Below are 72,089 nucleotides of genomic sequence, written 5' to 3'. Positions count from 1 at the left end.
GAGTTCTAAATCCTTGTGTCCTCCTTCTGTTTCAGGGAGTTCCTGTTGGAGGTTTTTTCCCCCTTGGGGTTTTTCCTCTGGGACTCCTTCTGGAGGGCACGGACTGTAGTGGCGTACTATTGTCAACAGCACCGTGGCTACCGGAAGGGGTCGCCCCTACCTCGGTTAGAGCAGGACTTGCAGGAACTGGGGCCGCTCACCATCCCTCTCCAGTACAGACGGTAAGCCCAGGGTGAATCGTGACACTGGCTCGATTCTACGATGGATGGATGGATCAGATGTGCTCTCTGACCATGGAAAATGGCCCACAGGTCCCCTAACGCCTGCCCTGACCAAGACGTTAAATAGTGGCACTAAGCAAGCTTAGCGCCCTTATTTAAGGCCCTCCTCCTCCCATGCATGATTTTTGCACGTGAGGATAAATAAGGCGCAAAGGCCTTGAAGTAATTTTTTGCCCGGGAACGCCTACCTTACATCTCATTGACGCAAGGTAGTTTTCCGCAGGCAAAAAATGACGTTAACTCCAATATTGTAATGCTAGACGGGTCTAGCGTCAAAATATAAATATGGAGTTAAGTTTGCGCCGGATTTGTATTAAAAAAAAATACGCAAATCCGGCGCAAACAGAGTATAAATATGCCCCTAAATTGGGAACCACTGTTGAGTGCTAACATGCAATCTGTTAATAAGGTAGCCCATAGCATTGATGACTTCTTGACGTGGCTTGTCTGGCCCCATGTTAAATCTATAGTGGACATCTATAATGCCAAGGATGTCCCCACAGTGTAATTTGGCTCCGAGATCTGGTGCTATAAGTCTTGCCACCCCATCCAAGTAGATAAAAATACATTTTTAAGAAGAGTCCTGAGGCTACCCCAGAGTGTTCCTGCAGAGATCGTCCACGAAGAGCTGGGTGCAGGGTTTATTTCTGATTACATTCAAATCCGCCCCTATTACTGTGGTTCTGTGGCTAAAAAGTTAATTGAATTTTAATAGATTCTGAAAGACTGTTTGGGACTGGACTGTTGCCATCACATATCCTGGTTGCAATATATCAAAGGCCTTTTGGGTGATCCTGGCAGTCCCAAACTGTTTTTGACCAGAATTATTTCTAAAGCTGATGTCTTGTGGGTTAAGGATGCATTTCGTGCTTTTGCACATGAGAAAAGGCTTGATCGTTCTCTGTTTAAAAACATGTGTAGACATTATGCAATGGTTAAAACCCTGAGTAAAACAAAGCTGTATTTCATACTGGTCATGCTTGTTTTGTACAGACGCCTTTTAACATATTTTTGTTTAAACCTTCTCCCACAGCTTTTATTTGGTTGGCACAACCTGCCAGAAACAGCATTTTGGCCATGTGAAATGGCTGCTGCACTAGACACTTTACATATTGTCCTTATCTGCTCTAAATTTGCGAATTTGTGTTGCAAGTATATACTTCCCCTCTTGTTGCCACTGAGTTTTAATCAAGGGATGCCTGCTCTACTGTACCTTACATTTTTAGATAATCATACTGTTTGTTTTTATGTACCTTGGTACTTAGTAGGGGGTATTCCATTCTTCCAGATGAAATTTGCTGCTTTGTTTTTAGATGTTTTTAATAAAAGTGTTTATTTTATGTGTTTTTATGATTTACTATGCTAAATCGAATAAAGTCAATTTAACTTGACTTGACCTCACTTGAGGACAAATCAGTCTGTTAGTTCATCAAACCTAAGAAGGTTGCCTTCCTCCAAGAGGTCCAATGTTATGAAAATAGAATCCCGCCAGCATGAGAAGTTTCCCAAGCAGTTGGGCCAAGGGGGCACGGAGACTGGGGAGAGGTATGGCTGGAACAAAGCGGAAAGCTCTGTTAGTGAAGCACATAGCTCGGGCGTAAGACTACAAGGCCACTGAGAGAGCCAGGCGTAGGTGCTATGTTTTCAGGAACCAGTAACTAAAAGCTTGTTCAGAGCATTGGGGCAAAACGTTCACCCCACTGTGCATGTCTCCTCAAGTTAGAGCCCTGTCAGCCACCTACTTAATCATTGAAGTTGGGTGGAAAGGAAGTAGAGCTTAATCTGATCACTTCAACTGAAAGGCGTAGTTTGGCTAGAGCCACCCTACGCTAACCTGTATGCTATATGAGTTCCCCCAAGAAAACGTTTGTTGGGGGGAGTATAACAGGCAAATTGGGGAATTAGCATAGCAAGCACAGTAAAATCACCATCTTGGAAAGAGTGCTATGCACAACAGGAGCCAGTGGCAGGAACTTCCAGAAACCACTTGAGCAGTGAGGTCTCATATAGCTTTTTTCAGGTTGCCATCCATTAGAAATCACTGCCTGTCAATATGATGTCAATTCTATGTCAGGACCGGAGAATCGGATTATGCCGTCTTTGTTCACTCTTTATTTCAACAACAGCCATTTTAAAGGAACAAAACTACCTTTCCATAACCCTAGGGAAAGCGACATAATAACAACTGATCATATTACAGTCTCTAGAATATAGTCCATGCTACCTCTTTCTTTGCTGCTCCAGCAACCTTCAGTTAAGTCTCCTCACTTCTTATTACTGTACTTGTGACATGCTAGGCTCAGGGTTCTTTACTGAGGGTTGTCTGTCGCTCGTGGCAATTGTGGTTTGAACATTTTTGGTTTGAACGTTGTGCTGATAACCTTTTTCCCTTTCAGCTTGACCGTGGGAGAATCTTTCAGTTCTCCTCACGCGATTTACAGTATTCAGACACTGAGAGGTGTGATCTCTGTGGCCAGCCACTAGAGGGCGCGCTTGGCCCATCGAGACGCTCCTCGACCTCCGCGAAAGCTGGGCACTATGTCGACATTACTGCAGAATGCCTCAGCGCGTTGCAGAGGCTTTGTCTTCAGTGCCCCATTGTAGCCTGGAGCGCTGATGCCCCTTGGGGTCTGTAAGTGTTGTTTGCCCTCCCTGGGCATAATTTGACTCCTGAGTGCAGCACCCCTAGAGCCACCATAACGTCACTTTTCATGACGACCCGGTGTCACAATGCCCTGCGCCGTATTTACAAGGTGGTGTTCAGCCAATTTTTGGCCCATATTTATACTTTTTGCTGCAAACCTGCGTATGGTAGGAGGAGGGTCTTAAATAATGGTGTTAAGCCTGTTTAGCCCCATTATTTAACGCCTGAGTCAGGGCAGGCATTAGAGGACCTGTGGGCTCATTTCCATGGTCAGAGACCATGGAAAAAGTCCACAGGTGCCCTTCTCTGCCCCAAGGGACACCCGCAGCCTCCCCCACCCACACCAGGAGGACACCTAAAGATGGGGGGACCCATCCAAGGTAAGTCCAGGTAAGTTTAAAATTTTATTTTACAAGTGCCATTGGGGGACCTAACTTGGGCCCCCCTACATGACTCTGTGCCCAATGGCCATGCCCAGGGGGGCACACCTCTTGTCTTTACTAAGACAGGAGTCATGTCCATGGGGGTTGTGCGTCAAAAAATGAAGCTAGTCAGGTTAGCGTAATTTTTTCTGACTCTAACCTGACTAGCGCCATTCTTCGACGCACAACCTACTGTTTCCCCTATGCCTCCCCCACCCGGTTAACGTCATTTATTTTGACGGCAATCAGGCCTTACCACAGGCTAGTGTCATTCCTTAAATATGATGCATGGCTTGCGTCCAGAAATTGTGCTAGCCGGCGGTAAACACTTTGACGCAAACCTGCGCTAACAAAGGTTTGCATCAAAAAGTATAAATCAGGGCCTTTGCGTCTTAACTCCACCTTGTAAATACGGCCCCTTCACATGCATCACTTTGTATGGAAGGGGCATGCAGTGGCTTTTCCTGTGGGCATGCCACAGCAACACCCCACCCATTACATTTTGACGCTGCCTCAGAGTTACGAGATTTCGTAAATGTGAGGCAGAGCCAAAATCTTATGTCACCCCAGGGGTGGAGCTAGAGTGGCACAGCGAGGGGAAATGCTTTCATTTCTCCTCGTTTTTTGCTCTTTCTATGTGTGCTGCGTTATGCAGCACACATAGAAAGGGCAAATCGCCATTTAAGATTGTTTTTGTGCAGGAAGGCGTTCCTTCCTGCGCGAAGAAAATCTCCCCCTCAACGCAGCCATCCTTGCACTATGGCGCCATGGTGGCTGCGTTGGCGCATGTCAGCAAATTTAGTGCCGACGCAGGGGGCAACACAGGGGTGTGTCGTATTCTTCTAAATACGGCGCATCCCTGCATTTTGAAAATTACGGTACGTGACGCTGCCAAATTTGGGGCAGCACCATGCACCGTCATTTTCTATTAAATCTGGCCCAACGTTCCCTAGTTTTCCATTGCTTCCTGCCATGGAGGACACAGAGCCCACTTTCTATAAAGATGATGCCTCCAGTTTCATGCCTCTTGATGCAGAGTTCTGTGAAGCGGTAGATGCCTCTATACAACACTCAGGCCCATATTTATACTTTTTGACGCAAAGCTGCGGAAATGCAGTTTTGCATCAAAAAGTATAGTGTCAGTTTGTGTCATTCCAGAGCGCCAGCCGGGCACCAAATCTATGGAATGCCGCAAGACGGTGCAAAGAATGGGCTAGCATAAAAAAATTATGTGAGCCGGGTGAGGGTGGCGGTATGGGAGAAGGAGGTTTTGCCCCAAAAAATAGCAAAAGGCTGGTTTGAGGCAAAAAAAAGCCTCTAACCAACCTAGCGTCATTTTCTGACGGAAAACCATCCATACCACATAACTCCTGTCTTAGAAAAGACAGGAGTCATGTCCACCACCCCGATGGCCAGCACTGGGGACCAGTGTCCCCTGGGCATGGCCCTTGTACCCTGTGTCATGCAGTGGGCCCCAAGTTGGCCCACCGACGGCACTTTAAATTAGAGAAAAATAATACTTACCTATACTTACCCTACTTACCTGGGATGGTGTCCCCCATCCTCCGGTGTCCCTCTGGTGTGGGGGGGGGGTGTTCCTGGGGCTTGAGGAGGGCACCTGATGACCCATTCCATGGTGTTCAACCATGGAAATGCATCCACAGGTCCCCTAACGCCTGGTCTGATCCAGGCATTAAATAATGGGACAAAGCAAGCTTTACCCCATTATTTAGCCCCTCCTCCCACCCGTGCATCATTTTAGCATGGGGGATAAATATGGGGCTATAGGGTTAGCACCATTGTTTAGATGGGAACACCTACCTTGCATCTCATTGACAAAAGGTAGGTTCATGCATCTAAAAAATGGTGTAAACTCCAATTTTTGGACGTTAGACGGGTCTAACGTCAAAATATAAATATGGAGTTATATTTGCACCTAATTTGTGTTAAAAAAATGATGCAAATTAATCGCAAATGGAGTATAGGTATGCCCCTCAGCCTCCCTAGCACTAGTTCCGTTGGAGGAAAAGTTGGATCAACTGGCTCAGGCCGACAAATAGGGATCACTAGCATTGCCTGACCAAAGAGCAAAGACCCACTTTGACCAGGGCGTTGATAAGGATGCTTTTGAGTGACTTAAGAGGGCCTTTATTTAATCGCAGCATCGGTTGCAGGAACTGGAGCCCATAGACCTGTTCCCCACGTTCCTGTCCCCGCGAGATGGTGATGATTCACAAGATGATTTGGATGGCAAACCCAGCCCTTCTCGGCCTTGGTGCCCTTCACCTGGCGATGTAGCTCAGGCCCCACAACACAGTTTGGTGGCTGATATGCTAGACCCAGAGGACTTGGTACACCCACCTTCTTCCATGTTGTCTTCTAGTGAGAAGGTGGCAACTCATGTTGCGTGCCTGCCTTCTGGTGGAGTGTCCCCGTCAATGCCTGGAGGACAAGGTGACTCAAACGATGAAGATTGATGAGAGAATGAATACCTTCCTCATGAAATTCATCTGGGACCCTAAGAAGGGCATTGACCGATCCTGGCATTCATGACACGATAAACTCTTAGACGTCACAGGCTCCCTTACATAAATTTTGGACATGGCTGAGGAGGCCAAATTCTCAGGCTCTCTCACTCAACCCGAAGTTCTTTCCGGATGGGCCCATCCTCTTGAGGAATGGCAACTGCGCCCTGTCAGCTGAGAGGAGATGGTCACTTCTTATCAAGGTGGACCCAGGGTTGGGTTCCCTGGCAGACTCTGAGGCCGGGCCTGAGGCACAGGAGGGATGTTTGGCGACCCATTTATATAGGAGTTGGGAATGTTTGTGCAAACATTCACTTCTCTGGATAAAGTGCAGACTTTTATCGAGAAGATGTTTTCGTCCAAGATCTTTGGAAGTTCTGGGCATGGTAGGGGGCACTCGTCTAGCCGTTTTTCATCTGGGTCCTTCCAAAAAGGCCAAGGCTCTCATCAAACTCAGGCCCTGATTGATACTTTTTGGTGCAAAACTGCACTAACGCAGTTTTGCAACAAAATGTTTAGCACCGGCTTGCACCATTTCTGTGCAATAGCAAGGCACCATATTTATGGAATGGTGCAAGCCGGTGCAAAGTGTGGGCTAGTGTAAAAAAAAAAAAGACATTAGTCGGGTGGGGCTGGCACTATGAAAGAAGGGGATTTTGCACCAAAAAATGATGTTAGGCAGGTTAGAGTAAAAAAAAAAATGGGGCATATTTATACTCTGTTTGCACCGAATTAGCGTCATTATTTTTTAACTCCAATTCAGTGTAAAACTAACACCATATTTATACTTTGGCACTAGACCCATTTTTTGGACGTGGAAACCTACCTTGCCTTAATGAGGTGCAAGGTAGGCTTCCCATGCAAGAAAATGACTCTATGGCCTTAACGCCATATTTATACTCCCATGCAAAAATGATGCACGGGAGGGAGGAAGAGTCAAAAAATGGTGCAAAGCTTGCTTTGCCCCATGTTTTAATGCCAGGGCAGGCGTTAGGGGACCTGTGGGCCTATTTACATGGTGGAACACCATGGACTAAGCCCACAGGTGCCCTCCCCAGGCCACAGGGACACCCCCACCCACATCAAAGGGACAGCAGAGGATTTAGGACTCAGTCCCAGGTAAGTACAGGTAAGTATTTCATTTTATTTTTTAAAGTGGCACAGGGGGCCCTGAAATGGGCCCCATACATGGCACAGGGTGCAATGGCCATGACCAGGTCCATGACCCTGGTCCCCTGTGCTGGCCATTTGTCTGGTGGGCATGACTCCTGTCTTTTCTAAGACAGGAGTCATGTAGTATGGATGGATTTGCATCAGAAAATGGTCCTTTGCGGCCTGCTGTTGATGGAGGACAGAATCAAGTGTTCGGTCCTACTGAAAATGGACAATCTGTTGGCGGTTCGATACATAAATTGTTTGAGAGGCCCGGTCCAAATCACTAGCGGAACTGGTGAAACAGTTCTGGGACTACTGTCTGTAGCAGGAGATTTCATTGATACTAGAATATCTCCTGGGTGTTCCAACGAAGTAGCCGAGTGGCACTCCAGGTACCTGCAGGACCTCAGTGCTGTGCAACTACATATGGAAATGTTCAAGATGGTTCAAAAGATTTGTGGCTCTTTTTCAGTAGACATGTTCGTCTTACACCTCGACTATCATCTGAGCCGGTTCTTCTGTTGGAAACGGACCCGCAAACGACTGCAACAGATGCTTTCCTTCAGGACTGGAATGTGGAGGAAGGTTATGAATTCCCGCCATTCACAATGCTAATCAGATTGACAGCCCAAGTCTGCAGACAGAAGGCATCTATGGTGGTGATTGCACCCTTGAGAAGGTTTCAAGCTTGGTTTCCAGTGATGATGGAACTTTCTTGGGAATTTCCAATCCATCTACCCCGGAGACAAGACATTCTTCAAGATCCTCTAGGGAATCATCACTGCATGGTTCTCGATGGGCATCTACCTCTTATTGCATGGAGGATTACCAGAGTAGGCGGAAGATCAGAGGCCTTTCAGAGGTGGCACAGGGTCTCGTCGCCAAAGCTTGAGCAGCCGGAACGAGCAAGAAATACAAGTCTGCTTGGGGATGGTGGTTACGTTGGTATTTGCAAAGGGACAGTGATCCCCTGGAATCTGGAATTGTGCCTGTCTTGAATTTTGCGTCCTCTCTAGTTACAGAAGGAATGGCTTAAAGGTCGGAAAACACCTTTATGTCTACCATTTTGGCCAGATATCTGCCCATTGAGGGTCTTCCGGTAGGGGAGCACCCATTGGTGACAAAACTGATGAGGGGAGTGCCTTTGTCAGTTCCATCTGAACCCAGGTTCTCCTCATTGTGGGAAGTCAATCAGGTTCTTCATCTACTCCAGACTTTGGCACAAAACAAATACCTCTCCAGAAAACAATTTCATTTTGTTCAGTCTCTTGCCGCAAGGTGTCAGGGTGCCTGATGTTACAGCTCTGGACATTTCAGGCAGGGTTTTCACCCCTGAGGGAGTGACGTTCCATGTCTCCAGAAAGACAAAGGGGCAGATTTATGAAAAGTGGCGCTGCACCTAGTGCAGCACCACTTTTCCTGCGCCCCTTAGCGCCCCCTAATGCCTCCATGGTAACGCCGTATTTAAAATACGGTGCACCATGGTGGTTGTTAGGGAGACTAGCGATCTAATTTTTTACGGTAGTCCGGCGCTTTGCCGAATTAGCATAAAACAATTATGACGCTAAGCGTGCAAAGCTTCCAGAGGCCCATTGTATTCAATGGGTGCCTCTTTTTAACGCCTGCACTTAAAAAATGCTGATAAAAATGGTGCAAAGTACTGTTTTTTAGCTGTGACTGTTGAAATTTCCCTCCTAGTTTGTGGCACAAAACTGCATAAAGTCCCCCCCCCCCCTCTTTTCTGAATAAAAAGGCTACAAACATCTTGCAGAGTGTGTTTAGGAGACTGCTTAATCTGCTTCTGCGATTGAAATTGTGTTTAAAAACTGTCTGCATCCCCCTGTTTTTTGCCTTAAAAAAGCCACATTTCAGAGTGTGTAACCAGCAGTATTTCAGTGTTTTTTTACAATCTCTCCCTTACCTGGAAAGTAGACTCTGCTAGCTTGGAAGTGTGGATTCAGCCCGTCTGTATCCAAGGAGATTCTGAATAGAGCAGCAGCTGCCTCCTCCCTTCCCACAGGGGCTGGGCCTAGCTGATTGGCTCTCTGAGTCCCAGGAAACCTGAGCCATCTTCCCACACCTGCTCTGGTCCCTTAAGTTTGTGAAGGGAACCCCAAGACAGCCACCTCCATTTTGTGAGCCCAGCATTTTCCCTTTGCCCTAATACAGCCCAGTTATCAAGGATTCCTAAACGACCTAGGTAAGGAGCCCCAGACTTTTCTGGGGAATCTTATTTGTTTAAGATTGTTTTTTATTGCTACCCGTGCCTGCTTACTGTAGACTCTCTGTGTTTCAGGCAGCTTAGCCTTTTAAAGTACTGTTTTTTAGCCATGACTGTGTGAAATTTCCCTCCTAGTTTGTGACACAAGACTGCATAAAGCCCACCCCCCTCTTTTCTGAGTAAAAAGGCTACATACATCTTGCAGAGTGTGTTTAGGAGACTGCTTAATCTGTTTCTGTGATTGAAATTGTGTTTTGAAACTGTCTGCATCCCCTGTTTTTTGCCTTAAAAAGCCACATTTCACATTGCAGCTGCTGCTTCCCCCCTTCCCACAGGGACTGGGCATCAGTTAACTTGACCCTTATATACGTTTTTATTGGTTGTTGCATATGGTGTTGTGATAGGTTGTTGGGGGCTGGTCTTTCTATTGACTTAGGGATTAGGGCTGGGCTTGCGATTGGAAGTAGGGCTGAGATTCTGATTGGTTCCTTTTTTTTAGGGCTGGGTTTGTGATTGGAAGTAGGGCTGAGATTCTGATTGGTTCCTGGTTTTTAGGGCTGGGCTTGTGATTGGAAGTAGGGCTGAAATTCTGATTGGTTCTTGTTTTTTAGGGCTGCGCTTTTGATATGAAGTAGGGCTGAGATTCTGATTGGTTCCTGGTTTTTAGGGCTGGGCTTGTGATTGGAAGTAGGGCTGCGATTCTGATTTATTCTTGGCTTTTAGGGCTTGGCTTGTGATTGGTAGTCGAACTGAGATTCTGATTGGTTCCTGTTTCTAAGGTTGGGGTTGTGATTGGTTGTCAGGATTAGGGGTATGATTGGTGATTAGCGCTGGGTCTCCAATTGGTTGTTTGAGTTAGGGTTACAAATCTGATTAGTTAGGGTTAGGACAGGGTTTCTTTTAGCCAGTAGGGCTATTTAAGCCTAGGGCTCAGGGCGTCCCAGCCCGGGCGTCGGGGCGAAGGGCAGAGAGGACAAGGGCAGCTGCCTGTTTGGGCCTGGTTGGGACTGGTAGGGCCTAGGGACAGAAATGCTGCCCAATTTACCATTTATCAGAGAGGAACATACTCCCTACACATCCATCAACATGCAAACACATTATCTGCAGAGACATCCAACTCCTTCATCACAAACTGACCTCATACAGATTGCAATGTCCCATCATCCAACACAATACCCCATATACAACACCTATACACATATCCACCAAACTACAAGAGTAAAACGCCTTCATTCTCACAGCAAACACTACTCTGTCCACTCCCATTAACACAACCTGCCATCACCCACGCAACACAAACCCACACTGTACATTGCTTTCAGCCATCCAGATACACACTCCCTGTTCATACAAACCAACAACACTATCCTCTATTTGCTCCACACAGACCACCTTTCATCATGACTATTCCTAAACCCAGCCTTCCAACACACCATCTACAAACACCTTTCCCCCTCTTCACCAATTACACGCAACCATACAATCCTCACACTCCACTCCACCACACATATTACCTCTTCCAGTCATAACAACTAACACAAACTCCCCTGACACACATCTATCCCCTCTTACACACCTCATACACTCATCTCTAAAACACGTCAACACCCCCTGTAATAGTCTAATTCCACTCACCGGCACTAACTCACATACAAATCCCTCACCGAAAACCACTACATCAATATCTCCTCTCACTATTCCACAAAAACCATACAGACCACACACATCAGCACAACACACCACTCCCACCCTCATGACTACACAAAGAAACAGCTCCTGACCAATCTTTACCCCTACATTCTCACTCTTCACAAACACCTACCACAAGCACCCCAACGCAGCAACATTTATTCACCAACCTCTCATCCATTGCACAATTTGAAGCCTTACATTATGATCCACATGCTCCTCCACCACCCCTAACCCATACTCCATCCACACTAAACAGATGCAAACAAAATAAACAACATCCCACTCTTAACAACTTTGCATCCCCTTGTCTATTACATAACAAGGCTACCCTACAAAAAACAGTACACTCTTCATCTATCTCTAAGCCACTGCTAGCGCGCCTGGTCCTTAGAAAGGAAACTTACAAGGGGACGCATATAGGTCGATGAACCTTTTGAACCGCATGGAGTATCCTAATCATGCAGTGATTTCTGAACCAATAATCAACATCAATAGACTAATATCAAACACTTAAGAACTCAAAAAGAGCCCACATTAATCAGAAATAACCATCACTCATGAAAGAGTTAAAAAAAATTATTGCCTATTGATTACAATTCTAATCAAATATTAATTCAGCCTTTATTAATCAATCTTTATTAATTCATCAAAAGAAACATTACATTCTCCAAGCCTAGCATAAGCAACGATCCAATCATAAGTCAATGAATATCAGCATTAATGGAGTAATTCAGCAATTCAATCCGTCAGTCTTTTGTCACCGTCAACCTCTCCCCTGTCAGCCTACCTAACCAAGATTAGCATCAGCATGTGGGTCTTCATGCGAAAACAATTTAGATGGAAACATTAATTTGGAAAAATCTATCTAAAGAGAGAAAATCTATTCAGAAACAGCGCAGTTGGCACCTAGAAAGCAAAGGCACAAAATTGCCAGTCACATTTTTATAGCTACCAGGATGGATCAGCAACGAGTCAGTCTTCGTCCCCAGGCCATCAGTGGTCAGCTAAGTATCAGGCTCTCAGAGTATAAGCCCAATTATCAGCACTTCAGACAGCGTCTCCTGACGACATCAACTTTCTCCTCACAGTCTGGTTCTGCTCCCCTTGTCATGACTTTTTCTTAGGGTCCCCAGTCCATCCCACTAATTGCTAATTGGTCAGTTTGTCGGAAGTTATGACTTTAACCTATAGTTTTTGTTTACCGAATCTCTATTTTTGCATAGACATCATGTCCCATAAATTTTATTGGTCCTTCTCGTGATGAGAACATCATCCGGCTCTTCAGGTAACGAAATTGTTGCATACAAGTCTCTAGTCAGTGCCTCTATTGTTCAAGTCCTGGGAAAGTACATTTATCCTACATTACACATAATTGTATCAAATTGTCTTCATCATCTCCTGTCCGCTGGTACATTGCAGAATGTTCTGGCTGAGCCTTCTGAACTCTGAACAGTTCAAGGTCCTTTGTTCTAGTTACCAGTCCTCGCAAAGACTTTCAGAGTCTCCACGTTATGAGCAAGCAAGGCCCAGTGAAACCGGGCCTTTAGTCCGGCTATGTTAAGAATATGAATTAACACAAACATAGGTTATACATCCAGTTATGGTATATTAGTACGTTTTATATAGATTTTTCCCATTAATTAGCATCTGTTAATACACATGGTGGCCACTCTCTGAGGGCACATCTTTGATTATAAACGTTATTCTCTATTAGTAATTCCTCTATGCATTTTTCTCATTAATAATCACACATTAATCACTATAAATTTCTCCAATTAGCATACCTGCTCCATCAGTCCCTTCTCTGATGACTAAATATGTCATTGCACCTTTCTTGTCAACACTTTACAAATTTGTCTCAGATGTATTTTGTCTTCTTCTGGAATTTTCCTATAAATTTGTCTCCTGGTTGGTTCTTCCCTCCTCTGATCATGTTTACCTTTCATTAATTTTACCCTTTGCCATAATTTGCATGTACCACATAATCCTAATATGGAAACAATAGCAATTAATATTCCCTGGACAATTTTCGGTAAAACTCCTTCCAAATTTGACTAAACCAATTTTCCACAGAGGCAAATACATTTCCAACCTTCTCTCAAACCCCTGGTTCCTTCAATTCATTCAAATCCTTGCTTGTATTAGTTAGATTAGTAAGTAAGGGCCAGATGTAGCAAAAGTTTGCGAGTCACAAATGGCCCGAATCGCTATTTGCAACTCTGCAAAATCGGAAAGGGGATGCAAAAATCCCATTTCCGACTCGCAAAAAGCGATGTGAGCCGTTACCGACTCGCAAAATTTGCGACCCCATTTTGCGACCCGCAAATAGGAAGTCGCAATTTGCGAGTCGCAAACCATATGCAATAGCAACTCGCAAATTGCGACTAGTCGCAAAAAGCCCAGTTGGCATGTCCAATTTACCACTAACTCAGAGCAGGTGGTAATCATTACCAAAGTATAAAAGGAGACCCAGAAGGCATCTGGGTTACTCAAGATGGCAGAGATATACCTGATAGCAGTGGGGAGGAGAGCCCATGCAGCCCAGCAGAGGAGGAGGAGGAGCCAGAGACAGGAGAAGAGTTACAGAACAAGGCAGACACTCTTCCAGCAAACTGAGGAGGAAATATACAATAAATATAGACTTAGCAGCGCAGCTATACTAGATTTAATTGAATTACTCAAACCACAGCTAGAACGCCAGACTCTGCGCGGCTGCGCCATCCCTACGCATGTGCAAGTGCTATGCTCACTGCACCTCTTGGCCTCGGGGAGCTATAGGGGGTAATTGCTGTGGCAGGTGGGGTATCCCAAAGTGCACTATCAAGGTTCCTAAGGGCTTTCCTAGATGCCTTACTCACACACATGTCCCAATACATATACCTACCCAGGAATGAGGCAGAAATCAACAGCACCAAGTTGGACTTTTACCGGATTGCCAACTTTCCCCATGTCATAGGGTGTGTAGATGGGACACATATTCAAATATGCCCTCCTACAAACCTGGAATAACTGTTCCGCAATAGAAAGTGTACTCACTCACTCAATATTCAGGTTGTTTGTGATGCCCATTATGTCATCACTGACATTGTAGCTAAATTTCCAGGCAGTACTCATGACTCCTACATTTTTAGGCACAGTGGGATACACCAACGCCTGAAACGTGGGGTGTTTGGAGACGGATACCTCCTAGGTAGAGCTGCATACACCTTGTAGACATGCACACAGATCAATGTGCACACCAACCAGGACTTTCTAACAGTGTACTTTTTGTGCCCAACAGGTGACAGTGCATATGCCTTACGGCCATGGATACTGACTCCTTACTTAACACCCAGCAATGAATGCGAGAGGCGATACAACAGTGCACATAAGAGGACCAGGAACCTGATAGAACGAACCTTTGGATTGCTGAAAGCACGGTTCAGATGCCTTCACAGAAGTGGAGGTGCCCTCCAGTATACCCCCATAACGGCATTCAAAATAGTTGTCGCATGCGCTATCCTGCCCAACATTGCCACCCGACGTGGGCTACCTCTCACCCCTGCAGACCCAGATTCTGAGGATGAAGAGCAAGAGCAACCACATCGCCATCATGGGGATAGGAGCATCGCAAATCAAGGCAGACTGAGACGGGAACACATTGCAACACAATACTTTGGAAGGTACGTGCCAACTTCTACCATACTCACCAATTGAACAAACACTCCATTTGTTAAGTGGAACAAAAAAATTATTTAATATGTGCAAAAACCAAACTATATACAATGAAAAACTGTTCAGGGACTTCAAAAAGCCCACCTGGCATGGGACACATTGCCATCATGTGCCCCAACATCAGGGACAGTGTTTAGTTTACAGCCTACGGCGGCCTCTGCCAGCCTGGCTGGTACCAGGTTGCTCAGCAGTGCTCTGCCTCGTACTCCCACTCCGGAGCATCCTGGTGTCACCAGCAGAGACACTGCTGACAGTGGAGCCCTCCTCGCTGTCTTGTGGGGTGTCCCCTGTACCCCTAGACACCTGCTGTGCCTCCATGAGGTCTATCACATGGGTGATCCGGCCCAGGTCCCTTCCCACATCACCCGCAAAGTGGCCCATTTCAACCTGAAGGCCGACTGTTCTCCTTGACAGTCCAGTAGTGTTTACTGCCAGTCTGCAAATAGAGGAGGCCATCCTGTCCAGCCTTTGGAGCAGCTGGCGGTCCCTGCGCCGCGCACCCTTGCTCTGTGTAAGTAGTCCAGCCACCAGTTCACGCATTGACAGGGCTAGGTCACCAGTGTTGTTGCCAATTACCTCCATTTGTGCATGAACCTGCTGCATGCTGTTTTCATTGTTCCTTACGAAGCGCTGCAGAACCCCACTAATCCGCCCTAACATTTGATTCTGCAGGCGCTGACCATGTAGCAGTTGTGCCTCTGTCAGTGTGGTGGATGGAAGCCCTGACTCTGCCTGCAGCCCTGCTCTCCTCATCCTGCGTCGCTTGCGCAGCAGTGGATGCCCTGTCATGTGTGCTGTGGCACTCCTGGTTGTTGCTGGTGCAGGCTCCGAAACCACTTTTGCAGCGGGTGTTGCCATAGAGGGGATGGTGTTGGTGGTGCAGGTGGGACTGGTGGCTGCTCCTGTTGTTTCCTCATTGGGCTGGCTGACCAGTGGCACCTGGCTGCTGTGGCTGGTGGTGGGGTCTTGTGGGAGACCTGTGGGACATGGGGAAAACACTATCAGTGACTACTATCTGTTGCACACTTCCTAATAAAAAATTGCCTATTAACTGCCTACTTGACTACATTGCCCATAATGCATCATGCTGGTATCTGCTACTCTGAAATGGAGCTCTCTTGGTTGTGCATGCCCCTGTGTACATGGTGGGTGGGGGTATGGCATTGATGGGGGTACAGGCATATCACATGGTACTCATCTGTTGATGTTCTGGGCTCAGAGGTGTCCAGTTCTCCAAATCCTGTTACAGACTCCGGCTCCAGAGTCTCCTCCACCCTTTCCTCCAGGGGTGTGGGTGGTGGTATGGAAGATGGTCCCCCTCCTGTGCCTCTCATCTCCCGGAGCCTTTCTGCGACCCTCTTCTTGGTCCGGGAGCGGAGGTCATACCACCTCTTCTTTATTTCATTGACACTCCTGTGGCTGACCCCCAGGGAGTTTACCTTCTCCTGAATTTCCTGCCAAATTCGTTTTTTGGCAGAGTCTGGCACATTGAGAGCTGCCTTCCCAAATAGCTCATCATGGTGCTGACAGCATTCCTCTGTGAGCACCTCCAGCTCCTTCTCTGCAAATTTCGGCTTTCTCTTTCTGGGAGTGTCAGCCATGGTTGCTGTTGCTCTGTTAGCTGTGCAGCAGTTAAAAAGGGTGTGGTCCTCCCTCCTCCCAGGTGTATTTGTAAACTTCCTGGCTGTGATGTCATCATCATGTGCCAGGAAGTGTTTCCAGAGTGTTCTGGAGTGGTTTCTGGAGTGTTCTGCAGCACCTGCAATCAATTTTCAGAACAGTCGCAATTTGCGACACCCACTGGCAAATTACGAGTCCGTTTTTTGCGCAGTCGCAAAAAGCGACCTCGCAAATAGCGGACTCGCTATCTGCGGTGCGACTCCGGGTGCGAGTCTCAATTTGTCCCCGCAAATTGTACCTGCATTCCAGTTAGCGACACGCAAATTGCGAGTCGCACATGCTCGCAAATTGCAAGTCACTAATTTGTTTGTACCTACATCTGTCCCTAAGGCCCTCATTCCAACCCTGGCAGTCATGGACCGCCAGGGTGGATGGACACGGAAGCACCGCCAACAGGCTGGCGGTGCTTCAGTGCCCATTCTGACCGCGGCGGTAAAGCCGCGGTCAGAAAAGGGGATTCGGCGGTTTCCCGCCGGATTACCCCTGGCTGGGCTGAATCGCAGCGCCGCCATGGAGATTCCGACCCCCTTCCCGCCATCCTGTTTCTGGCGTTTTTTACCGCCAGGAACAGGATGGCGGGAACGGGTGTCGTGGGGCCCCTGGGGGCCCCTGCACTGCCCATGCCACTGGCATGGGCAGTGCAGGGGCCCCCTAACAGGGCCCGAGCATGATTTTCACTGTCTGCATAGCAGACAGTGAAAATCGCGACAGGTGCAACTGCACCCGTCGCACCCCTGCAACATCGCCGGCTCCATTCGGAGCCGGCCTCTGTGTTGCAGGGCCTTTCCCGCTGGGCCGGCGGGCGCTCCTTTGGCGGGCTCCCGCCGGCCCAGCGGGAAAGCCAGAATGGCCTCCGCGGAGTGGCCAAATGGCGGTGACCGCATGGCGGGCGGCACGGTCAGAATGACCGCCTAAGTCTCTTATCTCCTTATCATTTTCAGGAATGAACAAGCAACAATGCCTAGCATTAATCATTTTACAGACTCCACCGTCTTTCGCTAAGATTATGGCCCTCATTACAACCCTGGCGGTCAGTGATAAAGCAGCGGTAATACCGCCAACAGGCCGGCGGTAAAAAAAATGGAATCACGACCATGGCGGAAACCGCCAACACAGACAGCCACTTTAACATTCCAACCGCCACGGCGGTAGCAACAAACACTGCGGCGGTAACCGCCAACAGACAGACGGAAGAGAATGTACTGCCCACTCTTTTACAAGGCACCAATCCGCCAGCTTTTCTGAGGCGGTACCAACGCCATTAAAAGCACGGCGGAAACAGTCTTTGGAACGGAAACCACTCACCTCTCGACACCCAACAAGGAACCAGGATGCCATTGAGCCCGAGTTACAGGTGTTACCAATGTTGGTTTACCTCCTCATCTACCAGGAACATCAAAGACGGTGGCGACGACCACAGTGAGTATTGCACCTAGCACACAGGTAAGGGGGGAGGAAAAAGAAAGTGACACAAACACGCAATACGCAACACTGCCACCCCCTGCCTCACCCCAACACCATACACACAAACACATCCAGATATATCACAGATACACCCTATCATTCCCTGGAAGAACACAAGGACCAAATGAAATGATTGTAACAAGTGTAATCATCGAAAATCCAGATAGGCCAAGATAACTTTAAATGATCAGTACATACAAATATTTACAGCAAGTACACAAGTCCGTATACTGTTCCACTAAATGTCTGTGGACCAGTGGTCCCAAAAACTGTGGGTGAAGCCCACACATGACACCTGCCTCAAAACGGAGGGAACACTGCAGGGGCATCAGGTCGAAAAAAACACAGGCACCTCAGGGGGAAGGGGAGGGGGGCACCTCAGCTGGATGATGGGACGACGCCAGTGCTCCTCGAGGGGGCTCCATGCCAACTGCTTGGTCCTGGGGAGTGCAAACCCACAGTCTCTTAAGTCCCTCAAGTGGGTGGTTTGCCCACTGCTTGGTCCTGGGGAGTGCAAAGCCACAGTCTCTCAAGTGGGTGGTTTGCCCACTGCTTGGTCCTGGGGAGTGCAACGCCATAGTCTCTCAAGTGGGTGGTTTGCCCACTGCTTGGTCCCGGGGAGTACAAAGCCAGTCTCTCAAGTGGGTGGTTTGCCCACTGCTTGTTCCTGGGGAGTGGAAAGCCACTAGGGGATGATTTTCTCCACTGGTTCTGGAGGGGGCTTTGTACCCAGAGTGTTTCATCCTGCCAAGGACTGGGGTAGTGGATGCTTTTCTCCACTGGTTCTAGAAGGGGCTTTGTGCCCAGAGTGCTTCATCCTGCCAAGGACTGGGTGAGTGGATGCTTTTCTCCACTTATTCTGGAGGGGGCTTTGTGCCCATTGATGCTGCCCCTGGGGTGTGGCAGTAGACTTCATCTCACCTCGGTGTCTTTGCCACGCGATGTACCTGGAACAGGTAGCATAATACTCCATGGAGGCAGAGACACACTCCACCCTGCGGCGACATAGCCTGCCAACTGCTGGTAGTGCCAGTGCTGGTTGTGGTGCCTCATGTAGTGTGTGCAGGGTCCAGGACGTCTCCTGCAGTCTCGGATGGCAGCCCACTGGGGATGCTGCTGATGTCCGCTGTTGTGGCACTGGCTGGGCACATCGCGGGGCAGGTGGCGGTGGCTGCGGCGGTGTCTGCGGCAGACATGCTGCCGGTGGAGCTGGTGTCTGCACTTGTGGAGGGAGACACCAGGCTGTCTCCTGCAGCCTCGGAAGGGTGCCCACTGGGGATGATGCTAGGGACTGTAGTAGAGGCAGCAGACATGCAGGTGGCGGTGCATGTGGCGTCGCAGGTGGCGGTCGTTGCGGCGGTGGCCACCGCCGTACAGGTTGCTGTTCTGTCTTGCAGAAGGGGTGACACCAGTCCCCCACCCGGAGGCTCCGTGCCGTGAGCTGACTTCCCTTTGCCCTTGTGTCCCTTCCCCACCTTGGAAGTCGCTGCTGGGACCTTGGCACTGTCCTCTTTGGTCCTGGAAGAGGGCTTGCTGGGTGGTTGGTGCAGCTTTTCCCTTCGGCATGCAGGCCCCTTCTTTACCTTGGCAGGTGGCGGAATAGGGTGGTCCTTGGCCTCACTAGGTCGCACACTGGCAGCCTTGATGGGTGCCGCCTTCGATTTTCCCGGACTTTCAGGGACCACAGTGGTCGAGGATTTTGTGGCTGAGGTGCTGGGCTGGGATCTGGACATCCTGGCCGTAGGGGAAGGATGAGGGGGAAAGGTGTAGGGAAGAGGTCAATGGAAGCTAGGAAAAGTTTTTTAGACACACTGGGACGGGAAGATGGAGGGGGTTTGGGAGTGGAGGAAGAGGTAGTGGTTGTAGGAGGTGTACGTCTGCTGAGTGTGGGTGAAGGTGCATGGCTGGAGGCTGTTGTGAGGTGGATGGCTGTTGAGTGGGTGTGTGCCTGCGTTTGTGTAATTTGGGAGGAGGGCTCACAGACACACTGGGAGAGGACATAGGGGACGTGTGCATGATAGTGGGGGTGGTGATTGCATGTGAGCGGTGTGTGGTGATGGTTGTGCTGGTAATGGAGGTAGTGGCTGAGGATGTAGTGCATGCAGGTGTGAGTGGAGACGAGACTGGGAGGGAGGTGGACGACGTGGAGGAGGGGGACACAGTGGAGGCAGTGGATGTTGGTGTGTCTGCATGGGTATGGTGCTTGTGTGCGTGCCTGTGGGATGGGTGGTGCTTATGTTAGCCGAAGCCACTTTTGTGTGTTGATGTGTGTGCATGCTGGTCTGATGGTGTGCTTGGGATAGGCTAAGGTTCAGGGAATTGTGTCTGGGTAATGAGGGTTGGAGGGGGGAGGCTGGACACAGGGACAATGACTGCCATCAGTGCTGAGGCCAGAGCCTGAAATGCTCTCTGTTGGGCCGCCACGCCAGAATGAATGCCCTCCAGGTATGCATTTGTTTGTTGCAAATGCCTCTCAACACCCTGGATGGCATTCAAAATGGTTGACTGCCCAACAGTGAGAGATCTCAGGAGGTCAATAGCCTCCTCACTGAGGGCAGCAGGGCTGACTGGGGCAGGGGCTGAGGTGCCTGGGGCGAAGGAGATGCCCACCCTCCTGGGTGAGCAGGCACGGGAAACACGCTGATGGGTTGCTGGGAGGGCGGTGCTGGTAGGGGTGAAGGCGGCTGTACCTGTTGTTGCGAGGGGCACAGAGTGTCCGCCACCGCAAGGGAGCTCCCATCAGATGAGGAGTCGCTGTCGCTGGTGTCCCCTCCTGTCCCTGTCGTGGAGCTCCCCTCGCACTCCGTCCTACTGGTCCCCTCAGACTCCGTACATTCACCCTCATGGGCCATGTGGGTTGCAGCTCCCTCCTGCTCCGGTGCCACTGCTCCTCTGCCAGATGATGCTAATGCACACAAGGACAGGGTGACAAAACAAAAAGGGGGGAAAGACAGAGGAGACACATGGGCAATGCCAGCAACAACACCACCGTTGGCAGACACAACACACAGGGAGCAGCCCTATGCACTAGGCCATGCACTAACAGTCCTTAGGAAAATCACGTGGCCATGGGGGATTATGCCTAAGCCCATTTGCTGCACACCTGGAACCCACAGGAGCCTGACTGGGTGTAGATGGCCACTACCACTATTGGGGTTGGAGTGCCACAGAGCCTGCCTAACAAGGGACCTACCCTACCAAGTTCGCCCTGGCCTAGGGGATCCCACAGCCCACTTCCCCCACCCAGACACCTCATAAAGCGCGCAGAGTCAGCTGAATGACACTGTACTCACCCCCTTGTGGCTGCTGCGATGCCCTCAAGCGCCCATCCAACTCCAGATATGCCACCTCCAGGATCCGGTACATCAGGGGGGTCATGGTGCGACGGGCACCCATCCCACGTTGGGAGGCCATCCCCAGCTGGGCCTCCGACATCTTCTTGCTACAGCGGGGTAGGTCCTTTCATCTCTTGCTGCAGTGGGTGCTCCGTCTATGATAGACCCCCAGGGTCCGCACTTCCTTGGCGATGGCACGCCAAATACCCTTCTTCTGGTGGGCGCTGACCTAGAGAAAAGGTAAAGTAAGAATGGATTTTACTCCCCCGTCCGGTTTTTCTTACTCATTGGCCACAACTTCCCAACCATGCCCTGAAACACATACACTGACCATCCTCACATGCTGGCCACAGCCCCCTATGTATCTTCCATCCGTGCCACTCCATACATTCATGTCCCATCCACCATGCACACAGTGTACTCACCTGTTTTTCTGGAGGACAGTAGAGTAGGGTGTACTGGGGGAGGACCCCATCCACCAGGTTGTCCAACTCCTCTGCTGTGAAGGCAGGGGCCCTTTCCCCAGACACTGTAGCCATTGTCGCTTCCAGACTCAGGTCACAGCAGCACTTGCAGTGTAGGTCCTCTCCTGTTGAAGGTCAGGTATCAAGTGAGTGAAGAGATAGAAAATGGCGGTCACGTCCGCGGCGGTGGGTACCGTCACCACCGGCGTACATCGTCATTGGCTCCTGGAACCCATAGGGCTTAATGAGCTGAATTGCGCAGCGGTCTTCGTCCGCCTACTGCGACGCTGCACACCGCCAGCGCAGTTACCTCATTTCCTCTTGTCCCTCCTTACAGGTCAGGCATCTGCCATTTCAGGGGGCCACATGGCAGGGCACCTAACTGCATCACAGCACTTTTGGGCAGGAATACGGACATACAACGCCACACACCGATTACATCACAATAGTGCAAAACACCCTTGTGTAACCTATGTGGTATATGACTCTCTGCTCACCCTTCTCCTTCATAGGGCACATCCGCTGGGGCAGATGATGAGTGGCGTCATCCTCCGGTGTACAGACCCCTGGTGGACCTGTCGACAATGGAAGACAGACACATCATTATCACCTACAGACTTGATTGTGCCACAATCCATGAAATGTGTGCCCAGTTGGAGCCAGACCTGATGTCAGCTATCCGCCATACCACAGGAATCCCCCCTCTAGTGCAGGTCCTGTCAGTGCTCCATTTCCTGGCCAGTGGTTTCTTTCAAACAACAGTGGCCATGGAATCAGGGATGTCACAGCCAATGTTCTCTAAAGTGTTGTCCAGAGTTTTGTCTGCCCTGCTGAAACACATGCGCAGCTACATCGTTTTCCCCCAGGTGGAGGATTTGCCCACAGTGAAAGGTGACTTCTATGCCCTGGGACATATCCCCAACATCATGTGGCATTTTTCCCACCCCGCAGGAATGAACAGGTGTACAGAAACTGCAAAAGCTAGCATTCCAAGAATGTGCAGATGGTGTGTTTGGCAGACCAGTACATCTCCCATGTGGATGCCAAGTATCCTGGCTATGTGCATGACTCTTACATTTTGAGGAATAGCAGCATCCCTTATGTGATGGGCCAACTCCAGAGGCACTGTGTGTGGCTAATAGGTGAGCCCAAGGTCCCCACACAGTTTGAATAGGTGTCTGGGTATGGGAGAGTCCCTAAGGGTTGGTGTGTGTCTAACAGATACCCCTTGATATTTGCAGGTGACTCTGGTTACCCCAACCTGTCATGGCTACTGACCCCAGTGAGGAATGCTAGGACAAGGGCAGAGGAATGCTACAATGAGGCACATGGGTGAACTAGGAGGATTATAGAGTGGACTTTCGGCCTCCTGAAGGCCAGGTTCCGGTGCCTCCATCTGACAGGTGGCTCCCTATACTACTCACCGAAGAAGGTGTGCCAGATCATCGTGGCATGCTGTATGTTGCACAATCTGGCTTTGCGACGCCAGGTGCCTTTACTGCAGGAGGATGAGCCTGATGTTGGTCTTGTGGCAGCTGTGGAGCCTGTGGACAGTGACGAAGAGGAGGCAGAAGAAGAAGATATTGAAAACCGAAACAACATCATCATGCAATACTTCCAGTGAGACACAGGTAAGAGATTGGCACTGCTCCTCTCATATCAGACTACTGTAGGACATTGCATGATTCTGCCTTTTTACCTCTGTGTATGGACCATGACAGTTCACTTTGGCTTTCCTTTTCACAGATCTGGGTACCTCATTCTGCCTTCTGCTCTTTACCGCTGCCCAACAACTGTCATACATTGGTATGAGCATATGAACATTTACATTGATATTTGTTGGTGATGTTGTAATAATACATTTGTGAAAGATCAGACTGACTCGAGATTGGTTTGTGATTCAAGGGTGTTTATTTAGGGGATAATGTGTATAGGGGTATGTGGAAGGGGCTGGGGTGATGGTGGAGGAAGGTCCATAGTAGAGTCCAGTCTCTTGGTGTCACAGGTGCATTGTCCAATGGGGCATAGGAAGGGGAGTAATGGCAGTTCAAGGTGGACAGGGTGACATAGTGGGACAGAAGGGTGACAATCAGGAGAGTCTTATTTCCTGGCGGGCGTCTTGGCAATGTTCTCTGTCTTGTGCCTGGATCGCAGGTACTGTTTGTGGGCTGGTTCTCCTTCTGCAGGGGGTGGGGTGCTGGTGGCCGGTTGGTCCTGTGGCAGGACCTCCTGTCCATTAGTGCCGGCAGACTTGGAGGGCTGTTCATCGTTCAGACTAGTGTCAGGGGCCCGTTGGTGTGCCACTGTCTCCCTCATGGTGTTGGCCATGTCTGCCAGCACCCCTGCAATGGTGACCAGGGTGGTGTTAATGGACTTCAAGTCCTCCCTGATCCCCAGGTACTGTTCCTCCTGCAGCCGCTGGGTCTCCTGAAACTTGGCCACTACTGTGCCCATGGTCTCCTGGGAATGGTGGTATGCTCCCATGATGTTGGAGAGTACCTCGTGGAGAGTGGGTTCCCTGGGCCTGTCCTCCTCCTGTCGCACAGCAGTCCTCCCAGCTTCCCTATTGTCCTGTGCCTCTGTCCCCTGAACCGTGTGCCCACTGCCACTGACCCCAGGTCCCTGATTGTCTTGGTTAGTGGGTTTGCCTGGGGTCCCTGTAGTGGTGTACACACTGCTGATTGACGTGTCCTGGGGACAGTGGCATGGGCCCGCTGGGTGGGTGCTGTGGTGGTGTTTCCTGAGGGGGGAAGTTCTGTGGTAGATTGTGACTGTGGCAGGGGAACCAACTGTCCAGAGGTCCCTGATAGGCTGGGCTGGTCATCTTGATCCAGGCGTGCAGAGCTGCTGTAGTCACTGTGGGCCTCTTCTGTGGGGGGACTGGATATGGCTGGCACCTCCTGTCCGGTGACGTTGGGTAGGGGTCCTGTTGGTGTGTAGATGCATAGCTATTGTATCTGTGTGTGCCATCTTGTGCAATGAGTGAGTTTCCCTCTAATCCTGTGCTTGCATTATTGCCTTGGCCCTTGTGTGAGTGGTGATTTTGTAGCCTGGGTGAGTCTCTCTACTGGACATGCTGTGGTGATGGGTGTTCATGCAGGTTTGTGAGTGGTGTCCATGCATTGGTGTTACATGCAGGGCTTGGTATTGGTAAGGGTGGGTTGTGATAGTGGGGTATCTGTGAGGTGTTGGGGTGATGGGTGTGAGGGTAGGGGGTAGGAGTTTGTGATGGCATGCAGGTAGGGTGGGGGATATAGTAGTAAAGATTTGACTTATCAGAGTCCAGTCCTCCTGCTACTCCTGCGAGGCCCTCAGGATGCATGATCGCCAAGACTTGCTCCTCCCATGTTGTTAGTTGTGGGGGAGGAGGTGGGGGTCCACCGCCAGTCCTCTGTACGGCTACCTGGTGCCTGGATACCATGGAACGCACCTTCCCCCGTAGGTCGTTCCACCTCTTCCTGATGTCATCACGTGTTCTGGGGTGCTGTTCCACTGCATTGACCCTGTCAACAATTCTCCGCCATAGCTCCATCTTCCTTGCAATGGACGTCTGCTGCACCTGTGACCCGAATAGCTGTGGCTGTACCTGGATGATTTCCTCCACCATGACCCTGAGCTCCTCCTCAGAAAATCTGGGGTGTCTTTGAGGTGCCATAATGTGTTGTGGGTGATGTGTGAGGTAATGTTTGTTGTGCTGTGTGAAGTATTGTGTTGGGGTGTGTTTTTTGACTGTGTGGATGTTGTATGACTGATGATGTTGTGTGCCTGTGGATGCTGGTGTTGTGTTTGCTATTCTCTCTCTCTCTCTGCTTCTTCCAAAAATGTCGTTGTAAGGGGTTGTGGGTAATGTGGGTGTGTGTTTTATAGTGGTGTGAGTGTGCGGGTGTGGTGTGTGTATGTGTATCAGGTGTGTGTATTTTGAATTGTCCAATGTGGTTGTGTTTTGTAATTGTGTGTGTATTTTGAGCGCGCCGGTGTGTACCGCCAATGGATTACAGCGGTTGAAAGATCACTGCGTTGATTCGTGGGTCGTGATAGTGTGGGTGTATTCCTGTTGGCGTGACGGTGTAGGCCACAGCCAATTCAGTATTTAACAGGAGTATTGCCCCTGTAAAGTTTGTCAGCATATTATCCACACTAGTAGACAATTTTCGTGTCTTGTTTGCTTTCAAAATAACTCCTACAGAGGGAATTATTGCCTCAAAAATATCTCCCACAATTGCAGAAGAGGTTTCCCTCCTCTTTCGCACATGATGTAATTCAGTCTCTGTTGGTATTTTCTTTAAATCATTTATCTGATGCATCTTTTTTTTTTTGTTGATTTTTCTTTGTTGTCCTCATTCAGCCCCACTTACTGAGATCCCTCTTCGTTCTTGTAACCTTTTCGCCCTCTTGCCTAAGAAGAGAGAGTCAAGTCAGGGGGTGCACCTTTGTCTCTCCTGGTCCGCCTAGACAGACCTACCAAGGCTTCACACGGTGCTTAATCATTGGACTGAGGCAAAAGAAAAACTCAATTGTGCAATTTCCCATAGATACCCCTCAGTGAAGTTTAACAGGAAAACAAATTTAGACGGTTCTCTGCCGATTTTACTAATGGTGCCCACATTTCTACGCTTTTCTTTGGGCCCTGCACATTTAGATCCATATTTGCCACACGGAGAGCAGCGTTCAACCAGTCAGTATAGCTCGGCGGGTGCTCCTTCAGCCATTTTTTACAAATTTCATTCCGTCCCAACACAATTACATAGAACAAAAATGCACGATTAGTTTTATTCACTCTTTTCCATATCCCCTCATCCTGGAGCTGCCCAAAAATAATTAGTGGTAGTGATACATTGATTTTCCAGCCTAACATAGATGATAACGCCCTAAAAACCTCCTCCCAAAACAACCGAACAAAAGGGCAGTCCCAGAACATATGTATATATGTTGCTCCTAGCCCACCACATTTCGGGCACTTAATCTCCTCCCCCTTCTTAAATTTGGAAAGTTTTGCTGGAGATATGTATGCTCTATGTAGAGTATAAAGATGATTTTTTCTTAGTGGGGCCGGCTTCACTACTTCATACAGTGTCATGCACGACTTCTTCCACCATAACCCAATCTTGTCGCCTAACATCACCTTGCCCCATAACTTGCTTGGTAGGTCAAAGTTCTCATCCAGAATTTCTAATATTTCCCAATACCAAGCCGCCACCTTCTTCCCTGAAGCTGAAACTGCCAGGTCTAGAAAAGAGTCCTCAAAAACATTTACCACTCCTAATCCTTCCTTAGTTACTTTCTCCCACTGTCTTATCTGTAAATATTTTAACCTAGACAGAGAACCATCCGTTATTCTTACCAATTCATCCCAAGGAAGTAGAGTGCCTTCTCGCGCAATCTCCCCCCACCTTTCCACACCTGCCTTTTTAAGTGGTAATACGAGAATATCCTGGAAACATTCTGGGGTGCCCGGGGAGTCCCAGATAGGGGCCTGATACCTATAATAGTGTACACCCAACTGCCGCCTCAACTGATACCAGCTCCTTGCCATTCCTTGCAGCACTTTTAGTTGAACTTTTTTGAAAAATTTTGGGTCACCAAATTTAAATAAAAATGACTGTAAGCCCCCTTTTTCAGACAACACCATAGCTTTATACATTCTGCCTACTGCTGAGTCGTCTGGGGATATAAACAGCATACTTGAGTTGTTAAACAAAAAAGCCCACGCATAATATGTCAAATCAGGAAGAGCCAATCCTCCTTTTTCCCTCCTTCTACGTAGCTTTTTCCATGATATCCTCGGCCCCTTTGAGTTCCAAATGAAACTACTTATTGCTTGTTGCATTTTATCTAGATATGCCTTGTGCATTGCCAAGGGTATAGCTGAAAACACAAAGTTCCATTTGGGCAGAATAAACATCTTAATTAGATTTGTCCTCCCCAGAATCGTCAAAGGGAGATATGCCCATTTTTGTAGCATAATTTTACATTCGGCTAATAACCTTTGAGCATTCCTCTCTGCTAAATCCTTCAAGTTTTGGGTCACTAGAATACCCAGGTACCGTATTTCCTGCTTAATTGTTGTTGGCCCACCCTCCATATTCCACTGCATAATTTCTGTTTTCCCCGCATTAATCCGGTACCCTGATATCCTACCGAATTGTTCAGCCAGATCTTTAACTGTATTAAAAGCAAGGGGCAGGTTATTAGTATATATTAATACATCGTCTGCATATAAAGAAATTTTCTTTTCCCAGCCATTGCAGCAGAAGGGTGGGATAAGAGGGTCTTGTCTGATTTTTCTGGCAAATGGCTCAATATATAGATTAAACAATACCGGGGACAAGGGGCAACCCTGCCTCGTACCTCTTGAGATAGTGATAGGACCCGTGAGTTTACCGTTCACCAAAATCTTAGCATAAGGGGAAGTATAAATCCGATCGATTATACCACAAAACTTTGAGCCTAAATTGGCCCGCCTCAAAACAGATTTAAAAAAATTCCAATTAACTTGGTCAAAAGCCTTCATTGCATCTAACATCATAACTGCCAAAGGCGACCCAAACGTTGTGGCCATATCTATTGCCCCGATCAATTCGAAGGTTAATTCATGCAAATATCTACCTTTTGAAAACCCTTTTTGATCGGGGTGCACTAGAGTATTCACTGTCTTACTCAGCCTATCCGCAAGAAGCTTAGCCAACAGTTTATAATCGCTGTTCAACAATGATATAGGCCTGTATGAGGCACACTTCGCTGGGTTTTTACCCGGTTTCAAAATTAGGGAGATCACTGCTTCATTCCATGAAAGAGGAATATCATTACCAAACTCCAGCATCCCTCCAAACAATTCTGTCAGCACTGGGATAACTAAATCCTCTAGTGCCTTATAAACTTCCACTGGGATACCATCCGGGCCTGGCGCCTTACCCGCTTTACTACTAGTCAGGGTTCTCCTAATTTCCTCAGCCGTTATTGGGGCGTTCAATACTTCCTTCTCCTGCAGTGATAAACCTAAGAATCCATCAACTCCTAACCAATCCGTCACCATACCTTCATCCACCTCCAACTTTTCCGAATACAGATTCGAAAAGAAGTTTCGAAAAGCCGATTCTATTGCCGCCCCATCTATTGTTTTTTCACCTGAATGCCCCACTTCAACTTCCTTAATGTAATTCCTAATTCGATCCGCTTTGCCTTTCCAAGCTAGCAACTTCCCCGCATTTTCCCCGTATTGAAAATGGGCCAATTTGCTTGCTTCCCATTTGCTTTGAATTCTTCCCTGTAGTATCTTTTCCAACTGACTTCTCAACCCCTCCCAGCTAGACCTCACAGTCTCCGTCTCTCCTGCTTCGATTATTTTCGCTTTACATTTTCGCATTTCCTGCTCCAATGCATAAATCTCTTCTTTCAACCGTTTATGTTTCTGGCTGGAACAACTCCTTAATTCCCCGCGGATGACTGCTTTAAACGTGTCCCATACTACAAATAAGGGAGCGGAGCCCAAATTTACACTAAAAAAGAATTCAGCTTCCTTACGCAACTTTAGCAACACCTCTTGATCTAATAACAATGTTCGATCAATCGTCCACCGACCACTACAACTTGTCTGACAAAAGCACATGTTTAACACCACAGCAGAATGATCTGATAAATGCGAGGGCAGATACGCAATATTCTTCACCTCCTCTCTCAAACGCATGTCCAATAAAAAATAATCAATTTGCGACGCATGTCTGTACTTCTTATTGAAGAAAGAGAAGTCCTTACTGTTCCCCGCCCTTTGCCTCCAAATATCGCACAAACCAAATTCCTTCATCATCCTCCTTAAATACTGTTGTGACTTAGGTGTACCTCGTGATTTACAGTTATGTCTATCTAACTCATTGTCTAGTACTACATTGAAATCACCCATCAAAATAACCAGGTCCGAAAATTCCAGAAGCTGAGAGAAAAGCTGCTTTAAGGGTTCTATGTCGTCGTGGTTAGGCCCGTAGTATCCTGCTAATACCAGATTCCGACCTCTAAATTGTGTTTTAACTATTACCCATCGCCCTGCTAAGTCTGATCTAGAGTCCAGGATTGTTACACCCCCCTGCTGTACATGTTTAACTAAAATTAACACACCTTTATTATGATAGCTGTGATCTGTGCATGCAAATGTTTGCACCCATCTTAATTTTTGTATTATATTAGTACACTCCACCTTTGTAAGATGTGTTTCCTGCAGAACTAAAATTTGTGCCATGGAATCCTTCAAATACTGTAGTATTCGTTCCCTTCTTCCTCGCACCCTTAAGCCATTGACATTCCATGAAAGAATTTGTAGTGGCATATTCAGCACCCTCTGACCTCCCCCCCTACTAGCCATCTATCAATCTTAAATAACAAATAGTTGGGCTGACCGAGGCACTACTTTTTACTTTCTTCCAATCTCCCCACCCCAACCCTACAACTCCCCCCCCTCCCTACCCCCTTCTCCCCCACCCATACCCGTGGAGAACCCCCCCCAACTAAGGACCATACTGATCCAAATTTTAGAGCGCCCCCAGGTTCCTAGGAGAGTTTCGCCATTGCGCATTACACGCAGCCTTATTCAGTAGCCTGCTCATTTTTGACCACAGCCAATAATTCATCTGCTTCACTAATATCTCTAATGTTGCACATTTTGTTGTTATACATAACTCTAAGGAAAGCTGGGAATTTCAGCTGAACCGAAACCCCCAAAGATCTGAAAATCTCCAAACGTTTCCCCAACTCCCACTGCCTATCCATAGTCGCCCTGGATAGGTCAGATCTAATCTCGAACACAATATCCTTCACTTTTAAAGACTTCAATTTCAATGCTCTAGATAAAATCTTTTCTTTCATCTGGTATGACAGAAAGTTTATCAAAACTTTCCGAGGTCTACTGCTATTTGTTCGTAGCTTAAAGGGGTCACGGTGGATTCTCTGAATATCCTTCCCAATTTCATCCTCGGTTTCCTCTAGGTCCACCGCTGATTTGATTAATGACACTACAAAAGCTTTAAGATCGCTCCCTTCCGTGCCTTCCGGCACTTTCAACAGTTTTAGATTATTCCTTCTAGAATAGTTTTCCATCTGCTCCACCCTGTTTTTTAGAGCCAGTTCGCTCCTCTTCAAAGTCTCGATCTCGCCCTTATGCTGTACCAGCTCCTCCTTCATACCCCCCATCGCTTCTTCCAGGGCCTGCGTTCTTACCATTACGCCATCAATTTTTTTTCTCCAAATTAGCACACACCTCTCTTATCTCCCCTTGATTTACTTCCGAGTTTGCAAAGCACACACAGGAGAACATGGCGGGCTACGCAGATCGCGTAGCGCGCTAGAGCGCTTCCGGTTCAGGGTCCCTGGGGGCGTGTCAGGTTGCGGCAGCCGCGGCAGCCGAGCGGCGGAGCGAGCAGCGGAGCGAGTGGCGGTCGCAAAAGCACACGAATGTGCGCGCCGCAATTAACTACATCCGAGGAAATTTGGAGGACAGCGGGGGCTGTCTGGTGGTATCGGGCCGCGCTGGAGCTACGCCGGACCCGTAAAAACGTAGCGCGAATTCCCCTTCGGGGGAATAGTGGTAGTTGTAACACCAGAGCGTCTGGAGCCGCATCTGAGAAGTGGCGGTGGGCTGAGCAGCCCAAGGAGATTCCGGAGAAAAACGCCAGGAAGAAGACGGTGAGGCAGAGTGGGGAGGGGGGCGTGTCTCCTGCTCCCCTTAACAAGAGTGGAGGGGACGGTTCAGCCGCCCCAGGATAATTTGGTTCCGATTACAAAGGAGAAGGGAGGATCGGTAAAAAAAAAAAAATCGAGATTTAAATCTGGGGAAGGAGCAAGGAGTGTGGGGGGGAAAGCAGGAGAGAGTAAAATTAAAGGTAGAGATAAGCTGACACCCTCTCTAAGGTCCTTCTTCAAAGTTAGACCGGAGGTAGTTACACTTATCCCCGGGCAGGTTAGAGTTGCAATGGAAGTTACCACTAGGCAGGTGGAAAACATTATGGGTGAGAGCAGGGAGGGGACGAGGTCCCCCCTGCCAGGGCTAGGAGAAGAACAGATGGCCCCAGTGTTAGTTCAGACTCCAAATGATAGCCTTGTAGGAGTTCAAGACTTCGCATCTAAGACGGTAGCGCCGGAGCCCTCTCAGGCTGCCTCGGGACCCCCCCCTTATTGAGTGCTTCGTTGGAGGCTTTAATTTTGTCTATTTCTGAGGATGCTATCTGATGCATCTTAGGGAAAACTATCCCTAAATAGTATGTGCCATACCATCCTCTAGGAAGACGGTAATAAGCATTAAGTCCACAAACATAATAAATCCCAGGAATCACAGGGTCCGCACCATTCAACACAAAAGTCCATTTACTCTGACACAGAAACACATGCTTACATTCACTCGTTCCCACAAATAATGTGTCAGTGCGTGATGTTGGCCTATATATACAAAGCTTTCCCACGTGTAATGCATCTAAAGCTAATCTCCCTTGTGTTTTAATAGCAGTGTAAGCATAGTCATTTTTATAAGTTCTTTTCTATAGCCCTTTTTCTAATTTTTCCTTTAATGCCTTTCTTCTATCATCGGTGTGCCCTATAAAGCTGTTTTCCAACGGAGTTAGTAAACAGGTCATATTATTTCAGTGAGCGTAAGCAGTTCCAAAGGTTAGTGTTGGCTCAAAGAATCCTCTAACTAACACTATATTATGCTCCTTGTCAGAGTCACCAGATCCTCGGGGTCTGCGCACGTTCCCAACACGTCCACCACTGAACAGCTCCAAGACTCTGATAGATAAATCACAGAGGCTAAGAGAGTTCAAGAGGGGAAGAAGGGATTAAGAAGGGAACAGCTGGGAAGGAGACCTATAGTAAGAAAAAAGGTTAGAACACACAATATGACCTGAAATCAATACTAGACTATGGTTTTAAGCATAGTCATTCTGAAAACATGAGCAATCTAAGAATGAAGTTTAAAATGACTAGGTTTCAAGATGGTCGGATACCTGTAATGGAATCAAGATAAATTAAATGAAAACTTTCTTATTCAAGCATGAATCAGAAAAAATAACATGCATAATAGAAGCATACAATATTACATTTAGAAACTCTGACCTTTTGTGTTTTCTTGAAATTTTTTCTTGAAATTTTTTCAACACAGATCACACTCTTTACAGATATATATATATATTTATATATATTAAACACTATGGAAGAATTGTGTTTCAATAACTTAATACTATATGAGTTCAAGAAATAAATCACACACTTGTCAACTCGAATACCAACAAACAAATGTCCTAGAATGGTAGTATACAATGAACAACATAAAATAAACTTGAGGAGTAAATCGCACGTCCTACTGACTCGAATGCCACCATGCAAAAATGTCAAGAAATGGTAGCGTGTGATAAACAACAAGGTTTAAATCATCATGAAACGAATCGTGTGTTTTTCCGATTCGTAAACCTTCATGTAAATGTCAAGAAATGGTTGGGCACAATAAACAACAAGCTTTAAAATTATCTTGAATCAAATCGCACGTCTTGCCGATTCGTAGCCTCCATGTAAATGTCAATAGATGGTAGCGCGTAATGAAAACACATGTTTTAAAGCTTCATGAAACGAATCGCGCATCTTGCCGATTCGTAAGCATCCATGTATATGCTAAAAAATGACAGCGCACAATGAAACACAAGTTCCAAACTTCCACAAAACGAATCGCGCGTTTTGCCGATTCACAGACTCCCATGTAAACACTACAAAACACTCAAGTGCACTTTTTCTGAGCTCAAAGCAATATGTTAATCAAATAAATAATTAGACCCTAGAATACGATAGTTCTGAAAATGAACGGTGTTGGGAATAAACCCAACTACCGTCTTACCGCCCAAGAACAAGATTCACCAATGAAGCATGAAAAGCAGAGGACTGGAAAATCAAATAGGCCACCGGGACAGGAACTCTAGAAATAGCTGCTGTTCTCTACCGGGACCTCTGAATAGTGAGCACTGGGAGTTGGGCAGGCTCTTCTTTTATAGAGTCTTGGCCCAGCCCACGACCACGCCCAGGCATGCTGCAGGGAAAGTCTCTGGAAGACCCTGGAAAGGGCCACACCCTAACACATTTTGAAAACCTGCAACAATACATTGCAAAGGAACAGTATTTGTAAGCATATTCAAAATCAGTCTTCAGGATTAAACTCTGCAATGCAAAAGGTTAAACCACAACAAATCAGCAAAATGCATAAATTACGGTGTTTTGAGAGTGCTGGGTTTTTGCATTCTAGTCGCCAATAGAGCGCGTAATGCTGTGGTGTTGACACTCCTTAGCTATTTTACTCAAATATCTAATAGTAGGTACTAAGAAAACACCAAACCGTGATTGGAGTAGAAATATTGAATATATATTCTTGGTTATAGAATCTGGTTAGTAGCAGACTACATGTTATGCCATATGTTAGGGGTAGACTATGATACATAACTCCTTCTTCCACAGAGGAAGGAATTTGCGTAGACACAAGACAATCCTTTGCATCCATCGTCTCCACATATTCGCTCAACAACCGATAGAGGACATCAGAAGAAAGCTCTCCTCTTGCATTAGTAGTCATGCAAATATTTTTCGTCTAGCTTGAATCTTTCTAAAGCTGTTAGCGTAGTAGTCTCATGAATAGGAGTAATAGCAGCTTCTTTCATCTCATGAATAAACATACCCACAATCATTATTATAAACATTATTCCACACATAATTGCCACTCCAACACTCAAATATCTGCAATATCTAATATTTCTAATGCTATTGTCTAATTCAGCCATGAACTTTAAAGAATCAGAAAGAAGAAATCACTCTTAGATAAGGTGCAACAGGAAAAACAATCAAAATTGAAAATTTAAAATAAACTTCTTTCACACTATTCAGTTTCATACACAGGAACCCTTTTCTCCTTTGTCAAAAATCAGTTAGCAGCTTGTCACATCCAGGTTTCAAATGTCATATCAGGTTATCAATGTCTTTTCTGGGTTTATTTCAACAGTCTCTTTTTAAATTTCTTCTTCAGATTAGCTTACAAATCAGTCTATTGAGCCCCTTCAGGTTGTATCAAAGTATTGATTCAGAACTTCTCTGTCAAAGCAAAAGGACATAAACTCCTTTTGCCAATCACTTGTTGCTGCATATGCCCACTGAGGTCCTGCGTATCTTCGACTTACTACTCTCTTTCTTTTCAACCTTCGTTCTCCTGCTAGTTCTCCTTCAATTAGTTCGTCTTTTCTTGTAGTGTCTACTTCTTCCTCTATTGGTTCGTTTATAACCAATTCCTTCTTCTTGCCTATTTGCGATTCAGGCCAATTGTCTCCTTTCTTTGTTCCTTCTGTCAGTAATCTTTTTAAGATTGGACTCTTCTCTTTCCCTCTATCTATGGTTTTTTCTCTTGATGGACCTGCAACTGGTTCAGGAGGAATCGGATCACTTTGGCTTTGATCCGTCTCGACTCTTTCCACCTCTTCGTCTGGCACTTGGTCTGCTTGTACTTCTGCACCGTCTACTTCTGGGAGAACCCCTCCTGTACTTGGTTCTCCAGTCGTTTCCGTTGAGTTAGACTCTTGCTCCCCTTCATGTGCTCCTGCACCTTTGTCTCTTACTGGTGTAATTTACCCATCTTCCACCAGCTCTAGGTCGACTTCAGGCTCCACTTGCTCTGGCTCTGGCTCAGGAAGTGTCACTTGTTTTGCTGCTGTTGGTGCTCTCAACAATACTTCTTCATGATCTTGCGGACTCACCACTCTCTTAGTATGACTCGCATGTATCCAGCTAGGTAGTCCGGCACACTTCACTTCTGTCGTGGTTGTCAGCACCACCTGGTATGGGCCCTTCCAATGCGGCTCTAGGCAAGTCTTTCGAACATGCTTTTTGATGATGACCCAATCTCCAGCTCTTAGATTGTGACCTGGATCATGGATGGGTGGCAGGGTGACAGCAGCCTGTACCTGCTAAGAGAAAGATCGAACCACATCAGTCAGACCTTTGCAGTAGTCCAACACCATATTATGTGTAAAATTGACAAGAGCATTTGCTGGAATTGCTGGCAATCTCATTGCTGTGCCCATGAGGATCTCATGGGGTGACAGTCCTGTCTTTCTCTCGGGTATATTTTGCATTGACATCAACACTAAGGGTAATGCATCCAGCCATTTCAGATTCATTGCGGTACACATTTTAGCAATTCTTGATTTCAGTGTACCATTCATTTGCTCTACAAGTCCTGAATCTTCTTGACGGTAGCTGCAATGCAGTTTCTGCTCAATGTTTAATGCTGCACATAAAAGTTTGATCACTTCGTTATTGAATTGAGTTCCCCTATCTGATTCTAAAGAGATCGGGAATCCGAACCGTGGTATTAACTCTCTAAGCAACAACTTTGCAACTGTGAGACTATCATTCCTACGTGTGGGGTATGCTTCAATCCAATGACTAAACACACATACAATCACCAACACATATTTCAGTCCACCACATGCAGGCATTTCAGTGAAATCCAACTGCATTCTTCTGAATGGTCCTCCTGCTCTTCCAATGTGGCTCAAATTCACCACTTTCTCTTTTCCCACATTTAGTTGCTGACAGATTACACATCTATGGCATACTGCCTCGGCTGCTTGTCTAAATTTTGGATTAAACCAATCAATCTTGAACAATCTGACCATGACATCTCTTCCAATATGTGCTTGGCTGTGATAGTACCTAGCCATCTGAGTCAATAAACTGTTTGGCAGTACCATCTGGCCTTCCTCAGAAACCTAAATCTCATCTGGTCTTTGAATACATTTAAACTTCAAAATATAGCCTTTTTTCTTCCTTGTCTTTGTTTTCCTGCAACATTTTTAATTCCTCTAATGTGTCAATTATTTTCAAAGCAAAACTTGTGCAATTTGTTTCTTCTTCAGGCATTAGTTCCCACTTGTCTTTAAAGGATATACAGTTCAATGCGCAAAACCTTGCGACTTGATCCGCAGATCCATTTCCCAAAGAAATGTAATCCTGTGTCTTTTGGTGTGCACTGCATTTTACCCCAGCAATTTTTTCAGGTAACTGAATTGCATACAACAACTCTTTTATCCGGTCGCCATTTGTCACTGGAGTTCCAGTCAAGGTCATAAAACCTCACTGCGACTACAACTGGCCAAAATTATGGACAATTCGAAATCCATATTGACTATCAGTGTAGATTGTGACTCTTAACCTTGCAGAGACAGAGCAAGCCCTAGTAAGGGCTACCAGTTCTGCCACCTGTGCAGAATACACATCTCGAAGCCATGAAGCTTCTAATGTGCCTGTAATTGTGCACACAGCATATCCTGCTCTCAGTGTGCCTGTTCCCACTCTGAGGCACGAACCATCAACAAAGACAATTTGGTCATTTTCTTCTAAACGGGTGTCTCTAATGTCAGGCCTCGGTTTTGTACACAGCTGAGTTACCTCAAGACAATCATGTTCAATATCTTCCTCTTTCTCAATTTCGACAGTATCACTCGGAAGTAATGTTGCTGGATTCAGCACTGTACATCTTTTCAATGTTACATTTGGAGCACCCAACATGCTTGTGTCATACCTTGTCAGTCTTGCTCCCATCAAATATTGTGTTTTTGTCCTTGTCAGTAAAATCTCAACGGAATGTGGTACCATTACCGTCAAAGGGTATCCCATGACTACCCCCTCACATTGAGAAAGACTTTGACCAACTGCAGCTACTGCGCGCAGACAACCTGGTAAAGCTGCTGCAACCGGGTCCAAGGTAGCTGAAAATTAAGCTACTGGGCGATAAGCACCTCCATGGACATGTGTCAAGACAGACAAAGAACAAGCATCACGTTCATGACAAAACAATGTGAAAGGCTTTGTGTAATCAGGCATTCCCAACGCTGGAGCTCTGCACAAACTCTCTCTCAACTTGGTAAATGCTTTCATCTGGTCCTCATCTAGGGTAATGGGATCAGTAACTTCCTTATGGGTCAACTGCTGTAAGGGTTTGGCAATTTCTGCAAAATTTTGAATCCACTGTCTACAGTACCCCACCATTCCCAGAAACATTCTGACATCTCTCTGTGAAGACGGGGGACTTCTCTGCAGAATCATAGTAATCCTCTCTCTGGAAATTCTTCTCAATCCTTTCTCAATTTGATGTCCCAAATATTTCACTGACTTTTGGCAATACTGTAATTTCACAGGCGAGACTTTATGTCCAAACTCTCCCAAATGATTCAATAGGGCAATCGAGTCATGTTTAAACTCTTCCCTTGTTCGGGAATTAACAAATCATCAATGTACTGTACAAGAGTCGATTGGCATGGCAATGGCAATTCCAACGACTCCGGATTCTTTTTGAGGATCTGATTAAACAGGGATGGTGACTCCGTGTACCCTTGTGGAAGCCTGCACCAGCTGTAGACTCTGTCTAGGAATTTGAAACTAAAACGAAACTGACTATCCTCATGAAGAGGCACAGAAAAGAGAGCTTGTGACAGATCTACCACTGTGAACCACTCTGCATCACAAGGAATCTGAAACAGTATCACTGCTGGATTGGGCACTATCGGGCAACATTTAACCACCATGTCATTCACTTCCCGCAAGTCCTGTACAACTCATACTTTCAAACATGGCTTTTTCAGACTCATTATTCGTGAATTACATGGGCTGCTCAGCACTTCTTTTCAAACTCCTTGTTTTAAAAAGTCTCCAATTATTTGTGCCTCTTTCATCAAAACATCCTGTGCCATGTTATACTGTGGAAGCTGCAGGAATACTGCATTTGGCTTCAAAGTGATTTTAATCTGCTCCACTCCCTTAATCAGACCTATTTCCTTTCCTGTCAAATCTCAGACTTCTTCCTTCACACTTCCCTGTAAATCTGCATGCAATTCCTTCACAGTAAACATTGGGAAAAATTCAATCAATGGGTATTCTTTATAGGCATTGTTGACTATCATTGCAGATGCCGGATCTTCTTCATCATCACTATTTGTCTGGACTTCAATCCCTGTGTCTGAACAGTTAATGGAACATTTGGTCTTGCACAATAAGTCTCTACCCAATAAGGATACGGGACTCAAATCACACACCACAAATCTATGCATTCCCAAATAGTTTCCAATTTCAACCTGCACTGGTTCGGTGATTGGATTTGTCAGCTGTCTGTTTTCCACTCCCACAACTTGAACTGTTCTGCCTGAAAGAGGTAAATTTAGAACTTCTATGCTTATTACTGTAGAGCGCATAGCTCCCGTATCAACCAAGAATGAAACCTTGTAACTCATCACTTTTCCCTTCACAAAAGGCCCTCTCTGATCTACTTCTAGGGAGGCGGCAAGCATATAGGGGGTCATTTTGACCTCGGCGGTCTTTTTTAAAGACCGCCGAGGGACCGCCGTGTGGAAGACCGCCAGTGCAGGCGGTTTGCCGCTCGGCCTATTATGACTGTTGACAGTTCTCCGTCCCTTTACGGACGGAGAGCCGCCAATAGCCATACTGGCGGGTGGCGGGGAAGTGGAGGTTGCTCCACCTCCACCGCCGCGCCAACAGAACACCGCCCAGCGAATCACGTCCTGTGATTCGCCGTGGCGGTGTTCTGTTGGCGGTGTGGTGTCGGTGGAGCTGCCTCCATAGCTCCCGTCCCCTCCCGGAGGATCGTCGGACCAGGTAAGTCAATCGTCCGTGAGGGGAGGGTGTGGGGGGGTATTGTGTGTTGTGTGGGTGCATAGGGGTGTGCGTCTGTGTATGTAGAGGGGGTGTGTGAGTGCGTGTATGCTTGTGGGGGTGTTGTGTGTATGGGAATGAGTGTGTGTATGTCTGTGGGTATGTCTGTATGGATGTGTGCATGTATGTTTGAATGTGGGTGTGCGTGTCTGACTGTGTGTGTGGATGTTGGCATGTATGTCGGTGTGTGTGCGTGTAAGTATGTAGGTGGTGCCTGCGTGCGTGTCGTGTGGGTATGGGTAAAGTGATGTTGGGGGTCGGGGTGGGGAGGGGGGCCCTGCCACCTTTGGGGGGTGGCAGGGGTGGTGGGGGGGTAGGGGAGGGAGTCGGGGTAAGGGAGACCCATATCAGTGCCAGGGAAGGAATTCCCTGGCACTGATAGTGCTTACCGCCATGGATTTCATGGCGGTTCAAACCGCTGGAAATCCACGGCGATAAGCCGGTTCCAAATACCGCCGGCGGTATAGTGACGGCCGCCGGGCTGGAGACCCAGGTCTCCAGCCCGGCGGTTATCTCCGCCCTGGCGGGCGGAACGGAGAACCAGCGGTTCTCCGCCTTCCGCCAGGGTCGTAATGACCCCCAAAGTCTCCTTCATCTGAACTATCACTCATCCATTCTTCGTTTATTTCATCCTCACTGTGAAACGGAAACTGGTGTACTGTGTTATTACTATTGTCTTGTCTTTGACATGTGACCTGCTGAGTAAGCATCACCTGTTGCTGTTCCATCGGAGCTTGAGGTATTTGCATTTGCTGTCTAGGTACCATAGGGACCTGCTGCTGTACTGGCGGTAATGGAGCAAATTGTGCACGTGGCACCTGCATTTGCTGCACTGGTAGGAAATTCTGTCCTCGATTTTGAGCATTAGGAACAAATCCTTTCATTCTTGGGACTTTCACAGTTTGAAATGTAGTGACGTCACCTTGCTGAACCACACCGTCCTGCATCATCAACGGACACTCCCGCTTCCAGTGTCCCACGTTTCCGCACAAATGACACAGTAACATCTTTTTCATACCTTACATGTCATTCTGAACGACCACAGTTCCTAAGTCCGTACCACACATCATGTCCATTCCACGCCCTCTACCCCTCACTTGAGGTTGGAACATAACAGCTCTCTTTTGCGGCGGTATAGGCGGTACTATAGCTCCCTGCACTCCCGTTTGAGCTGCCTTGATTTGCATTACCATTGCCTTCTCTTTCAATTTCTTTTGTTTCAACTCAATCTCATCACTACAGTTTTTTGCGTATTGCAACACCTCATCAATCGGCATTGCCTGCCAGCAAGTTAAATGATTCTTAATCATCTGCCCCACTTCTGGTCTCAGACCTTCGACGAACCTGAACACAAAATGCAACATGTCTTTTGGTTCAATTGCTTCCTTACCACTGTACTCTTTGAATGCTTTTAACACTCTTTCATAGTAAGTATGTATTGATTCTTTAGACTCTTGGACCATTCTATCAATCCGCTGCCAATCAATATTTTTGGGAGAAATCCTTGTCTTTAGGAACTCAATCACCTTATAATAATTTTTCATTACCTCAGGTGAAGGCACACCTGTTACCTCATCCCTTTCTGGTTCACTTGTTGGCCAGTCTACTGCTCTCTTACACTCAACCCACAAATCTGCTGGCACCACTATTTTCCATAGCGTGTTCAAGTCTTCCCAAAAACACTTGGAAAGCTTCACAAATCTCTCTGTCTGTTGATACCATTCAACTGGCTTCTCTCTCAATTTTGGATGATCATTTGTAAATGACAATATGTCGCTCCTGTGCCACGGGACCTGAACAAACTGCCCTCCCGGAATTTCCCTCATTGGAAGCATCTTGACTGATTCCCCTTTATCAACACCATCCACCCCTTCTTGGGAATCCCGTTTTCGTTTATCTTATTTCTTTGTCCACCTACCTTCCCACTTCTCTAATGCTCCCCAAATCTGTGCACTCTGCAGCAGTTCTCTCAGGGGTGCTTTAATTCCTTCTGATCTCATGTGTTCAAAATCCTTTGCCTAAAAATCTAATCTATAACTGCGTTTCAAATGCTTCGTCTTTTCAATGTCAATGTCATGCTTTCCTGCTAACTCTGCCAGCTTCTGATGGATTTTACTCACTTCCCTTGTACTCTCTGGGCACAAATATCTCAGCTCTTCCTCTGTGTAAGATTCTAATCTGTTCACACCCATTGTTCCCTCGACTAATTTGGTAGCCTCTATATTCAACCTCACTCGATTTATCTGATCTTTGCCCTTGGATGCATTCTGGGGAGTGTTTAGACTGTCTAACCATTCGCTTAATTGCTGAGCTGTTAATCCCTGCAATTAAATGTTATTTGCATTCGGCACTGGTAACTGTTGTACCACTGCACCTGAAGTTTGCGGTGTCAGAAGTCTCAGACTCTGGCTCGCATTTGGGCCGGTTACTGCATCTGGAAGTGCTACAAGTAGACTAAGATCCATTAGTGGTCTAGATCCATTGAAAGTTTGTCCTGCAGACGACATTAGCTGCGTGGGATCACTCACTCCCCTCCTCACAAGACTCTGTGACATTTCATTCTGCTCTCCTGCCTCTGACTTCTTTTGTGCAAATAAGTGTACCGCTGGACCAACAGTAATTGGTAGCGATATTGCATCTGGAGCTGCTCTAACACCTGCACCTTGTGCGAGTGCTAACCCCATTGCCTGATTCATAACTGGTGTGAGATCCGACTGTGTTCTTGTCAGTGGTGTAGACTTCGGTGGACCCTGTGCTTGAGCTGAAGGCAGCAACATTGGTGTTGGATCTGTCTGAATCAGCATTGGCCTCGGAAGTACCTGCTCCCTTGGCACCATGATATTTGAGACTGTCTCGAGAACTGGCGCATCTGGATAAATTTGCTGCACCGAAGGTGGATGTATCTGTGCTTGAACTACAGTACTAGTTCCTGCATTAAGTGCACTCTGTACTACCCCTGGTAATTGTCTGCCTTCTGCCTGTGCAGCTCCCTCGGCTCCCTGGGCTTGTGCCGGGTCAGCTGTAGGGGCAGTAGCATTAGTGCCTGGACCCCCAGCATAGGTTGTTGAAGGTGGAGGTCTATCTCTCAACAACTGCATAATGAGATCCTCAACATCAGAATCATCATCATCCACATAGGACTTTCTCTTCTTCTTTTTCCCTCCACTCTCGTCCTCTTTGGCACTATTCTCCTTCTCTGCCTCATCTTCCTCCACAATAGCAGGGAACAATTTAACCTCCTGTAATGTCGCCATTCTCCACCTCTTTTGCTCCCAATCCCATCTAGCCTAAGCTAAAGACTTTTCTACTCCCTTCATCCTCTTGAACTTAATTTCTTGTTGCTGTCTGGCCACTAATTCCCAAACCGCGAATGCTTCAAACTGTGCTGGTCTCGGTAATGGCTTCATGTCGTACAATGACATTGGCAGTTGATCCAAAATTGTCAAAATAAACGTTCCATGCTCCGGAAACGCTAAAGACCCTTTATTCTTTGTTAACTTGCACCATTGCTTCAACCATAGACACGTGCTACACCTCGCTCTGCCATCACTATATAAGCTGGAGAATCCTCTGGTGGGGTCGGCTCCCCCACTGATGCCTTAATGTAAGTATCGCCTCTCATTGCACTCTTAAATGCCTTGAAAAACTTCATTTTATCTGTTCTATTTACTTTTGATTCAATAATGAAATTACTTTTACTCCCAAGATTCCCTTCACCTGCTTACTCAACCAATTGCCTCTTACGGACGTCTGCCAATCCGGTCGCGGCTCTTCTCACTAACCAACCTATTCCACCGTGACACACTCTGACATCACACTCACACACAGGGGCTGACAAAGTTTTGCGGCTCGTCCACCTTAACTCGATTCACACAACTAATGCAAATTATTGCGAGCACTTATCAACAACCCAATAACAAAAACAAACCTGCTGGAAGGGACACAATTGCTTCAGAGACCTTACCGATGTTCACCAATGGCTCTTTTTTTCTTATATAGCAATTCCTCTTTCTCAGTCTCCCACATTCGCAAGCAAAATTAGACCCGCAAATTATACTCTCAACTGATCAATGGGTCTGTTCTGGTGCACATAGAACTCCCCAAATCTCAGTCAAATTTCTCTTTTATTCAATTTTCATACACACCGATTTGTTGACCACGCCTGATCAACCTACTAAACAAGACAGATTACAACATATAACCAAGTGTCTCCTACACTTGTCAATATACTCCGAAGTCTTAGACCACGCAGGGTCTATACATCACCAACAACCACGTGGACAATTTTTTAGCAAAAAGCGCCACACACGTATGAAGTTCGATGACTTCCCTACTCTCATACTACAGAGTACGCACACTCCTACTAACCTCAATTGGAGTAATCAAACTCCCTACTATACCTCACCTACCTCACAATTCACCTGCGATTTGCTTAAGCCAGTGCAAGCACAACCTACCACTTTCACCCTACCTCAATAATATGCCGAGAACATACTCAACTTTACTAGTGGGATCCAGGATCTGGGAAAGTCATTTCTGGGCTTAAGGGGACATCATCTTGGCTACCATTGCCATTTCAGTAAAAAATAAATAAAATCTCATAAAATACATATAACTAATCCTAACTTAAACTAGTACCATAACCAATAATCACCACATGACTAGTTCTCCAGGGAAACAAACCATCAAGCTGCTGCCAAAAACTGCTAGTGCGCCTGGTCCTCAGTAAGTAAACTTACAAGGGGACGCGTATAGGTCGATGAACCTTTTGAATCGCTTGGAGTATCCGAATCATGCAGTGATTTCTGAACCAATAATCAACATCAATAGACTAATATCAAAAACTTAAGAACTCAAAAAGAAACCACATTAATCAGAAATACTCATCACTCATGGAAGAGGTAATAATTTTTATTGCCTATTGGTTGCAATTCTAATCAAATATTAATTCAGCCTTTATTAATCAATCTTTATTAATTCATCAAAAGAAACATTAAATTCTCCAAGTCTAGCATAAGCAACAATGCAATCATAAGTCAATGAATATCAGCATTAATGGAGTAATTCAGCAATTCAATCCGTCAGTCTTTTGTCACCGTCAACGTCTCCCCTGTCAGCCTACCTAACCAAGGTTAGCATCAGCATGTGGGTCTTCATGCGAAAACAATTTAGATAAAAACATTAATTTGGAAAAATATATCTAAAGAGAGAAAAATCTATTCAGATACAGCGTAGTTGGCAAAGGTGAGAAAGAAAAGGCACAAAATAGTCAGTCACATTTTTATAGCAACCTATCCAGGATGGATCAGCAACAAGTCAGACTTCGTCCCCAGGTCATCAGTGGTCAGCTAAGTATCAGGCTCTCGTGGTGTAAGCCCAATTATCAGCACTTCGGACAGCGTCTCCTGACATCATCAACTTTCTCCTCGCAGTTCTGGTTCTGCTCCCCTTGTCATGACTTTTTATTAGGGTTTTCCAGTCCATCCCACTAATTGCTAATTGGTCAGTTTCTCGGAAGTTATGATTTTAACCTATAGTTTTTGTTTACCGAATCTCTATTTTTCCATAGCCATCATGTCCCATAAATTTGATTGGTCCTTCTCGTGATGAGAACATCATCCGGCTCTTCAGGTAACCAAATTGTTGCATACAAGTCTCTAGTCAGTGCCTCTATTGTTCAAGTCCTGGGAAAGTACATTTATCCTACACTACACATAATTGTATCAAATTGTCTTCATCATCTCCTGTCCGCTGGTACATTGCAGAATGTTCTGGCTGAGCCGTCTGAACTCTGAACAGTTCAAGGTCCTTTCTTCTAAGTTACCAGTCCTCGCAAAATCTTTCAGAGTCTCCACGTTATGAGCAAGCAAGGCCCAGTGAAACCAGGCCTTTAGTCCGGCTAAGTTAAGAATATGAATGAACACAAACATAGGTTATACATCCAGTTGTGGTATATTAATACATTTTATATAGATTTTTCCCATTAATTAGCATCTGTTAATACACATGATGACCACTCTCTGAGGGCACATCTTTGATTATACATGTTATTCTCTATTGGTAATTCCTCTATGCATTTTCCTCATTAATAATCACACATTAATCATTAGAAATTTCTCCAATTAGCATATCTGTTCCGTCACCACCAATTCCATCACCCACACACACTGACCCAACAAAATGCCTCCTAAATCTGCTGGAAGAGGAACACTATATTGAAAAACAAGACTATTGTGATCCTCTCACAGTTATCACAACTAACAACACACCTGCTACAAGTTCAAAATATACTGCTCACCCTTCTCCTAAACAAAACAACACTAACACACTTTTTCTAAACTGCCAGCTCATAAATGCTTGGTCACTCTCAAAAAACAAGCACCACATCTACGACCTGCTCACAGACACACAACCTGACTTACTATTCATAACAGAATCACGGTTGGGAGATGACGTGGCCCCAGTGCTGCATGAAGCCCTTCCTCCAGACTGTCAAACCATCACAGAAAACCGTATAGGCAAGAGAGGAGGTGGACTAGCTATTGATTCAAACAGGCAATACATCTCAGCAAAACAGACAACATTTCCATACAAGGTCATGAAGCCCTCCTCGCCAGATGCCACCCTTTTCCAACTTCCTCCTGTAACTTCCTCCTCCTTTACAGACCTCAACCTAACAACTCTACATTCCCAGACACTTTTCTAGACTCAAATCTTATTACATTATACTCAAACCTATCCATTCTTGGGGACCTAAACATTTGGTTTGACAAACCCAATATGCCCCATCCAAAAGCTATCACCACTGGCCTAGTCGCATTGAACCTACATCTGATTGTACACAATCCCACACACATCGTTGGACACATCCTAGATGTAATTTTTGCTAAGCCTGAACTAGTTATTGTTCATAGCATCAGGCCAATCACATTGTCAGACCACCATTTGATAACTTTCCGACATAAAACACCACAAATCAGTAGAATAGGGATCCACCTGTCATATGGAGGAACCTGAACCTGGCCTTCAGGAGGCCGAAGGTCCGCTCGATCACCCTCCTAGTTCGCCCATGGGCCTCATTGTAGCATTCCTCTGCCCTTGTCCTGGGATTCCTCACTGGGGTCAGTAGCCATGACAGGTTGGGGTAACCAGAGTCACCTGCAAATGGTGAGGGACAACTGTTAGACATGCACTAACCTGGAGGGATATCCCCAGACCCAGACAACCATTCCCACTGACTTGCCTCCAGGTGCTCACCTAATAGCCACACACGGTGCCTCTGGAGTTGACCCATCACATAAGGGATGCTGCTATTCCGCAGGATGTAGGCGTCATGCACTGAGCCAGGGAACATGGCATTCACATGGGAGATGTACTGGTCTGCCAAACATACCATCTGTACATTCATAGAATTATAACTCTTCCGGTTTCTGTACACCTGTTCACTCCTGTGTGGGGGGACCAAAGCCACATGGGTCCCATCAATGGCACCTATGATGTTAGGGATGTGTCCCAGGGCATAGAAATCACCTTTCACTGTAGGCAAATCCTCCACCTGAGGCAAAACGATGTAGCTCTGCATGTGTTTCAGAAGGGCAGACAACACTCTGGACAATACGTTGGAAAACATAGGCTGGGACATCCCTGATGCTACGGCCACTGTTGTTTGAAAAGACCCACTTGCAAGGAAATGGAACACTGACAGCACCTGCACTTGAGGGGGGATTCCTGTGGGATGGCGGATTGCTGACATCGGGTCTGGCTCCAACTGGGTACACAGTTCCTGTATTGTGGCACGGTCAAGCCTGTATGTGATAATCAAATGTCGCTCCTCCATTTTCGACAGGTACACCGGAGGATGCTGCCATCTCCTCACATGTCCCAGCGGACGGTGACTATGAAGGACAATAGCGAGCACAGAGTCAAACACCTCAGAGATACGTACCCACAGTTTGCCCAGAACACCAAACATACACAAAATGTGGCCTGTATGTGTTGTGAGTCTAGGCCTAGGCATGTGTGACGCAGTTGGAAATGAAGCCGTGTGGGCCCCTGAAATCACGGCTGCCTGACCTCTAAAGTGGGACAATGGGATGTGAGGTAACTGCGCTGGCGTTGTACACCGTCGCGGTAGGCGGTCGAAGACTACGGCGCAATTCTGCATTGGTTAACATTGGACGCTATGGGTCCCAGGAGCCAATGACGATGTACGCCGGCGGTGACGGTAAGCACCGCCGCGGACGTGACTGCCATTTTCTATCTGTTCAATCACTCAATACCTGATCTTCGACAGGAGAGGACCTACACTGCAAGTGCTGCTGTGACCTCGGTCTGGAAGAGACAATGGCTCGAGTGTCTGGGGAAAGGGCACCTGCCTTCACATCAGAGGAGTTGGAGAAGCTCGTGGATGGGGTTCCTCCCCCAGTACACGCTACTCTACGGTCCTCCAGACAAACAGGTAAGTACACAGGGAGCATGTTGTATGGGCTATGCCTGTGTGGAGAGGGCTGGATTTAAGAAGGAAGGGGGGAGAGTGCTGCGTGCATGAAAGACGGTGAATGCATGTGCCACATGGCAAGGGTAGGGATGGGGGCCAATCACTTTGATGGTGCAGTTGGTAATAACATCTCTTTTTCCCCTGTACATTTCATGTAGGTCAGCGCCCACCAGAAAAAAGATATTTGGCGTGCCATTGCCAAGGACGTCCGGACCCTGGGGGTCTACCACAGATGGAGCACCCACTGCCGGAAAAGATGGGAGGACATTCGCCGCTGGAGCAAGAAGATGGCGGAGGCTCAGCTGTGGATGGCCTCCCAATGTGGGAGGGGTGCCCGTCGCACCATGACCCCCTTGATGTTCAGGATCCTGGCAGTGGCCTACCCAGAGTTGGATGGGCATTTGAGGGCATCACATCAGCCACAAGGGGGTGAGTACACTCTCATTCTGCTAACTTTGCACGCAGTGGAGGTGTCTGGGTGGGGGAGGTGGGCTGTGGGTTTCCGTAGGCAAGGCCCCTCCATAAGGCAGGCCATGTGGCACCCCAGCCCACCTCTATAGAGTGCCAAGTACACCTTGTCATGCCTCTGTGTCATCTATGTGTGCAGATGTCGTCCATAGCCTTGTAGGCCAATTCCCAGGAATTGAACAGTGGAGCCCAAGTGTGCGGCGTAGTGCAGGGGGCTTCTGTATCTGTCGTGTCCGCCAATGGTAGCGGTAATACATGCACTCAACATGTCTTACTTCTGTCTTCCTCCCCATTTTTGTGGTCTCCCTGTTCTTGTGTGCATTAGCATCATCAGGCGGAGGAGCAGTGGCACCGGAGCATGAGGGAGCTGCATCCCACATGGCCCTTGAGGGCCACACTACGGAGTCTGAATTCACCAGTGGGACGGAGGGCGAGGGGAGCTCCACGGCGGGGACAGGAGCTGGCACCAGCGACACGGACTCGTCCTCTGATTGGAGCTCCCTTGTGGTGGTGGCAACATCTGTGCCCCCGCATCTACAGGTACAGCCGTGACCCCCCTACCAGCACCGCCCTTCCAGCAGCCCCTCAGCCTTTGCCCCGTGCCCGCTCATCCAGGAGGGTGGGCATCACCTTCGCCCCAGGCACCCAGGCCCTGCCCCAGTCACCCCTGCTGCCCTCAGTGAGGAGGCCATTGACCTCCTCAGGTCCCTCACTGTTGGGCAGTCTACCATTTTGAATGCCATCCAGGGTGTAGAGAGGCAGTTGCAACAGACGAATGCATTCCTGGAGGGCATTCATTCTGGTCAGGCGGCCCTTCTGCGAGCTTTTCAGACTCTGGCCTCAGCACTGATGGCAGCCATTGTCCCCGTCTCTAGCCTCCCCCCTCCAACTTCCTCCACCCCGACCCAATCCCCTGTACCTCAGCCTATCCCAAGCACACCTACAGACCAACATGCACACACCTCAACACCCAAGGGAAGCTCAGGCAAACATAAGCACCACACATCCCACAGGCACTCATGCAAGCATCACACACATGCAGACACACCAACATCCACTGCCTCCACCGTGTGCCCCTCCTCCTCGTCTCCCTCCTCCCTCCCAGTCTCATCTACACTCACACCTACATGCACTACCTCTACAGCCACTTCGTCCCTCTCCAGCACACCCACCCCCACACCCCGCTCACGTGCAGTCACCACCCCCACTACCATTCACACGTCCCCTGTGTCCTCTCCCAGTGTGTCTGTGACGCCCCCTCCCAAGATACACAAACGCAGGCACACACCCACCCAACAGTCATCCACCTCACGACAGCCTCCAGCGCATGCACCTTCACCCAAAGTCACCAAACGTACACCTCCTACAACCACCACCTCTTCCTCCACTCCCAAACCCCCTCCATTTACCCGTCCCAGTATGTCCCAAAAACTTTTCCTGTCCAACCTTGACCTCTTTCCCACACCTCCCCCACCCCGTCCGTCTCATAGGTCCCAAACTAGCACCTCAGCCACAACATCTCCGGGACCAGTGGTGCCTGTAGTCACCGGAATGTGGAGTGCACCGGCCACCAGGACAGCCAGTGTGGCACGGAACCACAGCACAGACAGTCCCCCACCTGTGAAGCATCAGAAGTTGGCCAGTGCCCGGCGGGAGAGGGGGAAGACTCCAGCCACCAAAGCTGCTTCCAGGGGTCCTGTTGGGAGTGTGGAGTCAGCTGTGACACCTTCCAAGGTGGGGAAGGGCCACAAGAAACCTGGCAAGTTTGGGAAGAGCAGCATGGCGGAGAAGACCGCCATCATCCCCGATGCACAGGAGGCCACCGCCAGCATCAGCCCAGCTGCCCAGGAGGCCACCGCCAGCATCAGCCCAGCTGCCCAGGAGGCCACCGCCAGCACCAGCCCCGCTGGGCCATGAAGGACCACCAGCAAAAGCCCCGCTGGGCCATGAAGGACCGCCAGCAAAAGCCCCGCTGGGCCATGAAGGACCGCCAGCAGCTGAGACCCTGCACAGGGCACCACCATCTGAAGCACCGCTGCATAGGGCACCGCCGTCTCAAGCACCGCTGAACAGGGCACCGCCATCTCAAGTACAGCTGAACAGGGCACCGCCGTCTCAAACACCGCTGCACAGGGCACCGCCGTCTCAAGCACCGCTGAACAGGGCACCACCATCTCAAGCACCGCTGCACAGGGCACCGCCGTCTTAAGCACCACTGAACAGGGCACCGCCATCTCAAGCTGCCGTCTCAAGCACTGCTGAACAGGGCACCGCCATCTCCAGCACCGCTGAACAGGGCACCGCCGTCTCAAGCACCGCTGAACAGGGCACTGCCATCTCAAGCACCGCTGAACAGGGCACCGCTGTCTCAAGCACCGCTGAACAGGGCACCGCCATCTCAAGCACCGCTGAACAGGGCACAGCCGTCTCAAGCACCGCTGCACAGGGCACCGCCATCTCATGCACCGCTAGCCCATGAGCGGCAGGGGCACTGACGCAACTGAGTCCGTCACAGGGTGAATGATGCACTCTGGGCACCATGCCCCCTCCAGAACCAGTGGAGACTGTCATCCACAACCTCTGTCCTTAGCAGGATGAAGCACTCTGGGCACCATGCCCCCTCCAGAACCAGTGGAGACTGTCATCCACTACCTCTGTCCTTAGCAGGATGAAGCACTCTGGGCACCATGCCCCCTCCAGAACCAGTGGAGACTGTCATCCACTACCTCTGTCCTTAGCAGGATGAAGCACTCTGGGCACCATGCCCCCTCCAGAACCACTGGAGACTGTCTTCCACTTGTGAGACTATGGCTTTGCACTCCCCAGGATGGAACAGTGGGCAACCCACCCACTGTAGAGACTTGTGAGACTTTGGCTTTGCACTCCCCAGGATATGGCAGTGGGCAACCCACCCACTGGAGAGACTTGTGAGACTGTGGCTTTGCACTCCCCAGGATGGAACAGTGGGCAACCCACCCACTGTAGAGACTTGTGAGACTTTGGCTTTGCACTCCCCAGGATATGGCAGTGGGCAACCCACCCACTGGAGAGACTTGTGAGACTGTGGCTTTGCACTCCCCAGGATGGAACAGTGTGCAACCCACCCACTGTAGAGACTTGTGAGACTGTGGCTTTGCACTCCCCAGGATATGGCAGTGGGCAACCCACCCACTGTAGAGACTTGTGAGACTGTGGCTTTGCACTCACCAGGATATGGCAGTGGGCAACCCACCCACTGGAGAGACTTGTGAGACTGTGGCTTTGCACTCCCCAGGATGGAACAGTGTGCAACCCACCCACTGTAGAGACTTGTAAGACTGTGGCTTTGCACTCCCCAGGATGGAACAGTGGGCAACCCACCCACATGAGAGACTGTGGCTTTGCACTCCCCAGGATGGAACAGTGGGCATGTGGCCCCCTCGTGGATATGGCATTGTGTACTCAAGCGGCTGAGGTGCCCCCCTTTCCCTCCCCCTGAGGTGCCTGTTTACTTACTCTCTGATGCCCCTCTCTCTGATGCCCCTGCAGTGTTCTCTCCGTCATAGTCGGGGATCTTGTGTGGGCCTCGCCCATACCATGTGGTCCCAGTGTTCAACGGACTTTCTTAGTGCACTACCTGGACTACAATGCTTGGTATATATTTTGTCAATGGTGTATATATATATTTCTGCCTACTTGCTTTTAATATATTACAATGGTTACACTCATTTTCTATTTTCTTTGCATTCTTCCGGGGGGCTTGGGGGGTGTAACTGTGATGTATTGATATGCATTATTGTGTGTGTTGTAGTGGGGGAGGGTGGGGGTGGGGGTGTTGCGTGTGTGTGTCCCTGTTTTTTGCCTCCCCCCACCCCTGTGTCGTAAGTGCAGTACTCACCGTGGTCTTCGCCGCCGGCGTTGGTGCTCCTGGTAGAGGAGCAGGAAGACTATTTAAGGTAGAATTTGGAGTTCCGGGTCCATGGCATCCTCGTTCCTCGTGGGGTGTGTAGAGGTGAGCGTTTTCCCTTTGGGATTCCTGTTTCTGCCGTGTTTTTATCCGTGGTGAATCCGCCCCGGAAAAGGTGGCGGATTGGTATGGTTGTGATACTGTGGGCGGTACATTTTCTCCCGCCTGTCTGTTGGCGGTGACCGCCGCGCTGTTTGTTTGTACCTCTGTGGCGGTCGGAGTGTTAAAGTGGCTGTCTTTGTTGGCGGTTTACGCCACAGTCGTAATTGCAATTTTTTTACCGCCGCTTTAACACCGACCGCCAGGGTTGTAATGACCACCTATAAGTGGTACATACTTCTCGGTTCAAGCAGCCAAACTATGGAATTCATTACCCCTAACTATAAGAGCCACAGATAACTATCTTGTCTTCAGAAAACTACTCGAGTTGGCTCTTTCCTTCATAACCACCATATTCAAACAGCTATGGACAGAATATACCTATGTTGATCATTATTTTGTAACTGATTATGTGTATATTCTAGTCATATATAGTTCTTTAGAAAATATCTATCAATACTATGTCATAACATTAAACTACACACATAGGCCCACATTTATACTTTTTCTGCACCGCATTGTATTTTGTAAGTTTGTGCCACTTTTGCGTCAATAAATGACACAAATGCGGCGCAGAAAAAGTATTGACTGTTTGACTAATGTATATTTACTCATGGTTTAAATATGTATATGTATGAACATATACATGTGCATATGTGTGTGAATTCATGTGTGTATGTATGTGTGTGTGTTTATATATATATATATGTGTGTGTGTGTGGGTGTATATATATATATATATATATATATATATATATATATATATATGTTATTCTATGCTTAACATGTTCATAGGTCATTGCATAGCTCCTAGATAAGTTGTTATATCAGATACTTATGAATCCCTGCTTTCATTTTATATCACACTTTGTCTACCCATCACCATATATCATGTCTCTATCAATCTATCCTCCATTCCCACTCTGACTCATCCCATATCTATTCTATACTTTCAAACCCTGCCTAAGCTCTTCCCTCCTCTTCCACATCTAACTCACCCAAACCTCACTTTACTACCATGATCTCCCAAACAACCCTACTAAATTCTCCCTTGTTTATCTCACCTTTAACTCATCCAAAACCCTCCTGCTACTATGATCTCCCTAATCCTTTCCACAGACTCTTCCCTCCTCCATCCGCCCTTTACTCATCCCAAGCCTAAATCCTATTACCATAAACTCCCAATTAACACTTCTGGATTCTTCCCTCCTCCACCCCTCAATTACTCCAGTCAATCCAACTAACAAACTCATAAATCAGCGGCTCAAATGAACTCCCTATACTAATCTACCACTAATTCATTTTGGGTTCCGGAGTAGCGTGCTACTCGCCAAAAAGCACGTCAATGCCACGTCAGGGGAAGTAAGCACTATATAAATACTATTACAATACAATACAATACATTGTGCCATTTGTACGCCCCCCCTAGCGCCGGAACGCCCCCTTGCATACATTATCCCTGGCGCAGGCATAATGTGGCGTAAGGGGTTACAAAGTGGCGCAATGCAAACATTACGCCACTTTCTAAATATGTTGATGTGTTTTTCCCTTTCCAGCACCACATTAGCGTAAAAAGAAATGACGCTAATGCGGCAATGGAACGGTGCAAGGCTAGCATAAATTTGGCCCAAATTGTGTTATTCCACGTTAGTTTCCTAACTATCGTTTCCTCAGAAACCTACGTTATGTGTTGTCGGATGTCTTAAGGCTTATGAGTGCAAAAACAACAGATGATGGACGGAATGCAAAACAAATCAAACATTCACCCGGAGTCACAGATGTGGGTTTAATCCAGCAGTTTTTTGCTTGCCATGCCATTCCAGCTTGGATCCAGCCATATGCAAATCAATCTTGACCCTGTTCCCCATGGGAACAATCCAGCCAAACAGCCAGACCAGGTCCTCCCTGGACCATAAACAGGCATTCTAGAACTGGTTTCAGAGTATCACTCTTCATTAGCCAGACTAGCTTGAATCTGGGGTCATAGTAAGCATGGACCCATGTCTGAGCATACCCTTCCCAGTTAGGGCACCAAATGCTAAAACAACAGATGATGGATGGAATGCAGGACAAATCAAACATTCACACCAGTCACAGATCTGGGTTTAATCCATACGTTTGTTGTACTTGCCATGCCATTCCAGTTTAGACTCAGCCATATGCAAACAGTCTTGACCCTGATCCCCTTGGGACAAGTCCAAATCAAATTGCCAGGGCAGGATCCCCTTGGACCAGAAACAAGCATCCTAGGAGCAGTTTCAGAGTATGCCCTCCATCAGGCAAGATAACTTGAATGTCGTGGCATAGCAAGCACGGGACCCACGTATGGGCATACCCTTCACACTTAGGACAACAAATACAACAGATGATGGACAAAATGTACAACAAATCAAACATTTGCCCCCAGTCACAGATCTGAGTTTAACATATCAATTATTTTGTTTGCTGTACCATTCGAGCTTGAACCCAAACATATGCAAATCAGTCTTGACCCTTTTCCCCATGGGAACAAAAAGCCTGAACTGCCAGGCCAGATCCTCCCTCGACCTCAAACAAACATTCCAGGACCAGTTTTAAGGTATCACCCTTTATCAGCTAGGCTAGCTTGAAACTGGTGGCATGGCAAGCACAGGACCCACATCTGGGTATACCTTTTCCACTTAGCGTGACAAATGCAAAACCAACAGAAGATGGATGGAATGCAGAACAAATCAAACACTCATCCCCTGTCACAGATTTGGGTTTAATCCATCAGTTTTTCCCTTGCCATGCCATTCCAGTTTGGACCCAGCCATATGCAAATCAGTCTTGACTGTTCCCCAGGGGAACAGTCCAGCCCGAACTGCCAAGCCAGGTCCTCCCTGGACCGGAAACGAGCATCCTGGGACCAGTTTCAGGGTATCACCCTTCATCAGCCATCAGCCATTTGTGAATGAGTTACCAAGTGCGAATTTGCGTTGCGACTATATATATCCCCTCTTGTTGCCACTGAGTTCTAATCAAGTGAGGCCTGTTCTACTGTATCTTAAATTTTTAGATAATCATACTGTTTGTTTTTATGTATCTTGATACTTAGTAACAGTGTTCCATTCTTCCTGATGAAATGTGCTGCTTTGTTTTTAGATTTTCTTAATAAAATTGTTTATTTTATGTGGTTTTATGATTTACTATGATAAATCGTATAAAGTAAATTTGACTTGAGTTGACCTCACTTGAGGACAAATCAGTCTGTTAGTTCGTAATACCTAAGAAAGTTGCCCTCCCCAAAGAGGTCAAAAGTTATGTGAATAGAGAATAGAAGTCAGCCAGCATGAGACTTTTCCAAGCAATTGGGCAATTGGGCCAAGGGGACACGGAGACTGGGGAGAGGTATGGCTGGAACAAAGAGGAAAGCTCTGTTAGTGAAGCACATAGCTCAGGCGTAGGACCACAAGGCCACTCTACGAGCCTGTGGTAGGTGCTGTGTTTTCAGGAACCTGCAACTAAAAGCCTGTTTTGAGCATTGGGGCGAAACATTCACCCCACTGTGCATGCCTCCTCAAACGAGAGCCCTACTTTCCACCTACCTAATCATTCAAGTTGTGTGGAAAGGAAGTAGAGCCTGTAGTCTGGCACCCTTAATCTTCTCAATTGAGCTGGAAGGTGTAGTTTGGCCAGAGCCACCCTACAATAACTTGTATGCTATATGAGTTGCCCCAAGAAAACTTTTGTTGGAGGGGAGTATAATAGGCAAATTGGCGAATTAGTATATCAAGCGCAGTAAAATCACCATCTTGGAAAGAGTAAAATGCACAGCAGGAGCCAGTGGCAGGAACTTCCAGAAACCATTTGAGTAGTGAGGTCTGACATAGCTCTGTTCAGGTTGCCATCCAATAGATATCACTGCCTATCATTATGATTTCAATTCTATGTCAGGACCGGAGACTCAGGTTATGCCTTCTTTGGTCACTCTTTATTTCAACAGCAGCCGTTTTAAAGGAACAAAAATAACTTTCCCATAACCCTAGGGAAAGGAACATGATAAAAACCGATCATATCACGGACTCTAGAATATAGCCCATGTTCCCTCTTTCTTTAAGCCTGTAGTTGTCTGGTGAGGCTGTGTTTCCATTCTTGTAGATGATTGGAAGGTGTTGCCTTTCCAGGAAGCTGGGATGACGTTACTTTGAAAAAGGCAGTTGAAAAGAGGTGCTAGGTAGTAGGCCCAGTAATTTGCATTACATTTAAAAAGGGCATTTGGGAGGCCATTCGGACCCACCGCCCCTTCGGCCTTTAGTTTTTCAAAATCTTTTCTAGCTGATCTATATCCACAATTGGGTCCGCATTGCACTGTAGCTTTTTAGTGGGACTTTCAGGCTCGGCTGGAGATAACCAAGTCACTGTTTGTCGATGTGACTTGCTGTCCATTTTGGGGGTTTCAAGATACAGCTTTCGATAAATGCCTATTCCGATCTCATCAGTGACTGGCTTCGCATACATTGTACGGGTGTGGGCTTTCCAGGCATCTGCATCAATGCCAGCATTTTGGTATTTGGCTTTTCCAGTGAGCAACCCATTTACCACTTGACAGACTTTTTTGTTGTTTGGCTGCTTGTTGGACCATAAGAGCTTGTTTCAAAATTATACATAATAACTTCTTTTTGCAGCCCAGCATTCTTTATGGAATTGCTGTCTCAGGATTTGTAAAGTGGTTTTATCAGCCTGTTTCCTCTTGTTGGACTCCTTGGTCACTTGTCTCGTCTCTCTTTCAGTTTCCGCTTTTAATTTACATAGTCCACTGCAAACCTCTTCTGTCCTCCTGAACTTGTGTTTTTAAGTATTTGTGATCTTGCAGGGAATTTTCTAAGTAAAGTCATGGTTAGGGTAACCCATTCTTTTTCACGGTCCCCAAATTACTATTTTTGTTCTTCGTGAGTATCGGTTATTCTTTGTAACTCCTAAAAGGTGCCAGCACAATGGTAAACCTCTCCCATCACCGTCTCATTCCCCAGTCCGTACCATTTTAATCATTTTAGGTTTTTGGTGAATGGAGCAGAATTTAATCCGTTTACTGGACTTAACTGTCTGAATTTGCAGGCTATCTGGGAGGTTTGGGGGTATGGTCGCTCTCTGTGCAGGGTGAAATTTCAAAATGACTAACCTGGGTAAGGCAGCTTCACTTACCAATGTATAGTCTATTGTGGATCTTTTTTGTACTGCTTAGGTAAGTGATGGCTGCTGGAATTCCCTCCTTTCTATTCTTTCTGGCAGTCTAAGGTAGTAGACCTAGTTTTGGCAGCTGCTTTCGGAGCCTATTGCAATGTGGGTGGATACCCCTTTTTTGCTGTGGTGGCTTAGATAGATGTTGAAATCACCAGGGATTATAAATATAGCTTGCTTGTAAAGGCTCTGTAGTGTTTTTGCAAGATTGCTATGTTTTCCCCATTCCTGACCTGTGCTAGGATGGATGTGTACGTTGACGATGAGGAGTGGCATGTGGGTAAGTATATCCTTTTTGAGTGTTAGCTTGGTAGCTTGTATCCAATTTACCCCAAAATTGATTTCTTCTGTTGCCCAGTCTAGTTTTGTGAAGCAAAATATGGAGAATCCCCCTCTAAGATGTCCGAAATTTGAACACTTTACTTCTGGGATGCAATGCTCTATGTAGCCAACTATTGGTGTTGGATCTTGTCTCCAGGTTTCCTGTATTAGAATAATGTCAAATGTATGGAGAAATAACAAAGCGTCTCCATCTTGTAGCATGCTTTCTAATCAACGGGTATGCCAAGAGCATATATTGATACAATCCCAAACCATCAGCACGCTATTAGTTTTGCCATCAGGACTGGTACGATTCATGAATGTTGGTGGGCCTGGACAAACCTGATTTTTGAGGGGCGTAATCTTGTGCTAGATCTCCTGGTCCTTCACCTAATGCACCTTACTTGGGTATTGTGTAAAAGACAATGAGGCAAGTACCCTCTAACCCTTATGACCAGGGTAGTAAATGCGGATAGATTATTGGTCAATGCAAGGGGGAAGTAACCTAGACTTCCACGGTAATCAAATGGCTAAAGTAATTCTATGCATACAAACAATGTAACAACAGTAGAAATTTATTGCATTAAATATTTCTTTAAACATGTTGTTCCAGACATGAGGTGTATATTTCATTAAACGTGTAATTCTAAACATAAAGTTTTGCATTTATCTGAGAAGGTGCTCCTAGTAAAAACAGTGAAGGTGATACAAAGTGCAGGTAAGTGAAAGTGATATATACAGTATGTACAAAGGGTGGTTTTAAGAATATTATGGATTTCTAGTGGCTCCGTCAGTCCAGGAAGCCCTGAAGTCTCATAAAATTTCTTTGTTTTCTATATTCCACACTTAAAGATATGTCAACGCTTCGACCCATTTGTAGAGACAAATCAAAAGTGGGTCATCATCAGGACAGGGAAATTCAGGTCGGTAGCTCCTAAACTCCAGTGTAGAGAAACAATCTGGTGGTCAGGGACATCTTCAAGTACTGGAAAGTATCCCGAGGTCTGGGGGTCAAATGAATGTCCAGTGGATGGTTATTTAACTTCCCGGTCAGGGAACCAAGGAGCGCCGATCATAAATGAAATCCTGGGAGCACGTTATTAGTTAGATTTATCTGATGATAACCATTCGTCAGGCCAGGGCAAGTCGTCAAGACACTCCCGGATGCATACACGAAGAATTGTGTCTTATTCAGAATGAAGCCATTTGATTACCGTGGAAGTCTAGGTTACTTCCCCCTTACTTGGGTATTGGACAATTGCTAATGCACCTTCCTTGGTGTGATGCTATTAATTGTGTTTGACCAATGACTTTGTGTTTCACCACTGCGCAGATTAGTTGCTCAATGTTCACCAGTAGCACATTATGGGGCTCATTCTGAGCCCGGCGGGCGGCGGGAGCCGCCCGCCTGGAGGGAGCCGCCAAATGGCCGCTCCGTGGTCGAAAGACCGCGGAGGCCATTCTGGCTTTCCCGCTGGGCTGGCGGGCGACCGCCAGAGGGCCGCCCGCCAGCCCAGCGGGAAACCCCTCCCCACGAGGAAGCCGGCTCCGAATGGAGCCGGTGGAGTGGGTATGTGCGACGGGTGCAGTGGCACCCGTCGCGTATTTCAGTGTCTGCAAAGCAGACACTGAAATACAAAGTGGGGCCCTCTTACGGGGGCCCCTGCAGTGCCCATGCCATTGGCATGGGCACTGCAGGGGCCCCCAGGGGCCCCACGACACCCCTCACCGCCAACCTGTTCCTGGCGGTCGGAGCCGCCAGGAACAGGATGGCAGTGAGGGGGTCGGAATCCCCCATGGCGGCGCAGCAAGCTGCGCCGCCATGGGGGATTCCCAGGGCAGCGGAAAACTGGCGGGAGACCGCCGGTTTTCCTTGTCTGACCGCGGCCAAACCGCCGCGGTCAGAATGCCCTGTGGGGCACCGCCAGCCTGTTGGTGGTGCTCCCGCATCCCCGGCCCCGGCGGTCGGAATGACCCCCTATATGTTTTGACCAATGACTTTGTGTTTCACCACTGTGCAGATTAGTTGCTCAATGTTCACCAGTAGCACATTATGGGGCTCATTCTGAGCCCGGCGGGCGGCGGGAGCCGCCCGCCTGGAGGGAGCCGCCAAATGGCCGCTCCGTGGTCGAAAGACCGCGGAGGCCATTCTGGCTTTCCCGCTGGGCTGGCGGGCGACCGCCAGAGGGCCACCCGCCAGCCCAGCGGGAAACCCCTCCCCACGAGGAAGCCGGCTCCGAATGGAGCCGGCGGAGTGGGTATGTGCGACGGGTGCAGTGGCACCCGTCGCGTATTTCAGTGTCTGCAAAGGCATGTGTCTGCCCATTGGCATGGGCACTGCAGGGGCCCCCAGGGGCCCCACGACACCCCTCACCGCCATCCTGTTCCTGGCGGTCGGAGCCGCCAGGAACAGGATGGCGGTGAGGGGGTCGGAATCCCCCATGGCGGCGCAGCTTGGGGGATTCCCAGGGCAGCGGAAAACTGGCGGGAGACCGCCGGTTTTCCTTGTCTGACCGCGGCCAAACCGCTGCGGTCAGAATGCCCTGCGGGGCACCGCCAGCCTGTTGGCGGTGCTCCCGCATCCCCGGCCCGGCGGTCGGAATGACCCCCTATATGTTTTGTTCAGTTTAGCCGCCTATTGGCTTTGACATGGCATTAGCCATTACTTTCTGTATTCAGTTTAGCTGCCTATTGGCTTTGACATTGCATTAGCCATTACATTCTGTATTCTGCCTATTGGCTTTGACATGATATTAGACATTACATTTTGTATTCAGCTCAGCTGCCTATTGGCTTTGACATGATATTAGACATTACATTTTGTATTCAGCTCAGCTGCCTATTGGCTTTGACATGACATTAGACATTACATTTGATATTTAGGTTAGCTGACTATTGGCTTTAACGTGGAGTTAGACAGTGCAATTGAAACATCGTAGATGTCTGTATTCTTCCAAGCTATGTTTTTCCACAAGATGAACCAAGCTGTTTTCTTCACACCAGACTAGACCTGATAAGGGAGAGTACATTTGGTGTTTTCCTTTCTGCTCAGGCTTGGGAAAAGGAGAAGTCTAGGAGATCTGGCCAGTCTCCAAAGGCTTGCATAGTTTTCCCGAGTCTGAGAAGAGGGGGCACGCTTTTGTAAGGCTGACTCTGGGCTACAGTGACTTAGATTAGAATCTGCTTGACTTCAGGCTGGAACTAGGCGCCAGTTGCCAGTCTCCCGTTTGGGTAGATAATCTCTTTCTCGCAGTTGACCGGAGTCATCAACTTGCAGACCCCAGAAAGATGAAGCTGAGTTAGGCCCTGCCGCCTTGCTCAAACGGTGATGAATTTAATTTTTATGCTTTGCTTTGAATATATTATCTTTATGCTGTGTACATTGCAACTGAGAAGTACTGTGATATCTTTTGTTTTCATTGCTGCGACTACTTTTACTCATTTGAACATGTGCTTGAAGTCTATTAATTAGTCTCTCAAGAACTTGTGGGTGGGGAAGAATTAACAACAATAAAGGTCTTCTTTGAACTCAGAAGTGCATTCCAGAGAGGTTCTGTAAGCTCTGATACAAGATAAGTAGGAAGGCAGAACATTTTGTTACCAGAAGTGGGGCCGAATTATAGATTTCTACGTGCGCAATTTAAAAGTGTCATTGTTTTTTGTTGTTTAGAGAATTACAGAAGCACGGCAGACCATGTTTGAAAATGCATGTGTAGATAAACTGCCTGATGGTGCTGTGAGAAACATGTTTTCTTTTTGTGATAAAGCATATTTAGAAAATGTGCCTTTTGGAAGCAATGATGTTCCTTTTGCCCTTGATAGAAGGGTTTGGATACTTTTATCTGCTTACAGAAAAATGCAGGAGAGATGTAGGCAGTTAGAACATGAAAATAAGAATTTACGTGAGCTAATTAGCCAGAATACATTAATGCAAGATAATGCTGAAAGCTATAAAAATGCAGTTTTAGAAGAATCTGTCTTTTCCCATTCCAGTAATGAGGGGGTTAAGACAGCTGTGAGACAGTCTGAGCCTCCGTGTGAGCCAGGTTTTTTGGCAGTCGAAGTGCATTCCTTAACTGATAACACAGAGAACAGAGCTCAGAATGTGATTTACGAGTTACCATCGCAAAATGCACAAGTAAAACGAAAGATTTTAGAGTTTCTTACTGTTTGCACTAAGCAAGAGACACCGAGTTTCATTAGTTTGTTTGATGTTTGGAAACAGTATAGCCCTCATCTGAGTGAAACCCTAACACTTTGGTATATGGTCACTAGGAAAAATTATAAACAGCTGCGCGCTTGTGATTTGGCAAATGAAATAATTCAGACTTTAGGTTTCTGCGCAGTGCAAGAGGGAAACACTGATTTACATGTAAATCAGGAACAGGGGAAGAAAAGAGTGCCCCTAGCTAGGATCATACACTTGATCTGGTACCTGCAAGACAGGGCTAGAGTACCACAGGTAAAAGAGTCACCAGTGAAATTGAGTGCACCTTTTGAATTCGTGCCCACTGAGGATAAAAAGCATGTTTGTTTTACTAATGATTCATTGACTGAAATGTTGTTTTCTAGCACCGGAGAAGGAACAGCGTTGTACAATGTGTGTCAGACTTTAAAGCAAGAGCTGTTTGAGATGTGTCATTTTTACACTGATTCTTGGTTTATTGCCAATGGTTTAGCCGTTTGGTTTTCCTCATGGCTTGTACCTAACTGGTTCAATTGCCTTGCAGATGTTAAAGAGAAAAAAGTCAGAGAGAGAAGTGTTCACCCAGAATTCTGACTTAGTGGGGATGGCTAAGTGGGTGTACCAGAAATGTGAACAGCTGGGAGAAAAATCCACTTACAGGTGGGCAGAGATGAGAGGGATGCACATTCCCCTAGATTTGATAAAAACTGTGCAGCACGCACAAGAGCAATCTGTCCTGCAAACAGTCACAGAGCAGTTGGGGAGAGGAAAGTTACCAGGACAGATATGGAAAATTGATCAGGTTTTAGGGGGAGTGATTGCTGCAGATTACCAAGGAGAAATTAAAATTATGCTGGCAACTAGAAAAGAATCTGATTCATTCATACAAATTGGAGACAGAATGGCCCAACTTTTCAAAAGTGCAGTGAATGGAGGTTTGGTAAAGAATGAGTCTGCCCCAGCCCTTCTGACAGTGCAAGAAAAGGGAAGCTGTGGCGCAGCAGATAAAAACCTCAGTTCTGAGGTGTGGGTTGAAGCCCTAAGTGACCCTCTAGAACCTGCAGAAATCATAACAAAGGGCCCCAAAAACATCCTGCTGATTATAAAACAGGGAGAGGAATGGTACATTTCAAATGACAAATGTTATTTGCAAGAAAAGTCATACTTTTTTCTTTTTCAGATCCTACCACGTTTCGCCACTGTCCCTGAGTGTGCTGGGTGGTCCCCCTTCGGGTGTGTGGGGTCGGGGAAGGGACCGAACCCCCAACCTGAACCTGACTGAGTAAAGTGCAAGCACCATGGATCCATTTTGAGAAAATGGCACCTTCAGTTCAAGTTCAACTTGTTTGATTACATTCTTCCACTGGAACTAAGCAACCTTAACAGTTAACTGTCTGTTTTTTTCGTGTGGAACTCTGACTTTCACTTACCTTCCAGCAAACCTTTCAGATGGACCGTGCACCTTTACATGAGTAGAACTCATGCTACATCAAATTGCTATTTTAGAGACACTATCATCTCATTCAGAGTATAAATGTTTCAGTCTTTTCTGTGTAGATGTATCTGATGTGAAAGGTTATGAGATCAATATGTAAATCCACTTCCATTGCTATACAGTGATTGCTTTGATCATTCAAATCTGATTTGCTGATAATGTTTTTTTTTTTGTGCAGATTTTTTTTTTTTTTGTTTGAAACAAGAGATATGTGAAACAAAAATTCATTGGTCATAGGGTGGAATGTGATTCTATTAATTGTGTTTGACCAATGACTCTGTGTTTCACCACTGCGCATATTGGTTGCTCAATGTTCACCAGTAGCACATTATGGTGGTCATTCCGACCTAGGCGGGCGGCGGTTGCCGCCCGCCCGTCGGAAGCCGCCTGAATACCGCCCCGCGGTCAATAGACCGCGAGGGGTATTCTGACTTTCCCGCTGGGCCGGCGGGCGATCTGATTCAGATCGCCCGCCGGCCCAGCGGGAAAGCGCCTTCCACAAGGAAGCCGGCTCGGAATCGAGCCGGCGGAGTGGAAGGCGTGCGACGGGTGCAGCAGCACCCGTCGCGCTTTTCAGTGTCTGCATCGCAGACACTGAAAAGCCTAGTTGGGCCCTGTTAGGGGGCCCCGCGACCCCCCCTACCGCCATCCTGTTCATGGCGGCTTTCCCGCCATGAACAGGATGGCGGTAGGGGGGGTCAGAATCCCCTCGGCGGCACAGCGAGCTGCGCCGCCTTGGAGGATTCTAAGGGTCAGTGGAAAACCGGCGGGAGACCGCCGGTTTTCCCGTTCTGACCGCGGCCAAAGCGCCGCGGTCAGAATGACCAAGGGAGCACCGCCGGCCTGTCGGCGGTGCTCCCGCCCCCGTTGGCCCTGGCGGTAGAGAACCGCCAGGGTCAGAATGAGGGCCTCTATGTTTTGTTCAGTTTAGCCGCCTATTGGCTTTGACATGGCATTAGCCATTACTTTCTGTATTCAGTTTAGCTGCCTATTGGCTTTGACATTGCATTAGCCATTACATTCTGTATTCTGCCTATTGGCTTTGACATGATATTAGACATTACATTTTGTATTCAGCTCAGCTGCCTATTGGCTTTGACATGATATTAGACATTACATTTTGTATTCAGCTCAGCTGCCTATTGGCTTTGACATGACATTAGACATTACATTTGATATTTAGGTTAGCTGCCTATTGGCTTTAACGTGGAGTTAGACATTGCAGTTGAAACCTCGCAGATGTCTGTATTCTTCCAAGCTGTGTTTTTCCACAAGATGAACCAAGCTGTTTTCTTCACACCAGACTAGACCTGATAAGAGAGAGTACATTTGGTGTTTTCCTTTCTGCTCAGGCTTGGGAAGAGGAGAAGTCTAGGAGATCTGGCCAGTCTCCAAAGGCTTGCGTAGTTTTCCAGAGTCTGAGAAGAGGGGGCACGCTTTTGTAAGGCTGACTCTGGGCTACAGTGAGTTAGATTCGAATCTGCTTGACTTCAGGCTGGAACTAGGCGCCAGTTGCCAGTCTCCCGTTTGGGTAGATAATCTCTTTCTCGCAGTTGACCGGAGTCATCAACTTGCAGACCCCAGAAAGATGAAGCTGAGTTAGGCCCTGCCGCCTTGCTCAAACGGTGATGAATTTAATTTTTATGCTTTGCTTTGAATATATTATCTTTATGCTGTGTACATTGCAACTGAGAAGTACTGTGATATATTTTGTTTTCATTGCTGCGACTACTTTTACTCATTTGAACGTGTGCTTGAAGTCTATTAATTTGTCTCTCAAGAACTTGTCGGTGGGGAAGAATTAACAACAATAAAGGTCTTCTTTGAACTCAGAAGTGCATTCCAGAGAGGTTCTGTAAGCTCTGATACGAGATAAGTAGGAAGGCAGAACACTTGGGTATTGGACAATTGTTAGATTCTCAAAGTGTAACAGCTTTGAACTGGCCCCTAACACACCCCTTAGGACTGTACTCCCACCTACGGTGAGTAGATAGTTTAGGCCGCTTGCTTTTGCAGGAAGCAGCGGTCCTGGATATTGGTGGGAGGGTTTCAACTGACTGTAGCTCAATCCCCCACAATTTAAAAATGTCGTGCTGGGCCAGCTGTAGCCGGACTATGGGGGTCATTATGGGTGTCATTACGACCTCGGCGGTCTTTTCAAAAGACCGCCGAGGCCGCGGGAGACAGAATACCACTATTGCCAGCGGTATTTCTGTCTCCCTATTATGACATTTCTGCTGGGCCAGCGGACAGTAACAGTGTTACCGTCTGCTGGCCCAGCGGAGATGTCACATCAACATTGCAGCCGGCTCGTAATAGAGCCGGCAGCAATGCTGATGTGCAGCGGGTGCAGTAGCACCCGTCGCGCATTTCACTGCCCGAAATTCGGGCAGTGAAATGCGCGACGGGGCTATACCTGGGGGCCCCTGCACTGCCCATGCCAAATGCATGGGCAGTGCAGGGGCCGCCAGGGGCACCCCAAGTCCCTTTACCGCCGGCCTTTCCATGGCGGTGTGTACCGCCATGGACAGGCCGGCGGTCGGGGACTCATAATCCCCAAGGCAGCGGTGCTGCACCGCTGCCCTGGGGATTATGACTGCCAGGCGGAATCCTGGCGGCAAAGTGGAGGGGCCGGCGGTATGGCTGTGGCTTTTCCGCCACGGTCATAATTGCTGGCGGAACACCGCCAGCCTATTGGCGGTCTTACTGCCAACATACCGCCGGCCGCCAGGGTCGTAATGACCCCCTATATCTGGAGAGGCCCGGGATGTTGCTTCTCTGTCACTTCTACTCAGATGTGGTGTAAATTCTGTGGACAGGAGGTCACTTGAGGTGATGTGTGCTAGCTTTATTAACTTTATGATGGTTCAATGTTCTAGAATATGAACCCCCCCCATTGATTTGTAGTTGGGTATTAGCAAAGGTTTTGTGACTGGTATTCCCTATTATGTTCCTTTCAATTTTACAGCTATTATTCCTGATTTTACCTGAGCTTGGGCTTGTTGGCCTTCTTCTACCTGTATGTGCAGCCCTTGAGTTCTGGGCCCTCACATTTTGTTGCAAGATGTATCTCCTCTCCTTCCCCAAGCTGGAATTTTCTGTGCAACCAAACTAATTGTACTGCTGCTTACTGTCTGGAATTCTTCAGGAAAAGGGCTCCATGATGATGATTGGGCTTTTGGAGGTAGACCAGGGCTCTCTTGCACCATGCAGTGATGATGAAAAAACCTGAATGCTTGACCAACCAGGTTCTGTGTTTTGACCATTGGTTGGGGAGGCTGTTTTTCCACTGCATTATTCTGTGAGTTTAAGGGGCTTTGAGTGGGTACTGTCCCTTGTTTGTTCCCCAAGGGAATAACAATGGAACCTATTTATTCATTTCTCCACTGCTTCGGTCACTACTACTATTTGAGTTTTAACAGAAACATATCATAGCGAGTTAGACATTACATAGCAATCTCTTTGCAATGCATCTAAACTAAGAACGTATGTCAAACATCCCCAGCCCTCCCTCTCCACCCAAACCCCCATACAGCACCCATCAGCACGTGAGTTCAGTTCTCCCAGCGCACTCATCTTTCCCTGCGGTCTCTCCTGTTGCCATGTGCCAAGGAGTGTCTCCCTCATCCCCCAGGAGTCCATATTTACCAGTCAGCTATATCTCCAAGGAATAATAAGCCATCCAAGCTCCCCATATCCTTTGGAACTTCCACGTGCATTCTCTATTTGTGTATGTCACTTTTTCCCCCATCATGAACCCGTCCATCCCTCTCCTCCACACCTCCACCGAAGGGCACTTCTCTGAGCCCCATAGGACGGGTATATCCCTTTTGGCTACCATCAGTCCCAGTCCACACAGCGTAAGCTTTCTCCGGGGCAAGTCAATATCGTTAGGTATTCCCAATGGAATATACTTGGGATCTAGGGGAATCTGCACTGACAGCACTCCCACCAGCTCTCCCATCACCTTACTCCAGAACTCCTTAATCTTTAGACATTCCCATACAACGTGAAAGAAGGATCCAACATTACCACAACCTCTAATGCAGTTCGGGTGTCTCACCCTTCTCATAAAATGTAGTCGTTGTGTATCATAGTATACCCTATGAATTTTTTTTAACTGTATCAGCCTGAGTTGTGACCTAATCGCCACATCTCTGGGGAACATCAGTACTGCCTCCCAGTCTATGTCTTCCATCGTTCCCAGCTCTGCCTCCCGTCCAGGTTTACCAGTGTATTTGGCATAATGATGTTAATAGTCTTATATATTAGGGATGTCACCTTAGCATCTATCCCACCCATTAATAGTCTGCCTTCTAGAGGGGCGCACTCCGGTATTCCCTCTCCCAGGAGACCATACGTTCTCCATGCATGTCTCAGGTGAGTGTAGTAAAAGTGCTGTGTGCTGCTCAGCACATATTCAGTTTGAATGGATGCAAAGGACATAATGTCCCCATCCTCCATCACGTTCCCGACTTTTGAAATGCCAATCCGGTCCCAGCACTCGAAACCTTCCAGCTTCTTAATTTCCCGCAGCCAGCCCCCCTCCCAGAGTGGGGTCTCTTTAGTGGGACGTATATGCCACCCCATCATCTTATTAGCTCTTGTCCAAGCCTTCAAGGCCGTCTGTGTGGCTGGAAGAAGATAACTATTATTTTCTTACAAGATTGTTTTCGCCTTTTCTTTTTCCTTTTTGTTAGGGATGAATCTTTCTCCTCTTTCATCAATCATGGTTGCTAAAATTACAGATTCCCGAGCCTCAGGTGCTAAACTGTTCCTACCTGCATCTGCTGCTTTTACCTGCTTTTAGCTGAGGGGAACTTTTGTTGCTAGTGACATTTTGTTGTCTGTGGGGCCAGGTTGTGCAGGAGGCGGCCAGCTCCAATGAGTACTCTGCTGCTTGCCTGCTGTTGGGATATATTGTTTCTGTGACGCCATCTTCTAAAACCCTCTTCCTTTCAAGTGGTCTTACAGATTGACACTTTACTTCCACCAAGATTTTGTTGAGAATTGTTGGGAGGACCTGAAGCTTGTCCCCTAAGTTAGTGCAGACATGTGATTTGCTCTGTTTGATTATGATTTTGGGCTCTCCACTATATGTGTTGACATGATGTCAAGGAGGTCCCCCTGGAGTTCCTGTTTGTCAGCTTGAGGGCGAATTGCTGAAGACATTTTGTCCACTGTGGATAGGAGTACCACCCATGTTCCAGCTGGAACTTCAGTATTACCTGAAGGCCTGTTCAATTGAAGTCTGTCTCCGGTATTTATTACTGGAGACAGACTTCCTGTTGCAAAGGAGCTGGAAGTGGAGGCTGAACCTTTTATCCTTTTTGGACTTAAGAGTGGCTAGGCTTCAAAGAAGAACATGCCCTTGGACAGAGAGAGCTACTACTGCAGACCACAAATGGACTTAAACTGATGTTTGTTGTGTCTATTTGACTCCTGGGCCCTTGTGAAAGGGCTGATAGTGGCACTAGAGGGTTTTTAATTTGCAATATGGTAACATTGTGTCCCATTGAAGCTGTTTCAATAAGCTCTATCAAAGGGTGGTCCTGCATGTCAGGTTCCTTGGGATAACCCGTAAGAATGACTGAGGTGGATCCTGGGCTGAGAAAGTCCCAATTACTAAGGACAGAGGTTCAGGGACAAAAATTACGTTGTTGAGTTGATTTTGTGAACTTCAACCTGTGTTGTATGGGGCATAGCTGGGACAGGGCAATGTTCATCATGTCTTGTGTAGATTCTTTGTCTCTGGTAACACTTTTTCTCTCTCCTGTCTTTACTAGATTGACTGGCACTTTGAGTATATTAATTGGTGCAATAGTCTCTTTCTTTGGTGTTTTTGGGTTAAGAAATCAGTTATTTCAGTTATTTCAAAGCCCTCTTTTTTTGGAGTGATTGTTGTTTTATCCCTTTTTGGAGAATGATTTGGGGGTGGGGAGTCCAGGACTATGGCATTTGAGGCCTCTGGGAATTGTACTATATCCTTCTCAGGCCTTCTTATCCTTGCTTTGTTATATGCCTTGTTTTTCCCTTGGCATGGGTCCCCCCTCATCTTTCCAGACCTCATTGATTGAACTTACACTCAATTTGAAGAAAATAAAGGGGACCGGGCTTAGAGACCTGGCCTTGCAACTGGCAGGCACTGGGTCAACACAGCTGAGACTATTTCTTCTGGGCCACATTCTTCTCAAGAGCCTCCTGAGAGCTCCAGACATTCTTCAGCAGGGTAGCTAACTCCGGGGGGGCACAAGCATCCTGTTGGAATGCCTTCCGCCCATGACTTCAGACTGACTTTGCCCCCTGTGGAGGTGCAGGGAGCGGGGTTTGTTTGTTTAGGTGTTTTGCTGAAGGACTGCAAGCCTGCAAGTGGGCCTTTTTTGGTGAATATCAACAGTATTGCACTGACTTGCGCAGTTTTGGTCCTCCCTGGTGCTCTGGAATCTAGCTTCTGTTGTGGCTGTGAAATTTTGTGGACTTCTGCAGCACTAAATTGCAATATCGGCAGCCTGTGGCTGGTGGACACAGAATGTTTGTGCAGGCACAAGCCGCACCGGCCTAACGCCAACCGCCTCCATACCTTGTAGGAAGACTGCAGCCTAGTGCTACTGCCGCATGGCTTGCTACCCAGTACTTTCACTTCAGTTTCCTCCCTCATGCCTGGACCTGCTGCTCTGCTGTCCCCTCGAGAACTACATGAGGCGTGGGAGCTGTGCTTCTGCTCTCGTTCTTGCCTTGCTCTGCCTAGCCCTGGTGCTGCCCTGCCCGGTTCTTCTGCTCTGGTGTTGATGTGTAGGGGAAAGCAGTGGATGAGAGAGCACTAAAAGGGAGCACAGGAGCATGATAAACGTTGGACATTTGACAGCAGATCTGCCGACTTCAGGTGGGGGTGGTAGGTAGTGCAGTGACTGGGCCTCTCGCCTGGCGCTTATCTCTTGGTTTGCTAATGCACTTGTGGACCAGCAAGTGCTGCAAGGACTTGGTGGTCAGGAGGCCAATTGACTGCCATCCTGTCTCCAAAGCTTCCACAAGCGTTGAGCCTCGAACCCCCTTGCACGATTCGTGTCTCTCCGCCCGGCAGCACTGCTGCCTCCTCACATCCTCACATCCTCACTGCCCAGAATTGGGAACACGTCAGCATATTAGGCGACTTGCAGACTGCACATGACTCCTACCTGGTGTACCTTGGTGTAGTTCTGGTAAGAAGGCTTCACTGAGTGTGTGGAAGTGATCAAAATTGTCAAAAAGCCATACTATCTGGTGTTGACCAAGCACCTTCTGAGATTCCAATTTGTGTTTTCATTGATGGAAGGGATGTGGAAGTTCTTTCAGGGATGGCTATAGTGGTAGTACAGGCCCTCCCAAAAACATCAGGACACTTGGATAAAAAGATACTTTTTATTATGAACACATCATCCACCTTGAATATTTTCAAACTGACTCATCATTCACCTTGAACATTTTCAAATTGACACATGTTGGAAATCTGCAATCTTAGTAAGTCAACATTCTGAGTGCAGGACAACTCATTACTAGGGCTAGAAAGGGCAGGGCAAAGAAAGATACCACGCTGAAATTACCCTTCTCTTTAACTTCAGATCACATTCCTATCCAAATTGGCAAAACAAGGCATTTTAACTTATTGATTGGAAGGCTTTAGTTTTTGAGCTGAGTGTTAGCTACATTTTGGGTTTTTCTTGATAACTGTAGTTTTCCAAAACAGATGAATTTTAGGAAACATTTATGTGGCTAAGAACTGGCATCACATTCTGGGAGGTCATCATCAGAGAAATATGGGTCTAAGCATTGCGTGCAGGTGAGGGAGGTGCCAAGAGTATACTCAAGAAATATTGTTTGTGCGTCTGACCTTAATAAGTAAACTTACAAGGGGACGCGAATAGGTTGATGAACCTTTTCTCTCGCAATTAAGATGTTCTTACCATAGCTCCAGTACATAATCAATAACCAATACACAATATCAATAATCAACAACAATCAATAACAATAATAATCAATAGAGACAGTAATTATCACGCACCATGACCTTCCAGTCATGAATGACCACACCACTTAGTAAAAGTTAGAATATTTATTTCCCTATATTAGCAATGCTAAGGTCGTGTAGATTAATCTCAGAATCAGATGAAACACATACAGAAACAATAATGGCTGTCCGAAATGGTGAAAGAAGTGTAATCTAATCAAAGCTTGAACTATGACACATTCTAAGGTTATGGTGCAAATTAATAACAAAGTCAACTGCGTCCAAAGTAATTACGTACATTCAAATTCAGCAAAGAAAGTAATCAAGCATTAATCCCCATTAGCACAATTTCATTAATGAGGATCCTTAACTAACATCAGATTAGCATCAGCATATTGGGCTTCATGCAAAACAATTTAGTAACACAAATTTGGAAAAACATCTAACTATGGCTCTATCAAAACAGTGCAGTTGGTACCTAGAAAGGAAAAGCAAATGCACATGATAGTCAACAGTCTAATTCATAATAACTATCCTCAGTGTGGATCAGCAAGCAGAATCAGTCTT

Source organism: Pleurodeles waltl, chromosome 5 (assembly GCF_031143425.1).
Source record: "Pleurodeles waltl isolate 20211129_DDA chromosome 5, aPleWal1.hap1.20221129, whole genome shotgun sequence".
Classification (NCBI taxonomy): domain Eukaryota; kingdom Metazoa; phylum Chordata; class Amphibia; order Caudata; family Salamandridae; genus Pleurodeles; species Pleurodeles waltl.
Note: the sequence above shows the minus strand (reverse complement) of the source record.